The sequence below is a fragment of the Mchenga conophoros genome, linkage group LG17 (genome assembly GCF_057382185.1).
Source record: "Mchenga conophoros isolate Kocher_MC1m ecotype Shallow Benthic linkage group LG17, M_conophoros_male_GT1.1, whole genome shotgun sequence".
Taxonomy (NCBI): domain Eukaryota; kingdom Metazoa; phylum Chordata; class Actinopteri; order Cichliformes; family Cichlidae; genus Mchenga; species Mchenga conophoros.
Window position 1 is genome coordinate 3365295 of NC_140542.1, and position 72089 is coordinate 3437383.

The 72089-nt window shown below is 41.6% G+C and overlaps 2 protein-coding genes across 3 annotated transcripts; both read right to left on the reverse strand.

Moving 5' to 3' along the window:
* Positions 1-1812: 1812 nt before the first annotated feature.
* On the reverse strand, positions 1813-4880 carry phlda1 (pleckstrin homology-like domain, family A, member 1). Its single transcript, XM_085252418.1, has 2 exons — positions 4181-4880; positions 1813-3038 (listed from the first exon to the last, which is right to left on the reverse strand). Exon 1 carries the CDS (start codon positions 4670-4672, stop codon positions 4220-4222), a length of 453 nt encoding a protein of 150 aa, XP_085108544.1. The 5' UTR covers positions 4673-4880; the 3' UTR covers positions 1813-3038; positions 4181-4219.
* A 1130-nt stretch (positions 4881-6010) lies between these two features.
* Positions 6011-29458, reverse strand: nap1l1 (nucleosome assembly protein 1-like 1). Of its 2 annotated transcripts, XM_085251190.1 has the most exons (16): positions 29320-29458; positions 25312-25350; positions 24181-24269; positions 21341-21443; positions 19003-19144; positions 16594-16674; positions 16100-16228; positions 15874-15945; positions 15659-15798; positions 15048-15193; positions 14927-14946; positions 14318-14440; positions 14158-14190; positions 14021-14071; positions 10497-10533; positions 6011-7839 (listed from the first exon to the last, which is right to left on the reverse strand). In XM_085251190.1, exons 2-15 carry the CDS (start codon positions 25326-25328, stop codon positions 10528-10530), a joined length of 1152 nt encoding a protein of 383 aa, XP_085107316.1. In that variant the 5' UTR covers positions 25329-25350; positions 29320-29458; the 3' UTR covers positions 6011-7839; positions 10497-10527. The 2 variants fall into 2 exon arrangements, with proteins under 2 accessions (XP_085107316.1, XP_085107315.1); XM_085251189.1 differs by lacking the exon at positions 10497-10533.
* Between the last annotated feature and the right edge of the window lie 42631 nt (positions 29459-72089).

Consider the following 72089-nt stretch of genomic DNA (forward strand, 5'->3'; position numbering starts at 1 on the left):
TTTGTTACCCTTTTCTATCTCTTCTTGTTCAAAGTTGGTGTTCAGAATAATGTGTAAATTGCCAAAAACAACAACGAAAGTACAAGTTCGGCTCAGAAGCAACAGAACCTTTTAACTTAAGTATTTTTGCTGTTCCAAACTTGTCCTGGTATGACCAGTGGGCTAATGTCACAAACTTACTGACAATTACGCAACCATTCTGCCTGTACTGCTGTTGTCACAGCTTGTAGCACTGATCATCAAGGAAATAAAAACATACTTAGCCTTCACCTTAGAGCCTCTGCTCTGTTTGATAAGAACATTAAGTAGAACAGGTAATGAAGGACATGGTTCACACAGAGTAGTCCAGCATTCCTGTGTTGGAGAGAGTGCTGCCTGTCACATGCACCATGTTTAATGAAATTAACTCTGCTTTGAACAGAGGAGGAGCTGGAGCCACGTGCGCTTTTGACATTACACGCTCAGTTTATCTGAGCAACGACAACTGCCAGTGAAACCCAATTCTCTCTGTGGTTTCTACTTTTAGAGCAGGAAACATGGGGTGAGAGGTTCAGGGGTTGTAAAGCACTGAAAGGCTGGAGACGGACAGAGCAGCAGCTAGTTAAACAGGTCACGGAGAAGTCCCTGCAGGGCTGACATTCATCTGCCGCTACAGGAGAAGAAAGCACAGGAGACAACAGACTGAGTTTGGTTTGGTTTTTTCTTGCTTTTTTGTTTTTTTTAATGGAATGTATCTTGTATCGAGGTATGAAAATAGATCTCACGTTGAAATAAGAAATTGAACAGTGGCTACAAAGGGCACAGCTATAACTGTGTGTAATGATGGCAACAGGAAGGAATGTCAGAGAAGCATCACACCAGTTGCATTAGATAAAGGGCAAAGCTGTGACCCTGTGTGGGAGATGACAACAACACGGAGACATGTGCTGGTCTGCCGGTGATACGCTGGCAAGTGGGGATAGCAGAGGGAAACTGCCAGCTAACAGGAAACGACATGAGCCACAGTGAGATAAAATGTTTCCTGACAGCACGATATTCCTCCATCGTGAAAACCAATCAAGGACATTTCTGAGCCCATTACCCAGCATGTCCCTGTAAATGTTGCCATGTACCACACCGTTTCAAAGTATTATCGGTCTGTTTGCTTTCACATGAAAAGTATGTCATGCCTATTAAAACTTTGCAAACGAGTGTTGTGGTTTTACAAACATTTCTCAGAGGCAGAGCTGCTACAGAGACAGAAAGAATCTCAGTGGTCATGATAAATGTCTGTTAGCACAGCGAATGACGGTGCTTTAGCTTTACTTGGATGGCTGGCTAGCTTAAATTCACAAACTCCTATCAAAATACAGCTAACTGGGAAAACAAAACCTATCAGGTCTAAATGCCACAATATTTTGTTGTGCAACATGGACATTAGAGAAACATTTGTACAACTACAATGCTTGTTGATACATTACTTACTGATAGTAAGTATCACAGTGAACAACTCAAAATCTGGACCTGCAGCACTTTTTTCAATTTCTCCATCTTTAGCAGTGATTTGAACAAATGGTAAAATGGTAAATGGTCTGTATTTGTATAGCGCTTTACTAGTTTTTACTAGTTGATTCTTTCAGTTACAAAGTTTCTAAAAGAATCAAATTCTGATGACCATTAAGTTTTACACGGGCCAAGTAGGTTTAACGTGACACATGAAACCAATTGCAAGTGGAGAAGGTAACATTGCATTTGGGGAGACTATGAATATGGAAATCAAAAGAGCTGGCATTTAAAATAGGTCTTTTTTTATGTATAAATGTCAATAATCTCTGTATGAGTGTCTGTGCAAAGTTTCGTTCAGATCGGCCCGCCCCTGAAGGAGGAGGTAGGGTCCATACAGACATACTACAATCACTATAGTAATACTGTTAACCCAATCATGCTTATGTAGTCACTTAATACGCCAAGTAATAAGGACTTGGATTTCCTATGAACCTGAAATTTCAGAAGTTGGTAAGAAACTTAATATAACTTAAAAGCCACATGAGCTCTCTGCAAAGACTCGCTTGGCCCCTAACAGGACAGTAAAACTCAAAAACAGAAGCTTTACAATCTCTGATTCCACACAACTCTGAGAACGTTGGGACTGTCTGCTGTTTCTTTAAGTTTTCCTTCTCTGTTTCAGCCATGCCAGAAAAGATTTAGCACAACCACTGAACCTGTCTCAGATTGCAGCTCAGATTCTGCAAACTGGTGTTGTAACTCACACACATCCACTTTACTTTGCACTAATAATCTTCTGCTGTTACTAAGCTCTGCTCTGTAACCACTGAAAACCAGCTGAGTGTGATAAGCTAGCATCTTCTTTAGTTTTAAGACTCACATAAAGCAAAGATATCAGACAACTTCTGTATCTATGAATGCAGCAAAAAAACAAAAACAAAATTACGATCGATTTACACCGTAAAACACTCCCATATACTGCCGCTATACAAATGAAGAGCGGAAAATAATGTTTGTATATACTGAGCAGGTATATCAGCTTATAGACTCCCTACAGATCTTCAGTATTGTGAGTTATAACACTGCACAAGCGAAAAAAAATTGTTTTGAAATGAGTCTTTGGTTCAGTTGAAAAATAAAACAATGGACAGTGACACATTCTACTAATAGTGAACTGGTTTGGCTAACCTACGATATCCATCCTAATACATATGCAAGCTTATTTCCAATGGCCTTGTAGGCTATGAACCGCAAAGCCACTCCTTCCTCTTCCATTTATCAACAATGTAACATTTTTATAGAAAATATATATATACACTTCTAATAAATAAGAGATAAACCCATCGCATGGTAGAACACAGCTCTTTTTTTCTCACATGCTTTTTGTCCATGAGTCTTTTGTGAAACAAGTCTCTGTACTGAAAAAGGGCGAGGCGCAGGTCTGTGGAAACCACCGCATGGAAGAGGGGTTCTCCTGGAGAATGGAGGCTCGGTGGGGAAGCGGCAGGGAGAGATGCACCTCGGGTTCAGATTCATCCACCAGCTGAGTTAACCTGCAGATGCAATCAGTTAGTCAGGCTATTGCGCGTGTATGCATTATTTATATCATTATGCTTTTGCATGGAAAAGAAAGAAATAAACACAAATAGCAAAATATACAAAAAGTCATATTTCTGCTGAGTTTTTCTGCTGTCACATAGTCTAACAGTATTAGCATCAGCAAATGCTATAATCTCCAAATAATGTCCTCAGTCTCCTCCTCTGCAGTGCACTTAATTAAGACCACAGAACAGCAAAATCCTGATCTATGGACATTTACTGTGGGGGAAGGATCGCTTTTGAAATCTATTCCTCTTACAAAACCAGTGAATGTGTTTTAACAGCGGTTTGGGTTTAAACTAAAGATAATGCACTCTAATGACTCTTCAGTAAGAGGGTTTGTGCCATATTTGTAATTGATGCGGATTATTTTTCACCGTGAATTGGGAAAAACAAACATCTGTGTTGGTTCAGGCTGGCTTTGAGTGTTTGACTGGACCAAAAGCTGCACGTGCTCCGTCCAGCTGCTCCTACAGAACACTTTAAGACGCATTTGTGGGCTTCACGTCATGTGCGCGCGCACCTTCACGAATACGCCTGCAAAGTCTGCGCATATCTACGCGTAATTTGGCACGCGATGTTTCACTTCAGCTTTACTTAAACTTTAGTGCATGAATCTTTACACCAGTTTAAAGTTAGCTTAAATTTAGATTTAGACAGATGGACTACTATTTTAAATCGCACACGAGTCTTTCGGTTATGTATGGATGAAGTGAATTGTCGGAATTACTTAACTGTAAGTGATTATGTCAGGGGCATCATTTCATTTTACGGTTATCAGAGCGAAAGGTAGGTTTTGGTGAGAAACCCTTTTATAAAATGTCAAACCTGCCGTCGAAGTCTCTTTTCTTGCGAGCGAATTCACCTCCACGAGGGGGGGTACAAGGAGGCCTAAAGCGCGCGGGGGGCTCCTAAACTTTTTTTTTTGTTTCACCAAAATAAATCCTGGTTTCGTGGGATTAGTTGGACCACTGACAGTAAAACACGCGTCCCTGCTCTTGGTTCAAACATCCAGAAGATAAACGCTTTTTAATTTAAAGGGTACCCCCGGGTGGTCCGCGGACCCGGGGGAGCCCCCTCCACCGCTTTCTCTTACCGCAAATCGTGCACCAGTGTCTGCGGGACTCGCCGCAGGTCACGCTACGTTCGGAGAGCTGCGCACGGTCTTTTGTCCGGGCATCTGCACCACGAGCAGCTGCTGCTTCTGCCGGGTGGACTTGACGGCCAGGATCGCCTGCCGGTTCTTGTACTGGACCATCTGCAGAGTGATCTCCGCGTTCCAGCCCTCGTCTTGCGGGCACCTGAAGTCGATCTCCTTCCCCTCCGTCATGACCACCGTGAAGTACACGTATTTACCCTTCCGCTCCACGCAGTCCACCGTCTTCATGTTGGCGAAGTGGAGCTCCTTGACTTTGCCCGCGTCCCCGCCGCCGCCGTGATGCTGCTGGTGGTCGTGTTGCTTGGGCGGCAGCAGCAGCACGCCGTCCTCGGTCAGGACGCAGTGTTTCTTCTTCCAGAGCTGCAGCAGCCCGTCGCTCCGTTTCTCCAGCAGACCCTCCTTGAACACTTTCCTCCCGTTTTCCAGCATGTTTACCCGGACGCCTCGGTGCTCCTGCCCTTCGTGGCTGCTTCACGGACTGGACGCGTGTTTTACTCCCAAGCAGGTGAAAGGCATGGGATGCTGCTTGTGACTGCGGCTCCAAGAAGCGCTGGCTGTAGTGAGAAGGCTGCCAGCCTGCCTGTCTGCTTGCGGTGTTTGTGTGTTGTGTGTGTATATGTGTGTGTGTGAGAGAGAGAGAAGTGGGTTGGGGGCGGGAGGGGTCTGAAGAGGTGCACCGCCCCCCTGAGTAACATCCAGCCTCCTGGGATGAGCACAAAGCAGAGTACTGATAACGTCAGTATTTTCAGTTTAGTATGGAAGAAGAGATTGAAAGTCTGCCAGTATGTGCAGACGCATCAGAGGTGCTTTAAGTTGCACTGCGCAGAGCTGAGATTTCGCCTTCATGCATAAACACTGTAACACCGCCTAGACTGAAACGCAGGCAAATTATTGTAGTCAGTCATTCAGATTCACTGCCCTCCAAGTGAATCACAGTGACAGTAAGCACCTGCAGCCTGCTTTACATGCACTCAGTTTTCATTTGCATCACTACTGCTGCCCTTCACTCTCCATTCAATTGACCTTTTGGTTCTTGTGTGGGGTTCTGTGTGCTCATGTTCAGTTTCTATTACAAACCGCACTCCCCGGGGGACATGGTTTCAAATGTTGCACAACTGCGCCATCTGCTGGAACAAGCACTTCATAGGCCACATTCCCAGTGTAGTTTGAAAAGTAATTTCTGGGGCTTGTGGTTTTTTTTTTTTTTATTCAGTGTGTTTTGTTGGTAATCATAATGAGTGGGTTATTTATAACACAAAGAAATCACCTGCTTTTCAAGTATGATGGCTTCATTATAACCAGTCCAGTTCTTTTTTGGTCCCTTAAATGACATTTATAAAACTGCTGTGATATTTGTTATTCAGAATTTCTGACACTCTTGGCCAAATCTGTTTTGACAAAAGACATTTTTTCATGTCAATGAGACTTTAACAGGATAAATGAAGGAAATACAAGTCACTTTCCCAAAGAACAGGTATATTCAAGGCAGTAAATGAAGCCGACTCACGTGCATAAAACAGTTTAAATTGGAACGCTTATTTTAAACACAACACTTTGTCAGGACCATTTGTGATATTTTATGATGCACGACTACAAGTTTAAAAATAAGTGTCAGGGCATGCAAATATACTTTGATGGCAACCTAATAACCATGCTGTAGTTTCCGGGTGATAACAAGCAAAGCATTGTGTTGATGTGACAGATTGAAATATTCTACAAACAAAAACTTGATGGGGAGGAGAGAGAGAAAAAGTCAGCCATCACATACATGTTTAACCAATTTATTCATGAACATACACGTACAGTTATTGAGTACATTAGTATTTTGTAGCATAGCATTTTGCCTTGACAACAGCTGCTCAGAAGGACGCCCCCACAGAAATCCAGTCAGTCCATTTTCAATGAACATGATCTGGACACTCCCTGCAAAATGCCAAGTACCCTGGATCTCCACAGTGGACATGATGATGCCCCAATGACAACCAACAGATGGCTGTTCTCACAACCGAGGGGAGAGAAAGGGGGGGGGGACGCTAAAGGACTGGGGGGAGCAAGGCTGCTGTTACATTTCAGTTCCTCTCCTGGCTTTAAGTATTGCTCCGACAACCTTTTCCAAGGCATTCTGGGTAACAAAGGAAGCAGGTTTGGGTGGGCAGGGTGGTGGGTCATGAGCCAACACAATGGCCTTATCACACCCCATTTCTTTCACAGTGATAAAAATGAACCGTGACCTCAGCTACTGGGCTCAGGTTCACATGCGACATGAATTGGTTACATGATGGGGGTGAACAAACCGAAGAGGGAAAAAGTGAGGTGAGCCCAATCTTTACACTCCACCCCTCCCCTTGTCATCCACCGTGCTACATCTGCCCAACACTGTTCCTATAAAGCTTCCCTGAATGGGACTAGTGTGCCTCCCTCGACAACAACGGTAATGCACTTTAAACCAAATAGCACAACTTGAACTCTGCAGAGCGGGGCTACAGCAGCACCCCCTCTCACATCCCCCCAGGTATGGGGTGGGAGGAGTCAAAGGGCTGCTCACATTGAATAATTGGACAGGACACCACTGGTACACCACACAAGTAACAAAGTGCTATAGAAAAAGACGACAGCCACACTACTGCGAGCCTTCGAGGAGCCTGAAGCGTGAGGTTACTACGCCATCCTGACAAACTGTCTCACCCCACCTTCCAGAGTTTTCTTAAGATAAGGAATGTTCGAGAGTCGGCTGTAGAAAGCCACAGGAGCGAAGAAGTCACTGCAAACGTCAGTTTTGATATCATTTTAACAGTCCGTCCGGAGGAAGAATGGCAGACTCTTTAAGAGGTTCACTAATGGGGCCAGCCAGTCCGTTTACCGGAATGTTTAAGCGGAAAGCAGTGGAGCACAGGTGGCACAGGAATTCCCAAAGAAATTGTGGGGGAGTGGGAAAAAGAAAAGTCAGGTGAGGGGGTGGCAACTGTGGATCCCACAGAATAAACTGGACTGGACACTCAGGTGCAGCTAACACATCCATCCTGTCTGGAAATGCTACAGTGCTTTGTGAGTTCTCTTTTAAGTGCTCAAGTCCCCGCTAAGAGTTTAGAAAACAAAAGCTAAAATAAATCACTGGGACAACCTGGAATTTAGCTTGGAGGAGAGGATATATAGATTGGTGTCGCCGCAATGCCAGTCTAAACCACAGCTGTTGTCTAAGAGCAAATACAACAAAAGACTTCACAAGAACCCAAACTAGTTTAGCAGTGAAGAAACAAGTTCATGCTTTTTGAGGGAGGTTATCTTCCTGCAGTCTAACTATTGTACAGAGAAGGAAGAGAGGGGAAAACAGGTCTAGTAAAATACTATGTATATCGAGCCACACTGCTCCCAGTATATTACCATGAGTTTTTGTAACAAAAATCTTGAAACCTTTTTTTCTCCAAGTTCTCTACCAAGAAAAATACAAAACATTATAAGGCGGTAAGTAACTATTTTTTTATTTTTTTTATTTATATATTTCTTCTTTTGAGAAGCTGTTACAGTGCAGTTGATCCTCGAGGCAGCCGGGTCAGGCTTCACTGCTGCTTGCACTCAGCTGGGGGGGCTGCATCCTTCTGTAAGAAACAGGATGGTGGGTGTTAAGATGAAGGTCGCTCCATACAGACTCATTCAAACGGCACGTACGCAGTCACGCCACTCCACCACTCAAGCAGCTACAAACTCAAACTTCTCACCTCAGCTATTTTTAAATGCAACAGAAATGACAAGGATGTGATGACTGACACATTCACATTAGACAGACAGCAGTATGAAAATACTTTTTGTTAAACAGTATTGATGCAAATAAACATCAGGCCAGGGATTCTTTAGGGTGCTGGTGAGACCATTTGAAAGTGACATGACTTTCAGAGGATCGAGTGCACTCCCGTGGGAAGCTCCAGCAGCAGGCTAGCTTAGCAGTAGGCTGGCTCTGCTAAGCTAACATTTTTTTTCTAATTATCATATGCAACTTGTGACCTTTAAGTGCTTCATATAAATCTTTCCCCATATGTCTTTGTATCAGCATGAGGCAAAATAGTGACAAACCTTAGATGGCCATTTCAAGTTTTTCTTCTGGAGTGTAAGTGTAAGAGCACTCATGATGAAAGCTAAGCTGACCACAGGTGTGAGGGAGATAAAGTGCTTAAATGGATAAAATAAAGCCCGATGTGGATGGCTTGGAGTTTTATAGTGCCCTGAGCGAGCTGTAGGTATTGCAAGTTTCTTTTACACAGCTAGGAGGTTCCTGTCATTTTTACTTTACTGCAGTCGTGACTGGGAAACTTCAGGGGGCTGTGCGCTCATGTCTGAGTAAGGACCACTTCCCCACCCACCAGCCTCTACTGCACAAAAACCATCAGCTGCCAGCATCCCCAACATGCCAGCCTAACATGCTAGTTTCAGCAATATTACGGTTCCTGCTTTAACGCACATTAGTTGGCATCTACCAGGAGCATGTCAATCTTATGCAACTCTTAAAGCACCCTCAGACATCTTTCAGCACTCGCATGTTACTAAGCACTTCAGAAATCAGTGTGAAGGGTTTCCAACATCATAGAATACACTTTGATTCTCTTATTGTCAGCTGTGCCAAAGGATTAAAGGATTATTCTGTTCCATTTATCAGCACATTCATCCAGTAAACACATTTCTACTCGTCTACTTGATGCATTCTGAGCAACCAGGAATGACAGGTAAAGGTAATTCCTCATGAGATAAACAGTTTGCTCATTTTTCTGAGACTTAAATGTTGCCGTTTGAGAACGCCGAAATGTATCTTGGTGCCTTAGGAAATGACAACTTTCAGATCTCTCTGAAACATTAACGACATGATAGATCTCATTTTAAGACGAGCTGGTGGATCTTCTTGATGGGGTGTGTCAACAGAACAATCTGCTGTCCTCAGTTTGACTTATGGTGAGGAAAGAAACTCGCTCAGTAATCTTCAACAAATGCAGACAAATACTGGAGTTTCGAGGCCTCCATCACTGTGTGAGATAATCTCATAATGAGTCCTGTGGAGGACAAAATAATAATGATTGTTCACTAAAACAAAAAAAAGAAATCAGACATTTCTGTGTAACTTGTTGATTAGAGGCTGATATACCAACATCCAACCAGCTAACTGCCAGAGATTCAGTGACTGAAAATTTAGCTTCAGAATCTCCGCTGGTTAATTAAATTAACAATGGCTGGGGTATATTTTTTTTAAACCAGCAAAGTTGAATAATGGGACTCCGTATCCACAGTACAAACTTGGGAGAGACCCAAACATCTGCCATAGGAGCCCATTTTCCATTAGCCCTTTCAAAATAACAAATGTCGACACTTTAAACATAAACTCAAGGACTTCAGATCAAATCAATTAGCTGCCAAATAAATGAAACACTGGGGCAACTTAAGGTTTAAAACCACACAGAGGATCATTAAGCCCCCGGCACACTCAGGGTGGGACATCCTTGGACATTACACACTTGCAGAGGTGATGATGGCACGCTGCAGCTGTTCAAGGCTTGATGCCACACACATTACTACAGAGTGAGGTCGTTGCTGCCACCGTTCAACACATGTGGCTTTTAATGAGCGACTCAAAGTACACATTCAAAAAACGAATGCCCTGTCTGTAACCAACACCACTGCTGCAGCATCTGAGCTTCTTTCTCCATATACTACCAGAACTCCAGTTTCTAATGGATCGTAACAGGCCCTTTAGAATTAAAAGCACTTTTGGGGACATTTGAGAGCCATTTAACCAGACATTAAGACATCACAGCAGCCCTGTATTGGGGGCATGTAGATGAACAGAGGTCATGAAGGAAAACAAAGGACGTTCATGGACGAACAGACCAATGACATTTAAATGGGAACTCACACATAAACAAAAAGGACATTTTTGCCAAACAAATCATCACCCTGATGAACTAGCCTGTGTTTGTGCATGGGAAGAGTTCAACATGGTGGGGACAAAACAAAGAAGGTTGGGCTCGCTTCAACATACAGAAATGATACAGGTGCAAATGCAGAGCTCTAATATGGGTTAAACTTCATGAAAGAAAAAATAAAAAAGCCAAACCAGTGAGTTAGTAAGTCAGGATAGTGTTAACACAGCAGCCGAGGAAGGGTGGAGAGAGACAAAGATGGAAAAGCCATAACCCAAAATCAAAAGGTGTGGGGGTGGAGGGTGGTGGGGGTGTGATGGTGGAAAAGCTGACAATTAATGAGCTGTACCTACCAGGATAGGGTTATTTTTCTACAGTCACCACTTAAACCTAGTGAGGAAAAATTTAAAGAGTAGCTGACAAAATATGCCAAAGTGACAGGTGATGAAGACACATCAATGAATAGGAGGAAAAAAAAGAAAAAGCCAAACTCGCAGAATACAGAATGTCAGATGTTTTAGTTGAGCAAAGCAGCAGCAGAGCTCATGCTTGTTTACATGCTGTGGTGTCAAACTCAGCTTCTTCAGTTTGGTGTAATTCAAAGTTACTAGTCTCAGGCCAAATGAGTCAACACGCAAGGTCATGCAGGTAACCCCTCAAAAACCCAACCGTACAAATATGACTACCTACAAAAGGACACTTTGAGTCCATTGATCACAGACGTTCATGCATCTTGCTGCCGTTTCCAGTGCTTTTGTTTACTCAGTTTTTTCCAGCTGCATTACCTTCATCAAGAAGGATGCAGAGAATCTCAGTGAACAAAGAGCCCCGCAGGAGACAACCTGTTATTTTGTGTCTCGGGGGGACTAGGCCAAATCTCATCAGATTTGCACTTCATTTGGTGTGTGCATGCCCACTTCTATTCAAATGGTTAAAGATGGGCACAGAATTTCTGGCCCATTAAAAGCTGCTGACCATGACGGGTGGTTCAAGCAATGTTAAACTGATAAATACTGTATAATGTTGTCTTTACATTCCATGCATTTTCAAGTTTATTTCTAATGCAGTGAATGTTTGCTGACAGGTGATGAAGGACCCCTGGCTCTCAGTCACAATACTTTACAAAGTGGTCTGGCTCATTGAGTAACCTGCTGAGTAACCATAATGTAGTAAAGATACATAGTAGTAACTGGACTGTCACAATAAACACAGCTGGTGTGTTCAGGTTACAGTAAATTTGGAATCCTGGGACGTAGGCAGCCTCGGCAGCTCTGGGTGAGGGGGGAGAAAAGCACCTACTTTAACTTGATTGATGACTTTAATATTGCAGTCATTTGTGACTTAAATTAATGTTTTATATCCAGTCTAAGGTTTAGACCAGGGGTCGGCAACCTTTCTGATGGCGAGTGCCATTTAAAAATTCCTCAGAAGTCAGTGTGCCATATGATTGCATTAAGAATAAATTTAATAACACTCTATGAAGTTACACAATAAAAACAAAAAGAGACACTTTTTATCCATAACAGCAAATGAACTGTACAACAGAAAATACAAACGCTATTTATGGTCTCCTCACAACAACAAGAAAAATAAACTGGGCCAATTTGGCATGTTTGTTAATACAGAGACATGTTAATGTGATCTCTGGTCTCCCACTCAGACACACAGGTCTCCGGGTGTCCAGCGGACAGCTACCTGAGGACACTCATGTGAGAGAAAATCTGCTCACACAGACATGTAGAGCCAAATACTGTCAATAAGGCCTCTGCAATGTTCTGAAGACAGTTAAACTTGTCAGGTAGTGACGTCCAGCAGGTGAACATGCAGCTCCATGAACACGCACAGCTGTGGATTCCAGCTGCTTCGATGTTGCATTAACTGGCATTACCTCAGCCAGTTAATGCGAGACAAATCCAGCTGCTCATTAAAGATTTCTGGTTTGTTCAGAAAAGAAAACATTGGTCCAAACGCCTGAAAGTCCCAAAAATGCATTGTGTCTCGAGTCTACGGATGTATCCGTGTATTTCCATGGTGCTGATGCTGTGCTGAGCGGACAGCTCCTGAAGCTTTTGAAGTGTCGGAATGTGGAAAGCTAACAACGTCCCTCTAAGTTATTTTTAGCCAAATACAAGTTGAATCTGGTAGTTGGGGGTGTTAGCTAAGATACCGTCATTAAGAAGCGACACAACTAATGTGTCTATGCGAGCTAATTTGCGATGTGCACCGCTGGCCCAGCCATTTATTTTTTGATGCACCTTCTCAGATTAATTCACTGCGTGTCGTGCTCAGGGCTGGACTGGGACAAAAACACAGCCCAGGCTTGACTAAAGACCGGCCCACCAGGTATTAAAGCCATAAAGCCTTTGAATGAAAACAAATGCTGCTGTGACAGTGATGTACAGTCTTGTTGGTATATGTATGATTTCTATACATTTTACATCAGATAAACACTTTGGTTGTAAGCTTCAGATAATTATTTAATAACAGCGAGACATTTTAAATGAGAATAAGAAAGTATTTCTTTGTGCCCCCCTTTCCCTGTTAATGCCCTACCTGCCCCCTGGCAAAACTTTCCTAGATCCGCCCCTGCACAGTTACCAGCTGTCAGCTACTTAGAAAAGGATCCTGGTGTTATTTGTCTCTCAGAAACAGCTCATAACTTCAACTCATTCATGAGAGAGAATGAGAGAAGAAGCAGCTGAAGCGTAACGACAGAATAAATCCAGCTTTGTGTCTTTTTCATTGTAGCTGAAGTCCGGGACAAACTGCGTCTCTTCTCAGCTCAACACGAAACGCGTAATAATTTCTCTGAATGCAGGACGATTCTGTCTTTTTACGGGACGGTTGGCAACTCTACTAACTAACCTTATGAATAAAATAAAGTTCACTATCAGTAACATCACAGCACCCACCCAGCTGTATAGAAACTCCATCATGCTAGCTAGCACGCAGTACGAGTTATTGTAACTGACTGTAAAAAGTCAGCACAACAAAAATAAACTGCACCTAAACTTGGTTTATATCTGACCAAGATAGACTGCAGGTCATAATTTCAGTTCACCTGACACTCAGACCGGCGGCCGCCTCGGGTCTCTCCTCCTCCTGCCTCTCCTTCCCTCATCCACCTGCTGGCCTCCACCAAAAATCTGGCCAGTCCAGCTATGGTCGTGCCATCAGTAAACCCTTCGCGTGCTGTGCCTAGGGTTGCCGACCCCTGGTTTAGACTAAGATTGACGTGGTTTCCAGATGAATTTGTTCATTAGGTGATGAAGTAAAGATAAATGAATGAAGATAAATTGCTTACTGGCAGATAGATTTTGATACGTTTCTGGGCAGTTACCATAAAATGAGGTAAAATCGTGTCCAAATGTGGCAGAAAGCCTATTGGCTAAAATTCTGTACAAACTTGAAGGACTTTTTTTTTTCCTTGTGTCCTTTTGTTTCTGGCATACTGTATCTGTGTTACTTTAGCTTTAACAACAACAACAACATGCAGCATTCAAATTTCAACAACTTGTAAAAGTCAAGCGGAAAATGGAGCGCTGAAAAGACAAAATATCAACTGGATGCATTTTCTGTCTTAACCAGAGAACCAAACCAAGGTCACAACAGAACAGAAGCTGAAGCAAATTAAAGCTGGTGTAAAATGAGATGCATTTGTTGACAGTATGTATTCTGTATGTTGAAATCAGCTGTTCTCCACCTGCAGCTCAGGATCCTCAGGTGACAGAAAATTATGCAGAAAGATTCTGAACGCAGTGACTCGTGAAGCTATCCATCGCCTTAAGTAAGAAAATCCTGAGCCATCAAAGTTGAGAACTGCTGAGTAAGGTCTTTTCTCACAGCACCAGAGATCTTTACAGACATGTTCTCTCACCTTGGGATCATAGTCGGGGTCGTTCTCCTCGTCAGCCTCCTCTTCACCTTCCTGAACACACAGCACAGGGCAACTTCAGTCTACAACTTCCAAAATGTAAGCTTTAGTGGCTTGTGGTAGTTTTTTGGTGGTTTTACCTCATCATCTGCCTCCTCTCCCTCTTCATCATACTGTAAAAGAAAAACATTTGTTAAGAGCCAGGATCATGCCAAATTAAAATGCTTATCTAAGTTGAATTAATTCTTACAACTCAATCACTTTGTAACCCCACCCAAGATATCAAATGCCCACACTCACATCATCGTCATCATCCTCTATGGCCTCTCCTGTGAAATACAGCACCGCTCGGGGTACGATACGTTCGCGGATGAAGTGGCCAATTTCAAAGTCAGCAGCCAGAATGGCTTCCGAATCCTCATCCTGAAATCAGACAGTTTATTCATGCATTTCCTGAACAAAGTGAGAAAGCAACCAGAGCTGCCCCTGATTCAGCATTTCTATACAAATGGCATCTGAAGTGCGTTTCCTCCTTGGAGGGAAGAATGGGTACAAAACTGATTACAAATCCTCTGGCCTGTCAGGCACTAAGGTTTGCCTTTAAGATGTGCCAAGATGCAGCTGGAGTTAGTGTGTGATAAAATTTGAATTTTGTCAAAATCAAAAGTTGAGAAAACAGTTTGTTGCCAAACTGTAGTGGCTTTGCTTCTAGTATTACTCAATATTAAGATTCACAGACCAGCCCCTCTGGCAACCTTGACTGTAGTTACTTATCTGGGTCACCAAATCATGTTTTTAAGTCACTACATGATGTTTGAGGTTAATGGAAGTGTGCGTCTCATATAAAGAAGTTCAAGTTAATATCAAAAGACATCCCAGGTGAAATGGTGTGTAAAAGCACCAACTTACCAACTCGCCATTTTCTGGGACTGCAAAGAAAGCACAGATCAAAATGAAACAATGCAAACAAACTCAGACTGGAGCAAACTCTGTATAGCAACGGTCAACTTCTCTGCCATGTCACTCTTACCCTCTGGTGGGGTGAAGAAGTTGAAAAAGGAGTCGTTGGGGACCGTTTTGGTGACCGTCCTGACCGTGCCACGGCCCTTGTGCTTTTGTTTCTTTTTGATTGTTTTCAATGTGACGTTCTTGCCCTTTGTCCATTCAATCGTGCAGCTGTTGTCAAAAACAAGGAGCAATGGAAACAAGGTCAGGAGGCAGCATTTGAAGTGTCAAATCTAAAAAACATCTGGGATGTACGAATTATCCAGTAAGGACTTTCAATTATCCTCTGCCTCTCTGGTTGGAGAGCAATACTGGTGGCCACCAGTGCTCACCCACAACCTCCAAGTTAATACGAGTTAGGTATACATTTGATTTATAAATTGTGACCTCGAGGTCACAGAGTTCAGACTCATCTCAGATATTTGGTCGGTGCACCTATGGTATGACTTTCAAAGTCCTATGTCAGTTCACAAGCTGCCACGTTGCCCACTCAACAGCACCACTCCATCAGCCTGTGACAGCTGAGGTGCAAAACTGAAGAAATGATAAGCTCTTTGGCAGCATTTCATTATGTGCATCAAAAGTTGCTTAGAAAACAAAAACCTGAAAAGAAAAAAAAGAATCGCCGACACTCACCCTGTGCAGCTCATGATCTCTGGCCCATCGAAGGAGAAGGGGTCGTTCTCATCGGGCTCTGACCTCATCTTGTAGGTTTTTGTCAACACTGTGTTTGTGAAGAAGTCGTTTGGCTCAAACTGGAACTCTAATGTGAAGCTCTGGTGAACACAAGAGGCTGATGAGCAAACAGTCAGACTGGTTTTAGCCATTTAAAGTATGAGAAGCACACTTACCATTGGCTGTCCTGGATCTGAGAATTTTACTTTAATGTCTTGTAAATGCTTAAGGATGGGTTCATCATGTTCCTGAGGGGAGGGAAGAAGTGGTTTAGAAGCAAACACAGAAAACCACACGAGCCAGCCTATACAGCTATTGGCCAGGAGGTGGAAGCAAACCCTGATTATTGAATTAGAGAAGTAGTCGCTGTCTGTGACCCATTTTCTGTGTGCGTAAACATACCTGCAGCATGTCACTGAGCAGATCCACATTTTTGAAAACCGTTAACCAGAATTCAGGAATGCCTTTGGGGTCTTCTTTTTCCTCATCCTTCTTCTCTTCCTCCAACTTGGCCTTCTCCTTCATCTCATCCTGGTTAAAAGAGGTTTTCTTTTAAGTATTTGTATGTGTGTTTGGTGAATAAACAAATCAAAACATTTTATGCCCCGTCCACATATACAACCACACAGCACTGAACAGTAATGACCAAAAGGGGATGTTAAAAAAAACAAACAAAAAAAAAACAAAAAACCTAGCTTCACATGCAGCACCATAGTACAGATTTAATCCACTCTGAAAAGCAGTTGTCTGAAATCAGTGATGGTTGGATGCTGTGCTGTCACTTTGGGAAGACAATTTGGTCCACGTATGAAATGTGAAAGCAGAAAAATGCAGAAAGCCAAGTATTTGTACAGTAAGCATGCAGGTGTATTTGTCATTTGTCCCTGCTTACGTACCGTCAGCTCTTCCTCTTCATCCGCTTTCCATTCACATTCCTCATCTGTGGGCTCATAAGCTGCTTTCACTATGTCACTTCTCTGTGAGGAAACGAGAGAACCATCTGAATTACATATTTACACATGCATTTATTTTATACTGCAAGTTATACCACAGCAAATCAGTTCTTACAAAATAAACAAATCCTGCATTCTGTGAGTTGTATGAGAACAAGCGATCTCTGGATTCAAATGGCAAAGTAGTCATTTCAAACAGTGTTACTTTACAGGAAAAGGTGCCTTTAACACTGCATTAGTGACATCAGAAACACCCAGAACAGCAGCTTGAAAGCAGTCCTCACTGCAAAGGTGAAGGATCGTGCTAGGGCTGCCCAATTAATCGAATTTTAATCACGATTACGATCTGGGCTTTTAACGATCATTAAAAATGACTGAGCCGATTATTAGCCCCTCCCTCATTTATCCGCGACACCTTAAAGGCCGGTCCGTGAAAATATTGTCGGGCATAAACCGTCCGTGGCGCAAAAAAGGTTGGAGACCGCTGATTAAGAGGACCCGAGGGAAGCTCGGAAAGCTAAGCAGAAGTTATTTGGAGAGTGACTGCCGTTGGTTGAAAAGAGAGTTAAAAAAAAAAAAAAAAACTTCAGTGGTGTTGCACACTATTTTATATTATTTTTTTAAAGTCATTGTTAACCCTTTAAAGCCGGTCAGAGCAGCACGCTCCGTTTTGTGTAACTATTTTTAAATCCCTGTAGAACCTGAACCGTGTAAGCTAGCGCAATAATTTGTTTTGCATATGAAACCGGAGGAGTTGTACTTGCATCTGATGCCATCAGCTTGTCCTCGGTCACGGTTTCGTTCCACATATAGCTTTGCAAAAACTGCATAAAAAGCGCTTGCAGGAACAAAAACATAATATTCCAGAAACAGGCTTTGCCGTTCCTATCAGCTGTTCGTAACACTTCCCACAGTGAAATGATGCACATGCTGTTTTCTTTGCAAATTTGCATCATAGGATTGTTTTTTGTTTTTCCTGCAGTATATAAAAATTGCTGTATCTCCAAAATAAAACTATGAAGACACTCAAAATAAATTTCCTGTTGTTGTAAACTATTTTTTGCAACTTTATTGTATTTAAAGTTTTGAGGGATAAACCTCTTAAATTTCTCCAAGTAGAAATATATGTAAACAAAACAAAAGCGATTTTCAATTTTTTTTTAGTTTATTGCACTTTTTTGCAATTTATGTAATTACTATGGACTTAATGCATACATATTATTAAAATATGGGCTATAACAGTTGTATTGATGTATAGCAACTTGAAATGCTCCCACAAATGGCACTACAGCATGTAAAAAAAATAAATAAAAATAATATAAGCTCTGGTGGACTTGGTTCTATAGTAGGTCTTAAAGGGTTAAATAAATATCGTCAAATAATCGTGATCTCAATTTCAGTGAAAATAATCGTGATTATCATTTTTGCCATAATCGAGCAGCCCTAGATCGTGCACTTATGTTACACGCAGTACAACAGTGTGATCCAAATCCATAAAGGGGCTTTTTACAACCTCTTCTTTCATCACCTTCTGATGCAACACAAAGCAAACCTTTCAACACAAGTCAGCTTAAAGCATTTACTTGACTATCAGTTAACATTTAAGAGGAACTATTTTTATAGTTGAGAAAACAACTCATTTCATTTCCCAGAAAAATTCTGGCCCCAGATTATCAAAGGTTTGCAGCATATCTGAGAAAAGCTGCTTTCTTGGCTCCACCACAGATGGAAGAATGATGAAAGAGCTATGGTTACTATAGATACACTGACACACATGGAGTGTGCTCAAACAGCAGACCAGAGCCATACGTTTTCTATGCAAGCTCCAAGTTCCCTGAGCTGCTTCTAAATCCTGATGTAGCTTCACAGATTCAAGAAAGTGTGCACTCGAGACAAATGATGCTCAAGGAGAAAGCGTCAAACACATCAGTATCAATGCAGGTCTAAACCTACTCATGTCCAGTTACAACGTGAGAGCTGCAAGTCTTGTTCAAATCGAGCGCTTTGGCCCTCAGGAAGCGCTCAGCAGATTCTTGTATTTAATCAATGTTTAGGTAAATGTATATGCAACCTGTAGGCTTATGAGAGTTTCTTCTGAAGAGCAGAATTTGTGATTCAACTGTTCTTCAAAAAAACTAAAATAAATAAATACATTCTAAAAAGAGTTTAAATTGTCATTTATGTCCTAAGTCTCTGTAAAGGAAAGAGCCATACAAAATTAGGCTTCTGGTCTTACTGTGAGTGACTAAAGAGTGGCTGCATCACACTGGAACACATAATACGCAGTAAGTTTTACTTTGTGGTGACAAACCATGACTTCTTTACAAAGTATACACAAGACCAAAAACATACTTTGTCGAAGAGGGGCTGGTAGAGGGCAGCATACTTTCTTTCCAGCTCATGTACTTCCTCGTAGAACTTCGCTTCAATGTGGGCACATTTGACCTGCAGGTTCTTGAGAGCATTGACACGTCTCTTTACGACCTTTGGTAAACTGAGGGAGGACACATGAACAGAAGACATGAGGACAATCCTGGTTATTGAAAAGTAATATTTAAACTCCAAATAAAAAATGTAAGTATAAATATATATATACACTTGATTGTCATTCGTTTTCTAGCCCTTACAAAAAAAATTTAAGTCACAGGGGGGGAAAAAGTGATTGAGGCAAAGAGCGGCCCCCTCTTCAGAAGTTAATCTGCAGAGAGCTTTAGAGAATGGCAACAAAGTGCAGACATACTCTCCCCAGAGGATCCATAGTGAGTCAGGATGGCCTTCCAAGAAAACATTTTAAAAACAGTAAAAAAGACTATGCTGAGAACTGCTTTTATTCAGATTTGCTTCATTTAACACCAGCGTCGGTTTCTTTTGCAGATTTACTTGGTGGACACTTGGGGAACTTGTGGCCTGGGTCTTGCTGTAGATGAGAGAGGGGTTCCTCCTCATGTCTTACAAGGTCACTTCCATGTTTGCTTTTAATGGACAGACAGTTTATATTTTTAAAACGCAAACTGAAATGAATATGAAACCATTTCATCACATCCATGCTTCTCATTTCAAACTCATCGCAGACTTATTTTGTAGGATGCTACCGATTCCATTCAGCTAGCTTTCAATATAGTGCATTTATCTGATGGTGGAATAAATTCTCCTGTAATGCAAATCTGCTCTTTCTGCTTGTTCTTTCACATCAGACCCCATGTTTCTGCTTTTGAAGGTGCACATCTCTGCGGTCCCATTTGGACACCCTGCAACTTTAACATCCTAATTACATCTTTAGAATCTGTTGAATGATCAGTTAACCAGACTCAGAAGTGCAGAGAGACTGCACCCAGTCAAGTTTCTCTGCAGTGTGGTAAATTAGAGATGCCTGCACTAGTCTGGCAGGGGAATGCGTGTTTGAGTCCCAAGTGCTGGGATGCAACCGGTGAGTTTGGTGGTGACTGCCAAACACTTGACATGTTGATTAAAGAGCTGCTTGCTGATGGTTTTGCTGAAGAGAGGAGCAGTGGGTGGCTCAGCCCTGTAGCCAAGATGCACAGCGACGCTCACAACCTAGCATCTCAGAAGCCCCAACCACTGACTGAACTGTCGCCGTTTCAGCAAGCATCCTTCAGTGTGGTTTTTGTTAAAAGTATCTCCTCCACTTGGATTGTTTTCGTTTTAACTATGACTCACGTCAGCTGCGATTACATTTCCTGGACTCAGGCAACAAATTGATCCATGTTAACTCAAGTGACTACACAAAATAAAGTCTTTGTGCAGCTATTCGCCCACTAAAGCAGCCCTCATTATTTACAACTGATGCCAGTACTATGCCCTGAAATGCGGTGCCCCACTGTCCTTTTTCCACAACATCATTGTATGCATTTATTTTAAAGGCTCTCTGGTATGCTGTTTTATGAAGGACACCAGGTGCTCACAGCCACTTACACTGAGAAAGCAGAGCTAGACTTTGGATTTTGCATTTTAAAACGAACAGACAATTTTGTCTTGTTTGAACTTCTGTTTAATGTTTCACTGCCTACAGTCTGGAAGTGGTCTGTAAGACATTAAATGGGTTTTCCTATTACCATACATCTCACCTTTATGTGCCTCAGCATACCCAATTTAAAACCAGCTGTCCTTACAAAGTGATGTTTGAAACTCAACATGCGTTCTTCCTTCATCGCATCCGAGACGATAATAGCTGACCTCGCCAGGGGCTGAGGCTTCCCACTTCAATGTAAGAAGCCCACCTGCTTCACACTGAAACCCGGTTGTATTTCTTGAGCCATGTAGTGTCACACCGGTAGATGCTCATCAACTCATGACTCGCTGGTTTTGACTGCACCGTTGGTGTTGACCTCAACTTCAAAGTCATTTGCATTTCTACTCAACAAGGTGTCGTCACCATTTCAGATACTCATCAGTATGCTGAAGCATGTAGATTGTAGGTGGATGTTTTTGATTGTCTATTTGCAAGGAAGTGATTGCTGTAACTGATGGAAAGCCCACAGCAACAGTTGCCAACAGCCAGACTTAAAAAAAAAAAAAAAAAAAAAAAAAGCAGGATCTACTGAACAAAATTTAGTGAATACCACTCTTGCATAAAAACCTTAATATAAAAACAAAAACAAAGTCTGTACATTATTCTCAATTCAGAGCTGCCTGTGTGCTGCTCAGGCAAGACAAATGAGCCATCCCTCACCTCTCCATGTACCCTGATGGTGAGCCATTCAAACCATCCAGCCTCTCCTGCAGCGCAGCCAGGATCTGTGGATTCTGCATCATCTGGACAGTCAGCTGACGAGCTGAAGAGAAACATACAGTGAAAAGAAATCTATGAGCAGAACTTGAGCATCATCTCAGAACTGATGTTGAGCGGGATTCACTTAAAACTACACTCAAATATACTGATTTATAATTGAAACCCAAATCAGGAGCTGCACAATAACAATTTCACGATTGTTTTTGTAACCATTCCATCACTGCTCGGTGGAGTGCTCTTAAGTACTTTGCTTGTTGTATGCTTTAAAGTGTGGAAACAGAGGTTGATGTCTGGTTATGTGCATTATGAATGTTGCATATACATATATGCTCAGCAGTCAAAGAGTGCTCTTTGTGCAGCCAGACAGGTGACAGATGGTACAACCCAAGTGTCCGACACATTGCTCACACCTATCAAAGCTCAGTCAGATTGCTGCTGGCAGGTGAGAAGATTAAAAAGACTGGAAGTCACTTTTCTCTGCTGGCACATCCTGGACATTTTCCTTGTGTTACAAGCCAAAAATCAGCGAGCTGTCTGGGATGCTGCACCGAGTCAAATAAATAAGCTTCTCTGAATTTAGACAAAATCAGCTCCTTAAGCAGATGCTTTAATGTAGAATTCTGTAGTAGACCAAAAACACAAGAAGGGGGCTGTTATGAAGTGACAAAACAAATGTTGCTCCCCTTGTGACAAGGGGTCACCACAGCAGGCAGCGCCACATGTTTTTATTTGGTATAGTTTAACCCTGGATAACCTTTCTGAAGAAACCTGAAAGTGGATTTGTGTCTCTGACTGAAACTGAACCACTGAGCTGTGTGTAAACCACCACATTAGATTGTTTTAGAGAAGCATCACTACACCTTTACAAACTGATCCCCCTGTAGTCTTCAACTGTTACATTTGAGGTTTTAAAGCTATACACACTTAAACCGGGTCACTGAGGGGGATTTGAATTATGTTAAAACCCATTTGCAGCACTGTCAGAATTAAGTTAACTAGCAGCTGTAGCACATTCCTCAAGTTATGTAAATGCAGGGGCAAGTTGAGCAACTATAACTGCCCATGTTGTTAAACTGACACCAAAAAAAACAAAAAACAAAACCTCAAGTCAAAGTCTATCGGCTCAGCTTACTGGAACGACTGTAGGTAGGGCTGCTCGATATAACGATATATATCGGATGACGATATAAAAACATCTATCGTTTCATTTTACGCTATCGTTTGTTTCGTGGTGTTGCAAAATAAACTGTTTACGGTAATGTTTTTTCATGGTTCTGATGTCCCTGTAGTGGCTATATTCATTTCTTAAAGTTCTCTCTTTCTCTTATATTTAATATAACCACACAGATGGACAAGTGCCTGTTTTTATGCATTGTCGTTAGCAACAACGACGGTAAAACCATCGCGTGTCCGCTTGTTTATTTTCCACATAAACCTTTCACAATAAAGCTCAAGATCCTGTTGAGACTTTTCAAAATAAACTGAATCACGTGAAAGATGCAGAATGTTTACGGATGAGAAGTAAAAAAGAGCCGCCAGGTGCTAAAAAATAAACCTTAGACTCAAACGTTAGAACAGGCTTCTCCCCGCAGCACGCCGTGTAATAAATACTCAAAGAAAACGGCGTCGTTACAACTCATGTCTAAAAATGTATCGTTTCATGCATCGGCTAAAACACTCGACTCCAGCTACGCGCAGCTGGAAACACTTCACGCAAGTCGAGCTGCCCGAGATTCACAGAATTTACAGAAAATGTTACATTTTTGTGATTTATATCGTTATCGGGACGATAGATGTTTTATATCGGGAGATGAGATTTTGGTCATATCGCACAACTGTAGTAGTAACTGAATTTCAACCAAGGTGCCGCTACTACACAACCAGCAATAAAAACTTGTTTTTAATCATTACCAAATCTACCAACCACAGGAACTGCTCTATAGTGCATCCACACACTACAGAAACTGTACTACACCACAGTACCTGTGCAACTGAAGCTACAGCATTACTGAAACCCTACAATAAAGCAGAGGAGTATCTGCAGGGCGTGGGGTGCTTCATGTAATTAATAGATTTACATTCAGCTCAAACATCAGTTAAAAATCTCAAATGTTCAGAGCTTGTGATTCCCAAGTTACAGGTGTTCCACAACAGCCCTCATGTGTGAAATCTCAAAAGATTTCTTAATGAGGGTCTACACTGCATGTTAACGCCAGCAGGCTGCAACCATGTATTACTCATGCATTTATAATCCTCCCCCAGCTTCTAGGTCTTGTGTACAGACTTCCTTAAAGTGTGGCCGCTGTGACAGATCAGACGTAGGCAGCCAGAATCAGTCTTCTTTCAAGTCTGGCTTTTAAAACACTGCTCAAACTAGCTATAAAAAGATAGGCCCAAGCAGCAATCTATATCTAGCCACAATAAGCCGGGAGTAGGCCAATATGTGAGGAGTCGTCAGAACCATTGAGGATCAAAGAATACATAAACAGCATCGAGATCCCAAAATAAAATGGATCAGTGCTCCCAGCTCTCAACTGTTAAGTCTATTATGCTGTATTCAAGTTTATGTGCCACTTTGTTCACCCACTGATACTGAGTGTTTGAATTGCCATCTTCTCAATGTTATCACTTGGCTATTGATATTCCTTTGGCACTGGCTAAATAGCTTTTTTTGAGGGGGGGCACATGTGACCCCACATTCCCCCACTTCTACATTTCACCTAAACCACAGAATATGCGCAATTCAACTCTAGACTGTAAGTATACTGAGACTGCCTTACCTTTGCTGTTTTCATCTTCTCCCGTCTCCTCCTCTTCCACTTCCTCAACATCCTCCATATCTGCTGGGTCCATCTCAGCCTGATCTTTGCTGCTCAAGGAGAGAGGGGAAGGACAGAGGGTGGAAATGTTAGCCAAAACAAAGCAGTACTTATGAAGGAACATTTAAGATTGGCCAAACACTCCTGCCATCTTTTGGCTGATCACTGACCACTATGCCAGCCACATGTGGCAGTAATAGCATGACTAATAATGAAGAGCCAACTGCCATGCTGACACACCTTGCCCAAGATCATCCTGATACTGAGTGAGGGCCAGCAGTGATGCGGTGCAGCTCGAAAAATTCACTAGTAAACAAAACTGGAGTCTGCCTTTACCCATGATGCTGCTCAAAGCAGTGAAACATGATGCCCAACTTCAAGATGCAGCACTATCACAGTTCAATACCGAACATAACACAGCTTCACTAGCCCGTCTCATCCTTCCATCAGGCTGCAGACTATTGTGAAAAATCAATGCCCAAGAGTGGAAGAATTTAAGAGTCAAAGAGACAGCTTCCATCCGATTGGGCCATTGTTACAGAGCCATACATGTTTTAAAGGTGGCCTGTAAAACACTCATTTAAAGGGGGGAAAAAAGTAACCCTAGGTGTTGGAGAGGTGTGTGGAGGAGCTCCTACTGCACTGCACCCTTAGATTTAACCTGAGGGGCACTTTCTGAATCTGAAAACTCAGTACCAGAAACTGCAGTTCCTCCAATGACCACATGAAGCTGGCTCCAAAAACAAGTCCAACTACTGTAGGCTTCATGTTAAAAAGTCCCATTTCATATCATAATGAGTGTGCAACTATAAATCACTGCCTCTTTTGCAACAACGACACAGGAATTTTAGAATAAAAGGCTGGGGTGTGGATGCTTTGACAGGTGTCCCACCTGCAGCAAACCCTTTGTCAGGCTTTACCGCAACTAATCTGGACCTCTCCATGGTTCTGCTTTTGGTATATTCAAGGTTTACCTTATAAGCACAAAAAATGTCACCTTCAACTTAGAAAAGAAAAAAAACAAAAAAAAAACGAGTTGACAGAGAGGCCCAATGTTTAATTTTAGTTATCAACACCACATAATGTACTTACTTGTCGATGTCTGCCATATTAACCGAGTCTCAAGTGATGCTAGAAAGAAAGAACAGAACCAGTTAGCTTAGAAATCCTGGATTACATGTTATTGTTACCAGAGGGGTGCACTACACAGGCTTTTTGCAAAATTGTTCAGCCTAAAGGCAAAGCTGCATCTATCCTAACCAGGTTAGGAGATGGCAACTTATTAACACAACCTGCTCAAAATGACTAGTTTCAGTTTAAAAACTGGCTGCAAGAGCCAGAGTAAATCATTTAATGACAATAGAAATTTCATACGCACAAAGGTGTAGTGCAATTTGTATAAGTACCAGAGGGCACCGAAGACACATGCATGAGGTTACGCATGATTGAGCTAGAGCACACTTTATGTTATGCAACTTCTGTTCTCACAGTGGAAAGTTCAGGAGTAATGACCACAACCAAAATGCGGCTCTTATCAGTAGTTCATCCGTCTGTTGAGCCTCATCTCTACCTTTACACATCTTTTTCTAGTAAGCAGTTAAAGGGTGAATACCACCACTCTGAACAATTTTATGTAATATACTTAAAAACAAAAAGCCTGGCATGTCCACTAATATTAAGAACTTGCAGAAAGGAAAGGTATCTGCGGGGGCATTGAGGATATTAATGTGCATTCATGTTTTTAATTAGTACACTAAGATTTCTGTTGAACACCGTTTACAACCAACTTCTAAGCTAATATAAAGATACTGGTTTAAATTTAACAGTCCTTCATTGTGTTGTTAAACAGCTACTGGAATGTTACTGAGCACCTCCACAGTAAAAAAAATAAATAGAAAAATTTCTGCAATAAGCGCCCCACAATGTTGTTAGAGAACGCTAATAATAAACCACAAAAACTCGAGTTACTTCATATCAAGTCCCTTTCCCTTCTTATTACCACAAAACTAAAATGATATAGTTTTTATTGTATAATTTTAAAAATGTAAAACTGCAGCCTCACCATTTTGATGCAAATGAAACTAAACTGGCTGTATAAGTAATGCTACTCCTGAAAATAGTGCACACACAGCACTACCCTCCACTCCAGAGGAAATGCATGAAAAATGCATATAAAAGGAACCCTAGGCTGCAGTCAACACAGCACTGACAGCATCTCACGAAAGATCAAAGCAGAGCCTTATGAGGCATTCACACACTGATTAAAAACAAAAGACTGAAAATGACTTTAGTGCATATGAATGTCATCTTTCCCTCATTAGTCCTTTGCCGATCAGTACAGCAGTCTGTTTAGCACTGTGGCTACTATTACCTGCTATGATCGATATTCAAATAAACTTTACTAATCTCTAATAACACACCCATCCCCAAATAATTAAGTAAATAAATAATTAACTTCTTTTTCCAAAGAATTTTTATTAAACACTCAGGATTTGTCTAAATCCATCACATGCTTATTTTAAGAGTCCCATCCCAGTCTACATGGGATCAACCCTGGCTGTTAGTCAGTCACCCCCTTGCCACTCAGCCAAGGCCACCTTCCCCTGAGAGACTGATTAGGGTGGCGGGTCCTTGATGCAATTCAGTTGCCTCTCCCTACAGACATATTCCAACTCCACCAGCTGGGAGTTTAGCTGCTTGACAGCAGTCCCTTTTCTACTCCTGTAGCCTGGTACAGTTTGGTTTAGCACTACAGGAACCAGTTCTCCACCAGCTCTAGGATGAGACTTGCATGCAATTGCTGCTAAAACCCATAAAGGATGGACCCGAGACTCACTGAAGAGGCAGCTGAGTGCCATGGAGGAACACATGAGCCAAAGTATTTTTTTCCCCATTAAGAAAAAAAAAACAATTATTCAATTTTTTAAAAGTCTAATGGACTTTGACTACCACTACTTTATCATGACAATGTTACAAGACACATTTTATATGAATCATCACTGACCTAGCAACACATGAATGACACGACGGCATTTCAGCAGAGTGCAGATGATGGTAAAAGGTCCATAATCCTTTTCCTGACTGCCATGTTCTTGCTGCTGTCCCAACTCATTAACTACATTCAACTGTCATCCCAGGGGCAAATCTGTCCCTTGTTAGCCTGTAACACTAGCAGCTGCAGGGCTTCAAGAACTAAAGCCCAGGAGCTTATAATCTATTACACTTAACTTTTGACAAATTAGAATCGAAACCAAAAATCTATGTAGGTCTTTCAACAGAGCAAGGAAATTATTTCAACAAAGCAGCATATCATAACTGTTTATCTCAGGTGGGCTATATTCAGCCGATACGCCAAGATTATTCAGCTGCAGAGCTGATGTGACACTTTTAGTTTGGAAAAGTCACATGACAGATCAATGTGTTTCTTCCCTCTTGCAGAGGATAACTGATTTAGGGAGAAGCCTGCCTTGTTGGCTGGTTTGTGACTTTAATTACATCCCATTTCTCAAATGAAACCTGCAGTCTGCCACTTTTGGAATAGCAAGAAACGTTTTTAGGCTTTCACTTTTTAAGTTTACACTGACAAATGAATAACTCTGAAAGTGTCTAGGAATAATAAAAGCACATGTGCTTTGTTACTCTAGGATGACACCCACCATCCCTACCACCTCTCTATTTCTCCAAATTATTGATAAGTACTGGAGAAAGCTCTTAGGACAAAAAAAGAAAAAAAAAACTTCCACTGTGCAGAATGAGATGACAGTGTTTTTAGTTGGGGTAGTTGACTTATAATGCACGAAACAAAGACTTGGGTATATTACGCACAGGATAATACCAGCCTGGAGCATTTTCTATCAAATTGCCGAGGCCAACCTGCGTCAATATCAACAGCATGCCTCATTGTTTAAGTCCCTAAAATACCTCAACTTGTTTTTTCATTGTGAAAAGTGATAACAACATCAGCGCTTCCAGAGCTATATGTGGCGATTCATTTGAACAAAAAAGATTTAAGCTGCTCCCACTTTGTATGGTGTGTAATTGCCATTAAAAAAGAAAAAAAAAGACAACTTAAACCCACCTACGTCTTCCCTAGAGAAGACTAATTGCAACACGGAGCAGCTAATTGATTACATTCTCCTAAAAACATCAAACTGGCCCAAAGACAGACCCTTACTCAAGATAGCCATTTCTTCTATCCCTGCCCAGCGACCACGTGTTGCATGCTGAAGTCATGTCGACCCATTCATGACTAACAAAAAGCCCCGGGTGGATGCCTGCCTGCTGAAACCACATTTCGGCTTCATTTGGCAGCCAACCTGTTGAAACGTTTACTCATTTTACCCACATAAAACAAGCCGGACTCCGGCTAGTGTACAGACCAACTTTAGCCGGCCTGCCTCAGTCTAGTATCAAAGAGCTCTTGTGTGTGCGCTGCTAGTTAAAGCTAGCTTGCGTGCTGCTAGCTCGATGCGCACTACTCGGGGAGAGCAAGTGGGAGGAACAGCTTCGACAGACACGGTGCTGTAACTAGAAAATATGGGCCAGTTAGGAAGTGGTGTCAACGCTCCAGCACCACGTTTTAACCAGCTTCCCCTTATGTAATAGAACCGACTATCCAATTCAACCAAACGCCGCGTGCAGTTATCAGTAAAGCTCAGTCTCGTGAACAGTCCCCCGTCCCCCTCCATCTCCACCCACCCATCCTCCACAAAAATAAAAATAAGGTCAAGTCCAAAATTACAAGAAAGGAGACACGTGTCAACAAATGTCGAAAAACGCCGAAAAGTGCCGGACTTAGCCAGCGTTTTGTCCTCTCTGCGAATGCAATGACTGGTCAAACAGTCCGGTGGAAGCGGACGAACATAAACGCTGTTTTATTGTTTTTTTTTTTCCCAAATCGCGTGTAACGTTAACACACATCATGGTGGAGCCAGTCTCAATGGCTGCTGCCACTGTCTGACTTGACTAGCATTAGCAAAAGCAGCGCTGTCACCCTCTTGCCACCGTTCGCTCATACAGTGGGACTGAAATTCAACTTCGGGGACGACGACCAAGTTTGGGGCGTTAGCGCCGAAGCCATTCCCAACTCCCGTCTCTTACCTTCGCTGTCTAGCCGGAGGCTGGTTTGGTTAGCGGCGCTACGCAGTGAAGCGTTCTCGGGGAAGAAAGAGACTCCGCTCCGATGGCGGTAAAAGGGAGAGAGATCCCGCCGCCTGCGCTCATATACATCCGACGTCATCACGTAAACCGGCAATCACCGAGGCAACGCTGTGCATGGGAGGGGCGGCGGTGAGGTTGCCCCTAGGGGGGGAAAGCAGAGGATGAGGAAACATCGTTCCAGTCCTCCTTATAGTCTTCTAATCATCTGGTTGCTGCTCTTCATCACCTCATTCATTCATTATCGTCACAACTCTCTCTTAATCAGCGTCTTAAACTTCTTCACCATGTCATTTCCAGTCATTATCTTATACCACGATTGTCATGATCGCAGCTACCAGCTCCATTGCCTTCATCGTGCAAGCAGTCGTCTTCATCATCACTGCCTGGGGAACTGATTACACTCATCATCAAATCAAAATTTATTTATATAGCACATATTAAAAACAACAGTGTTGACCATAGTGCTTCACTGTCAATAAAAACATGAGACAGTTAAAACAAACAATAGAAGAGGACAACAAACAATAGGTAACAACGCAACAAGCTAAAACAGCCAACTAGACAGAATCAAAAGCCAAAGTAAAAAAATAAGTTTTAAGACGTAATTTAAAAGACTGGATAGACTCGGCAGTGCGAATATGAACGGGGAGGTTATTCCAGAGTCTGGGTGCCACGGACGTCATGGACGTTGTGACGCTCGTCCTTTTGCCATAATCTTCATTCTCAGTTTCCCCAGCAAGATTCGTGCTCCCCCTGTTATTAGCATCAAAATCACCATGTCTTCACCAGCATCCCCAGCCACTTTGACTACAACAAACCACACTTTGGGACCTTTTGTTGGCGGTATCTATTTTAGTCATAAAAACTCTCAGACTTCAATGCTAATGTGTGTTTCAGCTGTTCTAGCTATGTTTTAGCTTTTCTGTGAAGCACTTTGTGGTTTTTATCTTGAAAGGTGTTATGCAAATAAAATGTTACTTACTTTTTACTTTACTTACATGGTGACCCAACAACGTACTCACACTTTATGGTGGTTTGCTTAAAAATGAACTGTGTGTACACCGCTGTTACACTGAACAATAGCACACCCAAAAAAGTTTTTTTTATAGATTGAGGACTTAAAATCTGAGATAGGTAATGGTTAGCAATGGTTAGCACTCTTGCCTGGCAGCAAGTAGGTGCTGGGTTCAAATCCACCATCTGGCCAGGGCCTTCCTGTGTGGAGTTTGCATGTTCCCCTTTGTCTGTGTGAGTTCTCCCTCTGGGTGCTCTGGTTCCTCCCACAGTCTAAAGGCATGCAGTTAGTGGGGTTAGGTCCAGTGGTGATTCTGTCCATCAATGTCCCACCATATAAGCGAAAATTTATCAGGTGGTTTTTGAGGGAAAGTGTATGCCGCCGGTTAAAAAAAAATAGCCTACACACATTTGAGTGATGACATATCTCAAAACAGAGACAGCCGGATAGAAAACCTCTTCCTAGTGACCCGGAATGAAGCCAGAAGCAAAGACTGGAAGGATTTCACTGTGATTCATCCATCAGGCAGCACCGGACTCAGTGTTACTAACACCAGGCACACTGCTTGGCTTCTACCCTCCTCTGAGCAATACCTGGCACCAGCCCAGAGGTCGGATCTCTCTCATTCCACACTTTCCCAGAAGACAAAGCCTTCCCACATGTGTCTTTGATGGCACAAAACTCAAAAGTGAATATTTCCCTGAGTCATGCCAGCCAGAAGCACAGGAACAGAAAGCAGATAAAAACAGTGAGAGGAATTGTTTTCCAGCTTTCACATTATAGGTCCACGTGAGAGCTGCCAGGTAAACCCCACTTTGAAACACGTGTATTTTTATTGTCAAAACCTACCAAAAGCCTTTTCCCCCCCAAGGACACCTATATCCATTTCTGTTATATTAATTCATTTTTATTTCTAGTGTTACTTTTTTCTTGCAAGTTTTGTGCTTTGCTTGTGTTTTCTGTTTCTTCTCTCTTTTCAGTGACTTCCTTCATCTTTTGAAAAGTCACTTACATTATGCATCTTCTGCGCTTTTCCTTCCTGGCTCTGTGTCTGTCCCTGTGTCTCTGTTTTTGTCCTCTTGTGTGTCCTTCTATTTTTCTGCCCTGCCGACTGCTTTCCCCCCAGTTTGTTGTCTTGTGTTTCTGAGTTACTGCTGAAGACTTTTCTTTTTCCTGTTTTGTGCAGTGTCTTAAGTTACTAGTTTTATACAAACAGTTCACACCAGGGGCCTTAAAGTTGCTCCCTGAATGGAATGGAATCACCATTAATGTTAGCAATTACTTCTGCCAGAGCGGTTGTGTTTTTGGTAGTGTTTGTGTGCATGTGTTTCATTCTGTCTGCAAATGTGGGATTTCAAAAAGTTCTAAATTAATTCTGGTAAACTTTGTAGAGTGGGGTGATGTTAAAACTCCATTAAAATTTGCTTTACATCCACCAAGGCCTTCAAGGGCAGCGTAACTATTCATTGGTCAAAAATTGACAAAAAGCCTTAAACTTAGAAACTATGAGTGTTTGACTTCTTATCTCTCCTTCAAGGTCAGCAGATTAATCCGAAGGTCAAAATGATTCTATACAAATTAGATGTAAAGCTATTTAATTCTTACTCCCATAGTTTGTAATTACAACATATAGGCATAAGGCATATAGGGAATATAGTGGGAATTTAAATATCACATTACTTTGGACCTCTTACCTCTACTTCAAGGTCAAATAAAGTCAAACTTTCATGAAATGCCTTTTATTTTTAAAACATTAGACATGATTTACATCCAAATATCATGTCACCTTTGACCTCTGACCTCACTTTTACATTTCTGGCTTCCTGTCATGTTGATCCCAAAATGTGTCATATCTTTAAAGAGAACCTTGACTAGAGAATGAGCTGCTTAGAAATATACTGTAGTATCATTTTATGGGTAAGGGTTAACCCTAACCCTAGGGACAGTTATTCATGTCCAGTTATTTACAAATCAATATTAAGTTCCTACTCCTACATAATGTTTATATACGAAATATTCTACTATTGCCTTAAAAGTAAATAAAGCCGAGCGAGTGAGCTTTGAGCTTTGATGTCAAAAAAATGGTCATCATTAAAAACTAGTCAACCAACCAACAGGGGCTGACCCGCTGGCTACCCATGATGTCTTATTCCATTGCACTGTTAGCAGCATTTCTATAAACAATAATTACATTTCATTATATTTTTATTCATCCATTTTATGTTGTACAGGAATGATTATTCACTAACATTTGAATATATCACCACATGCTCTTTTAGCTGGAGTGTGGATATGGGACTCCAGACTGCAAATCTGCTCCAACAAATGGGAGCTTCGCCTGCTGCAAAGAAACTGCCCTGTTCTTGTCATCGTTTTTCACACCACTGACTGTTATCTGGTGACATATCCACCAGTCAATAAGACCCAAACCATTTTTTAGCATTTTTTCCCAGTCAGTAGGAATATAGTATTGTGAAAAAGCCAGCCATCATTTCTTCATATCCTGCTTCCAACGAGACTTTATTTTTATGTCATTAGCAGCCTGATGCAAAAACACATAATTTGTTCCCATTTCTTCAGTTAAATCTTTTTTTTTTAAGACTAAAAATAACAGAATTTGACAGGCATAAAATAGCATTGTAGCACCAACAAGATGATTCCCAAAGAGCTTCTTGATAAAAACTTGACATATCTCATCATGGGTGTGCAGTAGTGGACAAAAGAAGAAGTGGCAGGCCTAAGATTCTACAGCATCTGAGAGTCATGGCATTAAGAATCGGGAAAAATCTCAGCAAAGAATATATATAAACAAGAGGTCTTAGCAGAGAGTGTCTACAGATGTGGTGAAGGGTCTGTCTGCATTTCAGTCAGTGATTTTGAGGGGATCTTTTAAAATTGACAGAATTATTAATGCAGAAAAATACAATCAGATTTTGAGCCACCATGCAGATCCAGACAGTACAAAGTAAACCCATAGACCACTGACCCCACCACATGCTGTTGAGAATCATTCCTCTAGAAAAAGTAAAAACAGGCAAACAGGCTGAACTGCACACCTGAGCAAGTCAAGTCAGCATCAGACACGAGTTAGAGGCAACCACATTTTTACTCTCTAGCTTTTAATTGTGACTGAGTTTTGTTTTGTTCTTTGTGTGTGTTTGATCTACTTTTTTACTATGTACAGCACTTTGGCCAACCTGTGTTCTTTTTAAATGTGCTGATTGATTGATTGATTGATTGATTGATTGATTGATTGATTGATTGATTGAACCATAAGATAGCTGTGGTTGATCTGCCCCCAAAAAAGTATTATTCCAAAGTATAACATGTACCTTGACCAGAGATGGGGCACAGTAGCATCTTTATGCATGAGATGGTCCAGCTTAAGACTTTAATTTGTGGCATTTCTGAATTTGAATGCATGTTTTTCCAGTAAAAGCACCAGCAGATGAACCTGACTGTACTATTTGAAATGTTGAAGCCTTAAGTTTGGCATTTTTGTCTGTTTCTCCCAGCAGTCTTTCCAAACAACCCATATTCGTTCAGACCTTTTCTAGTTTAACTGGGGCCCTCAGAATCTGAGACGTAGCTCTTAGGTATTTTGCAGTTTTTCTAAGCATTGCACAGTCTTACCTTGGGTTGGATTTGCAAGAATGTTCACTTCTGGAAAGATTATTGCCCTGTATTTAGACACACCTGAATACACCAGCTGCTACTTTTCTTCTTAAAGTGAGGATGTGCTTAATTTTTCTAATGTTATTTTAGTAAGGACTATATATACACTGTAACCTTGGGATGCATTGCACACAAACAGATGCTAACATAGTTCGTGAAACTAACAGTTATTGAGTTGATTTTATTCACTGAGAAAACTTCATTAAGTTAACCAGACAAGCATAAAAAGATGCCGTGGCAAATCAGGGCTAACGAGACAAGGGAAACAAAACCAGATACATTAACGTGAGACACGGACTTTCAAAGTAAAACAGGAAACATAACCCAGAGACGTGGACTTGACAAGGGGACACAGCAGACAGGGGAGACAGAGCAACTAAGAAACACAGACAGAAACCAGAACATTAATAAAGAAACCAAAAGACTAGAAACAATAAATAATGGCAGAATCAAAGTACAATAGTAAAGAAAACTCAAAACTCTGGGTCAGCGACCCAGGTCTCCTAACGACTGGTGACCGAGGCTACCAACAACTGCAAGGAGGCTTTGCAAGCAATTTCACCCTAGCAACCGCCAATAAACGTCACTGACGGGTATCTATGCCTGTGTGATAGGGCCCAAGTTAAAACCTGGGTAATTTATTTTTAACAATTCATTTTAAAAGTTACTTAATAACTACAGATATACTATACATCTCTGAAACTTGTGAGTGTTTTATAGGGGCTGAAGCTATTCAACTCTTGAGCCAGATAAGAGTGCTGTTCTTGCTAGAAGTAATTATATTACTGCTTATTGGAGAGGAATAACGTCACAATTTTTGCACACTGTCAACACGTTATTCTTCATTTGATGCATAATTAGCTGCCGAAGCTTGCAGGCGTGCCTCCTCTCAGTCACACGGTGTCCTTCCTCTGTTAGTAATACTGTGGGGAATTGGTGGAAATTTAATTTTCAACTTGAGTGCATTTGCAGTAACTAACTGGTGTGCACTCCCCTCCTCACACAGTCAGCTCACTGTCAGTGTGTGTACACAAAGCAGGACTCTTCATAGACATAACACTTGATAGCTCTGTTGAATTGTCATTAACAATATGATAGTGGATCTCAAAAAAGAGAAGAACTGACTGAAGTACTGCTGCTGTGGCATTTCTTACAACTTCAGAGACCTGCCTAATTAATATGGTGTGTTTCTTAACCTAGTCCACTTAGAAAACTCTAAAGAACTGCTCTCTTAATAGGCCTGACTCACTCTTCTACGCTGCTTTGCTTCCCAGCATGTGTCTTGTCACATGTGCTGGCCCAGATAGGCAGTTTACAGCTCAAATGCTGCTTATTTACTATGGCCTCTTAGAAGTGACACAGTGATGCTTTTTGAAGTTTCTCCCTGTATTTTTGTCTTTCATTCTATTGCTAATGCATTGCTCTACAGAATTTTGTACAAAAAAGTATTGGACTATAGTTGGTTATAAGAAAAAATTAAGCTCTCTTTAATTATGTGAGAAAGAATAGTTAGTTTGACAAGTTGGCCTGTGATGTGAACCGTTTCCTCCCATGAATTAATTGCTATTGGCTGAAAGCAGTGACCCACACCAAAATGGTCTGCTCCCTGAGCAAAGGGCATCTAACAAGGTGACCCTGACTCCAGGCTTCGCTTTGTGTTCATTTTCCCTTCACTACTACTCACCATGACATTTTTCTGGTGGCTGTGGAGGTCAGTCATGCATGACACAAGATGATTTCCTAATGAAAATAACCAATAGAAGCTGGGTAAAACATAAAGGCATTGATTAGTATTTGGTGCAAAACTGGTCATCCACCACATGATTAGAACTCCATCCACTAACTGAACTATTCGTACAGCACAAATTAAGATGTATCAGACCAGGCTGGTACATTTGTCCAGTCTTCCATTATCTGGTGTTGCTGACTTTATAGCAACTGTACCTTCAGTTTCCTGTTCATATCTGACAGGAGTGGCACCTGCTGCTGTTGCCTACCTCCTTAAGGGTTAAATGTGTTGTACATCCAGGTAGGCTCATTGGCATCAATTGACTGTAATGAGTGTAGCCTTTCTGTCAGCATAAATGTGTCTCACCATTCCTCTTTCACCTCCACCACCAAGAAAGAGAACCACCACTCAGTGGATATTAATCTGTAAGCCTTAAGTCCACTAAATGCATGCTGATTGGCTGTTTAAATATTTGCTGCCACAAGTAATTAATAAACTGTCTGGTGCAAGCATATTTCATTTAAAACATTTTTAACTCATTGCAATTATCTGAGATCTGTAGTTACTTTAAATGATTAGTTCAAGTACAAAACTTCTGCATTAGATTACCCAAACAGCACAGAGACTGTTTAACTGTGCTTACACTCATTCTCATGGACACAGGTGTATAAAAATCAAGCAAACTGTTTAGCAAATATCTGTGAAAGAACGGGTCGCTGTCAGGAACTCAGTGAATTCCAGTGTTATAGGATGCCACCTGTGCAACAAGTCCATTCATGACTTCTTTTGGACTCCCAAATTTGTGGGAACAGTGTGGGGCTGGCCCCTTCCTCTTCCAATATGTTCCTAATACACATCAGTGTAAAAAGCAAATGTCCTTAAAGACATGGATAAGAGAGTTTGGTGTGATGTGGAAGAACTTGACTGGTCTGCACAGAGTCCTTGTCCTAAATCCGATACAGAATAACTTTGGGGATGAATTAGAGCAGAGACTGTAAGCCAGGCTTTTTTTGTCCTCATAACTTCATTATTTAAAGTTTCTGGATGCCTTCTTGACCTCATTAATAGGCTTCTGGATGAATGGTCAAAGATTCCCACAAACACACTCCTAAACCTTGTGGAAAGCTTTCCCAGAATACTAGAACCTGTTATAGCTACAAAGGGTGGCTGGCATCATGCTAAACATTATGGATTAACAATGGGACTCAAATTCTGCCACAAGCACACTTAAAATATAGAACTTGGGCTATTACTCGAATCTAGAGGAAGATAGTACAAAAGCACTGTCATAGCCTGGCTGTAGTGCAGCTTTATAATATATTTATTAATGCTAATTAGATGACATCATTATCAGAGGCAGAATTTGTAATTGTGTCCAAAGTGCAGCCTGATATTAACCTCTCAGACTAAACATTGTTCCCAAATGCTAACTGTGAAGGCTTCATCAGGAGGAGAAATGCCATCAACTTCTCAAGGTCACCTGGTAGAGCAGCGCAGGAACGCACCCCATGGCCATCAGACTGCAAATTGCCACGAAAAGTCTCCTGTCCGCATAGCAAGGCTTCCTAATGGGCTGTTTAATGAGACCATCAAATGCAAATGGGACCTTAGTTGTGAGTCTTGAGCACCCAGGCAAAGCATTCTGCTTGAGAGTGTGTGGGGGTGAATATTCCACCTCTGCAATTTTCCATTCAGCTAGTAGACATAACACTTGGCTCCAGAGTGATTACTGTGGGAAGCACAGACTGGTGTTATTGCACAATGATAAGCACTGCTGTCACAGTAATCATAAAGGAAGACTCAAATCCCAGCTGATCAATAGCTAGCATCTTTCTCAGTAGCCTATTTGCGAGAGTGTGTGTGTGTTGACTCTCATTTGTAATATTTAGCAGTGCTAATTCTTGACACAGTAATCCACCATCTGCTCACAGTCTGTTTAGAGTCAGCCTTCTATTTTTCTTACCTGGGGAAAAAATGCCTCATCGAGTCTGTATAGATAACCTCCCCACTGGAAGCTTTGCCAGGCCAGAAGCGCTTGTTCACTTCCATCATGTATGAAGACACAGACATGTATATTAATTTATTATGTTAATTATTTTTATGTTCATTATATCACTGTATATAGTGAGAGATGGCAACAACTGCTGTTCATAAAAATCAAACAAATAAAATAAAAGTTTGATTTTATTAATCTGCTGAGATGATGGTCTGTACTTGTCATGATGCCTTAGACCATGGGGGCCCCGGCAGTACCCATCTAGTACTGAAGGTTGCCTCTTGGTGTACTGGCATGCTAACACTTGCTTATTAGCTCTATTAACCCAATGTTCAATTCCATTAAATAACATTTTATCTATACAGCATCAAATCACAACAACAATTGGCTCAATGACCTTTATATTGTAAGGTAGACCCTACAATAATACATACAGAGAAAAACCCAACAATCATATGACCCCCTATGAGCAAGCACTTTGGCGACAGTGGGAAGGAAAAACTCCCTTTTAACAGGAAGAAACCTCCGGCAGAACCAGGCTCAGGGAGGGGCGGGGCCATCTGCTGTGATTGGTTGGGGGGAGAGAAGGAAGACAGGATAAAGACATGCCGTGGAAGCATACACGTGTACAGATGATAAAGCTCAGAAGATCTCTTGACGTTAGGTAAATGGGTAAAATAACACAATAACAGCTATATCCATTAAATATCGAAGCAATATTATCTTAACCTGACTTGTTATCAGCATTGCTGCTAATAATGACCTCTTATTACTTATTTAGGTCACTCTAAATGAACAGCAGCTAATGGTTAAAACACAACTCTACTTTACAAATAACTGTGGGCAAATAAACTGATATAAAATGTATGCATTTCCAACATTTCTCCACAGTTTGTAACTATAAGCCAAAAATTGACTTTGTATGCCATGTTTCTGTCTGTATATCGACGTCTTGGCAAGTAGTGAACAAAAATGAGGTATTTGAATTAGGTTTGTACCCAGAAAACAACCTTAACTGCATGTTAATTATTGTTACCATGGCATCAAGGTAAGCTAAGTCCAACATGTTTTAGTGCATTTTCACAATTATAATTTCAGGACGTTTCAGGATACAAACCCTGACACAGGGTTATGCACAGGTCAGTCTTGGTAAACAGAACTTATTTTTAGATGTTGTAATTCTCAGTTTCAATGGTTCTTGGTCTGCAGGATGGAACTGATGACACCACTGTCATCGAGTGCAAAGATGTCACTCGACGTCTTCATGGATGCTGTAAGGAGAGATGGCCTTCGACGAGGCATATTTAAATATTAATGGCAATTAAAAGCTCCCTTTTCCCCAGCTTTCAACGTCCTCTCTTTCCCACAGCAATAATAGATATTACTGGCCTGGTGAAAACCTGTTATTTGCTGAATGAACAAGCAGGAGGTAATGAAGATGGTGCTATGTTATCAGCCTATATCAGCAGCCCTATAGTTCATTAATGGATGCTAAAAAAACAAAAAAAACAAATGGACTCTTGGAAAAATGAAATAGATTTTCTATATAATATCTGGACAAAGTATCTGCAAACTTATTCAGATGGATACCAAAAACCACAAGGCACAGCCAAGCTGACTGAACACTTATCTCATTAAGATGAGTGACAAGCATCCACCACAAGAATTCCACCCACTAAGGGCAGGAAAGGTTGAATTGTAGGACATGCAGATTTTTTATTATATTAAGGTTTGCCTTGAAAACTACATATTGAAATATGTAGATATGGCCAAAGTTGAACTTTTAAAAGCTTCATAGACAATAAATTAACTTCATTTTATTCTTAGTAATTAACTTTATTTGGTTCATTAATGGAGATTAAGACTCAACCTTACAAGTTTAACAATGGAATTGTGCCTGAACTAAAAAACCAACAAAGAAACTTACACACAGATCAGAGTGTGACCACAGGGTGCAGAGGCTCACCTAAAAGGCAACGAGCACATCTCCCCCAAATCCAAAATCTCAACAATAGCAGGGTGGTATCACAGTCTAAAACCTAAAAACGACATAATTTGGTAGTGTTATAATAAGCCAAGAGGTCACCAAAGTCAGAGATAGTTCATCTCAGGACTTCACTAAGTTCTAGAGCTATTAGGACTAGTGATAAAGTGAGTGACAAACTCACTCACTATGTTGGGGTGGGGGTGGATGAATGGGTCAACAAAACATTGAACTTCAACAGAGAAGGTGTTTGGTCTCCCATTTAATCATGAAAGCCTGTAACCTTAACCACATCGTGGTAAATATGACAACACGTGTTCAGTATCTTAACCCAAACCTTGACTGATCCTTCATTTTCTTCCATTTATTTAGGGTTATAAATTGAACAGGTGGAACATATGCCAGCTATCATGAGGCGAAAGGCAGGGTAAACCCTCAACAGGTCAGGAGTCTGTGACAAGCAGGCAACCAGTCACACGTTTATATCTATGGTCAATTTAAACTCCAATTAACCAAACTTTGATCTTTCCTTCATCAGTAACCAGGTTGCTTTTGTGCCTACAGTACTGTGCAAAACTGGACCCATCCCTCATTTTTTGATATTTTGCTAGGAAATGGGAAATACAGGGAGTGCAGAATTATTAGGCAAATGAGTATTTTGTCCACATCATCCTCTTCATGCATGTTGTCTTACTCCAAGCTGTATAGGCTCGAAAGCCTACTACCAATTAAGCATATTAGGTGATGTGCATCTCTGTAATGAGAAGGGGTGTGGTCTAATGACATCAACACCCTATATCAGGTGTGCATAATTATTAGGCAACGTCCTTTCCTTTGGCAAAATGGGTCAAAAGAAGGACTTGACAGGCTCAGAAAAGTCAAAAATAGTGAGATATCTTGCAGAGGGATGCAGCAGTCTCAAAATTGCAAAGCTTCTGAAGCGTGATCATCGAACAATCAAGCGTTTCATTCAAAATAGTCAACAGGGTCGCAAGAAGCGTGTGGAAAAACCAAGGTGCAAAATAACTGCCCATGAACTGAGAAAAGTCAAGCGTGCAGCTGCCAAGATGCCACTTGCCACCAGTTTGGCCATATTTCAGAGCTGCAACATCACTGGAGTGCCCAAAAGCACAAGGTGTGCAATACTCAGAGACATGGCCAAGGTAAGAAAGGCTGAAAGACGACCACCACTGAACAAGACACACAAGCTGAAACGTCAAGACTGGGCCAAGAAATATCTCAAGACTGGTTTTTCTAAGGTTTTATGGACTGATGAAATGAGAGTGAGTCTTGATGGGCCAGATGGATGGGCCCGTGGCTGGATTGGTAAAGGGCAGAGAGCTCCAGTCCGACTCAGACGCCAGCAAGGTGGAGGTGGAGTACTGGTTTGGGCTGGTATCATCAAAGATGAGCTTGTGGGGCCTTTTCGGGTTGAGGATGGAGTCAAGCTCAACTCCCAGTCCTACTGCCAGTTTCTGGAAGACACCTTCTTCAAGCAGTGGTACAGGAAGAAGTCTGCATCCTTCAAGAAAAACATGATTTTCATGCAGGACAATGCTCCATCACACGCGTCCAAGTACTCCACAGCGTGGCTGCAAGAAAGGGTATAAAAGAAGAAAAACTAATGACATGGCCTCCTTGTTCACCTGATCTGAACCCCATTGAGAACCTGTGGTCCATCATCAAATGTGAGATTTACAAGGAGGGAAAACAGTACACCTCTCTGAACAGTGTCTGGGAGGCTGTGGTTGCTGCTGCACGCAATGTTGATGGTGAACAGATCAAAACACTGACAGAATCCATGGATGGCAGGCTTTTGAGTGTCCTTGCAAAGAAAGGTGGCTATATTGGTCGCTGATTTGTTTTTGTTTTGTTTTTGAATGTCAGAAATGTATATTTGTGAATGTGGAGATGTTATATTGGTGTCACTGGTAAAAATAAATCATTGAAATGGGTATATATTTGTTTTTTGTTAAGTTGCCTAATAATAATGCACAGTAATAGTCACCTGCACACACAGATATCCCCCTAAAATAGCTAAAACTAAAAACAAACTAAAAACTACTTCCACAAACATTCAGCTTTGATATTAATGAGTTTTTTGGGTTCATTGAGAACATGGTTGTTGTTCAATAATAACATTATTCCTCAAAAATACAACTTGCCTAATAATTCTGCACTCCCTGTAGGTGGACCTATTTATTGAAACATGTTCAAACATACATGCAAACACAGATTATCAAGCAGAAACTTCATTTAGCAGTTACTTTTCTCGGCTCCCCTAATCACAAACAGGTAGGTCTGCATGTTTCATCTGGCTGCACTTACCCTTCATGGCACAACCCCAAAGTCAACATTTGGTTTGACCACCTTTATTCTTCAACACAGCCTGAACTCTCTTAAGCAAGTAACGTGTAATTCTGTCTTGACTTTACAAAACTCTTCTTTGGATGTTGGCTTTGGTTCTGTTACCTCACAAGATGATCCAATCCTGTTTCAGTAATGTTGAGCCCCGGTCTCTGGGGTGGCCAATCCATGACCGATGTTCCATTATCCAAGTATGTGTTTACTCCATTGCCAGTGTGTTTGGAATCATTGTCAAGCCATGGACAAACAGACACTTTCCAGATGGTATTCCACAGTGGATCAAAATCTGACTGTACTCTGTGTTCCCAACTCTATTTAGAAAGGCAGCCCCAAACCATGATAGAGCCTCTACCATGCTTTACACAGAGCTGTAGACTCTAACTGTTGTACCTCTCTTCAGACCTCCTCTGTACATATTGATGATAATTTAAACCAAAAAGTTACATTTGGATTGATCACTTTCTGTTACCACTGATTTTTAGTCCAGTTGCCTTTCTTAACAATTGCTTCTTGACAGCTACTTGACCACTGAGACCATCACTGATGTGGCTTTAGCAAAAAGCAGATGGATGAGTGGAAGGGCCAGAATCATCTCTTAGGTCCTGTGTCAGGTCTTTGCTGTTTTTTTCCTATTTCTCTCAGATATTGTTCTTCTGCTATAGATGTTTTATTACAGCTATCTGTTCTTCACACTGAAGACCGTGTTGACATACATTAGGTTTTCAAATAAATACTATTTAGTGGCTGTCAGACTGTGGTATCGTTGGCATATTTTATAGATACAATGAAAGAAATGGGAAACATTAGAAATTCTATTTATTTATTTATTTATTGGCAGGCTGCTAGTAACAATGTTCCTAAAGATAGTAGACAGAACATTGGTCCATCCCTTGATTAAGGTGCCCTTTTAAATACTTGAATCAAGGTGGAGGGGTGGTCTTAAACCAAGTAAAGAAGGTGTTTAGCTTCTCAGTGAGTTTGAGGCTGCTTTGGAGGATGCATGGCTTTGGCCTTTGCAGTTGGTGAATGCTTGGATGCCACTCCACACTTGGTGGGGGTTGTTATCAGTGAAGAACCCCCCTGTCCTCCTCCTGTAGGCTTCCTTTGCCTGTTTAATGCCCTCCTCAGGTTGGTTCTGGAAGTGCTATACAGAGAAGTACAGTGTTTTTGCAAATAAATGTGGCATGACTCAAAACTTGCACAGTAATGTGCTAGATGAATTATAGCCACATCATTCTCCAATAGTCTTATTTTGCAGGTACGGACACACAGTCGTTCATGATTACCTAATTCTGATTGATGCACAGAGGTATGAGAGTTATAAAGTGAGTGAAAACACTGAGTAGAGCCTTAAACTAGCCCATTAACAACTTAGTTCTGTTTTTTTTCTCTTCTTTGGTCAACCAGGCTGCCCACATCTTTACAAGACAGTTTTAATTCCTCTACAAATGCTCCTATAGGACAACCTTAGTCCTCACCTTGCTCATACTGCATCAATAAGACAAAGCCGAACCCTGGGGATGAGTTTTACCTTCTCACTCACTGCTCTGCCCCTTCTCCAAATGGCTCTGCTGACAGGACTTGTGATGGGTATAATCCACTGATCTCTTGACAGACTGGATCCTGGCCTGCTCTCCCCATCTACCACCACAGAGCACAATGGGAATTTCAGTTTGATCTGCCAGCCGAGATTTTCATCACAAACCAGCGCTATAAAAACCACCTTGACTTGTGGCAGCAGAGGAGCTCAATCACTACTTGTTAGATTTTCTGTCTCAGCTTCTACTTGTCCCGTGGTGATTTACAGCTGGGCTTAAGCTCACATTATGAGGAACGTGGCACATCCCTCAGAGGATGGCAGGTTAAAGTTATGATGCTGCATCAGAATCAAGCATTATCATGAAATATCACATCTTGAGTTCAACACATGCGGCGGCACACACCGCAGCTGAATTGGAAGATCTGGTGGTGACATCTGGGTATCCTGTAAACACACACATAGTCAGCAAATAAGAAGAAAAATAGATCGAGCTTGGCAGGAGATATAGAAGAGAGAGAAGCAACTGGCAGGTGCATGCCATCCGGAGCTTACACAAGAAGCTTGATAAATACTTAACTAGCTTGTAGCACATGGCATAAACCCCTGTTGGGTAACAATCAGTGAATAAGGCACGGGAGGCTGACAGCATGGTGCAGGTCAGGGACGAGGAAGAGGGGGTAATGTTCTGAGAGGTTACATCTACTGTGTCACATCCTCTGCCTGTTTGTGTCTGTGCAGAGCTTCCAGCTGTGATCTTCAGGACATTATTCTGATGTTGCATCACAGCCTCATGCCTGCACCACGATAATCACCAGATTCTCTGCAGCAGCACAAACAAACCTAACAGGTACAGAAACTAAATAAGAAAAGCCACATGTAATGATCATGTAATGTCCACTTAAAACCAAATTCCCAAAAGTATCTATCTATCTATCTATCTATCTATCTATCTATCTATCTATCTATCTATCTATCTATCTATCTATCTATCTATCTATCTATCTATCTATCTATCTATCTATCTATCTATCTATCTATCTATCTATCTGATCATGAGGCCTGTTGGAAATCACACATCACTCATGTGAGGGGAAAGTTAGCTCGGGGCATTGCTGTCTTGGGGAAAGCAAAACAATTCCTGGATAGGAAAACATTGTACATGTGATATTGTGCTTTACTATTACCATACATGAGTTATTGTGTAGAGGTTTGGGGAAATACATATAAAAGTAATATTCAGACTATAATCATAATGCAGAAAAGGGCTATTAGACTAATAAATCAGGAGGGGTATAGGGCTCACACAAATGCACTCTTTCTTAAGACGCAAGCTACAAAATTCCAGGATCTGGTGAAGTTTAAAACAGTGCAAATAATATATAAGGCAAGGAAAGGGATGCTCCCAATCGAAATAAGTAAATGGTTCTTAGAGTGAGAAGGGTGGTATAATTTAAGAGTGAAGTGGAATTTAAAACTACAAAGAGTAAGAACAACATTGAAAAGGATGTCTGTTTCAATAGCGGGAGTTAAATTCTGGAACGAGTTAGAAGAAGAAATAAAGGTCAGTAGTGATATAAACTAGTTTAAAATAAAACTCAAAAAAGAAATTTCAAATAAGTATAAGAATGAAGAAAATGCAATTAACGCAACACAGCAGTCAAAGTGATGTTTATTTTCTTTTGCAAATCAGTAAATCAAACATATTTTTATTTGAATATGAGGAAATATTTTTGTGATGTTATGTTCTAAGTTGAAACCATTGTTTTAGTTTTGTTGTTCAAATTTAGATGATGAGGAAATAATTAAGATGTAAACAGGAAGTAGGGCTAAACACTTCTGCCTTTTCAAACAACTGCATGGAATGATATTATGAAATGTTGGTGAACGTATATGTTTGAAATAAAAATGAACTCTGTCATGGGCTGGATCTGTGACCCAGTGTTTTGTGTTATTTTGTATTGTTGATCTCTTGTGTTAATATTATGTTAAAATCATGTGCTAGTATTCTTATTCCTATTATTAGTTTGTCTTGGCTGAGTTTTAGACTGGTTTGTTTTTTCTATGCTTCCTCATCTATATAGGTTCCCCTTGTGCCGCTCTCCTGTGTCCCTCTGTCTCTTGTGTCAAGCTTGCGTGTCCCAGTTCATGTCTCTTCATGTTTCCTGTTTTATTTTGAAAGTCTTGTTTCTATGTTCTTTGTGCTTAGTTTTACTTTTCCCTGTGACGTCATGATTATTTGTGTCAGCTGTGTTTTCCCAGGTGTTTCCACTTCCCTTATTACCCTTCGGTGTATTTAAGTCCTCTGTCTTCCTCTGTTCAGTGTTGGTCTGTCTGCTTATCTCAGGTCACAGTAGGTTTCAGGATTGTTTTCATGCGTTTGTTCAAGTGTCATGGTCCTGGGCCATGGTGGCCCAGTATTCTTAGTTTTCATGTATTTGTGTATTGTTCCTTATTTAGGCCATGCTTCCTGGGTTTCTCTGTTACGTTGTTCCTTGTGTGTTTTCCCCTTGTGACTCTTACCCCCTGTGTGCCCCTCTGTGTATATGTGAGCCCTCGTCTCTCCTTGTGTTTATTCCATGTTTTCCCCAGCCCGTTATGTCTGTGTTCTCCCCGTGCTCTCTCCTCCTGTCTGAACCTGTGTACTTCCTGTTTTACTTTGACAGTCTCCCGTCAGTGTTGCATTTACTCCTGCCGTGTCTTGTTATGATTATAAGTGTCACCTGTGTTCCCCGTGTGTTCCCACTTCCCTCGTTAACCCTCTGTGTATTTATGTCTGCGTCTCCCTCAGTTCGGTGTCGCGTTCTCCCTCATGACTGTGTGCCCCTCCGTGTGTTTCCTCGTAAGTCAGTTCCTTAGTACATCCCAGTTTAGTTTCATGTTATTTTGTATCGCTGTCATCTTTTGTCAGCAATAAAGCTGTATTTTGAGTTCAGTCCTGTTTTCCCGTGAGTTTGCGTTTGGGTCCTATTTCCTGCCTGCCACACAGCCTGATCATGACATCAAGTCCTTGTTCATATTTCGAATCACAGTTTTCATAGGTGCCCGTTCAGATTGACATCACGGTCATGTCAATGTGTTCATGTTGAGTTTAGTTTATCCCAGTTCAGGTTTTAGTCTTGCCTTTGCTTTAAACTTCAGTTCATCTTTCTAGTGTCTGCTTTTGGGTCTGTATCACAAACACACCGGTGTACCCCACCGTGACAAATTCAGTCTATGATCTATATTTCTTGTGTATACTACTGCTTCCAAGGAAACTGACTTTCTTGTGTTTCATGTTTACAGTGGTGTTGAGCAATAGTTCTCCAGGCTTTTATTGGCTTCTTTTTCACTCATTTTCAGTGAAAAAGTGTTTGTTTGTGTGCTTGTTTACTAAAGTGCTTAACACTGACATATGAATCATTGAAGCATTAAAAAAAATCCACTTAACTAAAATGATAAACCAGTGTTATATCTACATGCACTACAAGGATGACAGCTTAACACAGAAACAAATTGTGTCACAAAACACATCTTTTGGTTGTTGTTTTGTGGTTTTTGTTTAGCTGAATCTATAACAAATGCTGAGGGTAACACAGTTTGACAGGCAACTAACGTTTTTGCACCAACGGTGTTATTCATACATTATTGTTGTTGTATAAAGCACTTCGAATGCTCAGAGTAGAAAAGCGTTACATAAGAACTGGTCCTTTTACCACTTTTCTCCCCAAAAGCGTCTTATAACCCCACTGAGACACCGAAATAGCAGTAAAGATAATGACTAACTGATGAACATAGTCTAACATTTAGCAGCTAAAGACCTAAATTCTTTCAGGGGTTAAAAGGAAATAAAATATTGATCTACCTAGAAGCCTTACCTTCTGTATACTACATCTCCAGCACTGAAATATATGCAGAAAGTTAACAATTACTGAATGAATAATAAAGAAATTAGCATTTAATTAGAATCTGTTGTTGGCAACAGGTAATAAACTTCACAGTATAGGTCAGAGCTGTAGTACATTTGATGATTGTACCGGACACAAGTGCAAGAAATGCTGATGTTGCTTTGTTCCTGCCTAATGATAATAAGCAAATGTTGGCTGATATTATCTGCTAACACTGTACCAGTTTGATCTCACTGCTCTTTTGTGCATACTGGCATGACTTTATCAGACACTAGATGCCATTATGTCCAATGTTTCCAATCCAATGTTTCTGAGTTTATAAGAAAGAAAAATTGACTAATGGCAACAGAAAAAATCCCTTTTTTTTCACTGTCATCTCTACAAAAACACAGCTTTCATAATCATCAAAGGACTGCGCTCTTTGCAGGCAGGTTTGACAACACTTAAAAATAGCTCTTCAGTGAAATGAAAAAGCCTCTCTTCCAGAGCTCTGGTTTGTGCCATGAAGCTCCTCTGTAATCCCATTCACCACTGTCACTACAATAAGTTGCCACCATCATCGCTGGCCAGCGAAATAAGAGGCCGGCGTCACTCCTGTAAGCCCTGCTCCACTGACATTAATCTGTGAAGCCGACAAGGATGACTGAGAATATTAAAATGACCTTATGGATGTTGCTATTTTAAAATGTCAAGCTATGATTGAAGTGTGTGTGCGTGTGTGTGTGTGCACGCGCATATGCATATTATGTACTTGAGAAGGGTTTAAGCCATTTCAGCTCGGTTATTTTCAGCTGCAGTGTGAAGACAGACAAACCAGTAAGAAGAAAACATGATTGATTTGAAAAGCAATGGAGGGTGTGGTGACTGATACTTGCTAAAAGCCCTCATATATCAGTGTAAATAATAAAAGAAGACAGTAAAGCGAAGAATCATTTGATGATGGCAAAATGTATCTGGCATTTTTAACAAGAACATGAAAATACTTTGGACAAAAATCTAAATATTTTTTAACTCTTATATAAACATTAAAAGTTCTGCCTCTTTACTTCTTCAAAAGCAGTGTTTCAGTAAAAACCTTGAAGCCGGAAGTCATTTTTGAATCTACCTCCATGCATTATTCATGGCCTGGCTGCTGCCATTGGACTGCTCGTGTGCCATGGCCTATTTAGAGCCACTCGTGAATCCATTAGCCGTGAACGGTGAAGTGCCAAGGCTCATCTATAAGCCGCCTCACAGGCACATGAATCCATTCATAGCCTCTTACACAATAACAACAATGAAGAACAGCTGGGCTTTTTTTAACCTGGCTGTGGCTGATTAATGGATCGTGTAATTATAGTGTTGATAAAAATATAAGCAAAACTCATACCAAGATTAGATCATTACATTTGGATTGCTTTTTAACAAGCAATAACCTCGGGATGAAGAAAACGTCAGTGAAACTGTAGTTCCTCAACAATTAAAACAAAACTGACACAAAAAATATAAAATTTATGCTAAAGTTTGTCCCCACAGCCAAGATGTTAAAATAATCTTTACAGTAAAAGAACAACAAAAAAAACAAAACAAAATATGCAATCTGATACAAAACCTAAAAAATCTATTTTCCCCTTCTTACAAACTGTATGTAAAATTAAGTGTAGCTGCTGCTTTTAGTCACACGTCAGCTACCCAGAACTAGCGCTACTTGATACCATCTTATCCAAATATAGTCACATTTGGTTATAAAAAACAAACAAGCATGAAAAATAACCCCAAAAAACGATGGCAGCTCCCAAAGCAGCAAGCTGAACAATAGTAGTAGTAGTAGTAGTAGTAGTGTATATACATAGATATATATGTGTGTGTGTGTGTAAATTTCCCACTCGCCCTGTGGACGCTCGTTATCCTTCAAGCGTGTGCACTACCAGAAGCCTAATTTTATGCATACACTACCAGTCAAAAGTTTGGACACACATTCTCATTTAATGGCTTTTCTTTATTTTCATGATTATTTACATTGCAGATTCTCACTGCAATTCTTCAAAACTATGAGCAGATATGAAAGTATGTAGTAAGCAAAAAAGTGTGAAATCACGCAAAACATTTTTATATTGATATCTGTATCACACAAAGACACCTCAGGTGGAACCAAAGATCTCAAATTTGGACTCATCAGACCAAAGCACAGATTTCCACCAATCTAAACAAATCTCTTCTGCTTGTTGCTTTTCCTTAGTATTTAGCAGCTATTTGACCATGAAGACCACATTCGTCTCCTCTGAACAGTTGGTGTAGAGATGTGTCTGCTACTGGAACTGTGTGTGGCATTTATCTGGACTCTAATCTGAGGTGCAGATATGGAAAGATGGAGCGCCCCTTCCAGTTCGGGAACTAATTGCTATCCAAAGCGGAAAAGTTAAAGTATATTGAGGTCTTGTTCAAGGAATGAGGGGAAAGTGAAAAAAGAGTTTGACAGATAGAACCTGCCATTTCTGAGGCTGGTGACTTGGATGAATTTATCCTCAGCAGGAAAGGTCGACTCTTGGTCGTCCTTTCCTGGAGCGGTCCTCGTGTGAGCCAGTTTGATGGTTTTTGCAACTTCACATGAGGACACGTTCAAAGTTGTAGCAATTTTCCGACTGACTGACCTTCAGTTCTTAAAGTAATGATGGACTGTCGTTTGTCTTGACTTAGCTGACTGGTTCTAGGTCATCATATGAATTCTAACAGTTGTCAAATAGGACTGTCAGCTGTTTACCAACCTGACTTCTGCACAACACAACTGATGGTCCCAACCCCATTAAGAAGACAAGAAATGCCACAAATGAACCCTGACAGGTGACTACAACATGAAGCTCATTGAGAGAAGGCCGAAGGTTTGCAGCACTATCAACAAAGCAAAGAGTCGCTACCTTGTGGAATCTAAAATATAAGACTTAGAGTTATTTATGAATTTGTTTTTGCTACATAATTCCATATATCTTGCTTTATATATTTGATGATATATTGTTAGCGAATTGTAAATATTCTAACTACAATTCTTGAGCCCAGAAGGAGCGGAAAAAATGAAGATATCCATGCAGTGCAGCACAAAATCAGGACAAGTTTTGTTTTCATCTGGTCCAGTTTGTCTTGTTAATCAGTGGAGGAAGATTTGTTTTTCTTCTTCTGCAGCAGAAAATCCAATCTCTGCATGCTACTACTGCACTACTACTACATTAATACTGGGATGTTAACTTGTTAGCAAGCATTTAGCTGTACCTAATACTACACACAATTCTGTCACAATAGAAGGAACAGAAATATATCCAAACATTCTGACTTGGAAGTCAATTTTACCCTCTTTAGAAACGTTAAGCCAAATAAAATACACAGCAACACTGTATCCGTCTACGGCTTTTCCACTGATCTTATGTGATGTTATGTGTGTTGTGTGAGTTGGATGGGCCTCTGAGGAAGCGAGGGACCACTGGATTCTAATCCTCATGTTCAATGAAAAGCGCTTCATCGGCTGGTTCGGGCAGAGCGATGTCATTGTCAGTGGCATGTGGGTTGTGGTTGGTTGGGAGAGAGTATTCTCACGCTACATCCAGAGCTGCTGCTGAACACTGCAAACATGCAGGCCGTTGTGTGCGCCATCAGGCTAAGTAAAGTACACAAAAAGGCTCCTGAAAAAGGATCTGAAAAATGCATAAGTATAGGTGCAATTTTTGAATCAACACAAAAAAGAATAAACTTCAAGGCAAAGTATAAAGCTGTGTAATGCAGGAAGTGAGTGAGGTCAGTGTCAAACAGGGAAAAATGAGTCACTGTTTTCACACAGATGGCACAGCTGCCCACCAAGGCCTTTTCTTTTATGAAAAACATCACTTATCGTTTCAGAGATAACACCTGAGAGCACATTTATCACTGTTATTACTGCTACAAACAAAGGCTAATGATGTTCTCTGATATATTCAACGTTCAACAAAGCACCTTTCAACATGTGCTCTCACTGACACGTGATGCCCATGGTTTGTTTTTCACTTTTAGCCATCACTGTGGTGTAAATATTGTACGAAATGGCAGTGAGTGGTGGAGGCTGTTGTGCTTACATGTCCACAATGACCTAAAGTACAGAATTCTTGTGGACTACATTTTTGACCTGAGAAAGACCAGGATCCTGTGTCTGCTTTTTTGAGGATAGTGTGGTTCTGTTGGGTTCATCTAGCCACAATGTCCAGCTGCGTGAGAAGTGTTTGGGATAAGAATTAGCACCTGGCTTGGAGATAGCGAGAGAAGCTGCGTCATTTATAAGGAACTCAGAGTCATTCCTCCACATCCAAGGTAGGTAGTTCAGGCATCTTACTTGGATGCCTTCTGGGACCTCCTAGGGTGAGGTGTTTCAGGGATGTCCTACCAGGAGAAAGTCCAGGTCAGACCCAAGCCACACTGGAAAGATTATATCTCTTGACTAGTGTTACGCCCCTCTGCAGCCCCTAATCTCCTCAGTGTGTTCAGATGGTGCTAATTGATCACACCTAGTCAGGTGTGGATAAAAGCATACCTGAAGCAGGCTTTCAAGAAGGCTCGCTGGTCTTTGTCTTGGTGGGACCAGCCATTTTAGCCAACCTGCTATGCATTTTAAGATAAAACCTCTTCTCACAGATACGCTGGTATTCGTCTCCTTATTTGTGTTGCAGCTTTTGAGCCGGGTTGTAACAACTAGCTTGGAAATGCTTAAGTGTTCCCCCAGAAGAGACTGATGAGGTGGCCTGCGTTTCTGCTTAGACTGCTGCTCCCGCAAACTAGACCCAGATAAACAGCAGCAGATGGATGAAAGTGTATTATAGTGTCCTTTAAAAGAAATCTTTTGGGATAAAATGATTCTTCTTCCCTGTATATGTACTATACACAGCAGTAATATGTGGTGCTGATATTTCAGTAATGCGAAGTTGTTAAATTTATTTTTGCAGCCTTTAAGCCAAGCACCTACATATTCAGCTGCTAACGATGGATTTGTATCTGTTTCCACAACACCCACCACGTTAAAAATAGTTCCTGCTATTCCAAACCAACACTTCTTTTTTCCCTTCTTTTAGAGTTGCTGTTATCTTTCCCTCAACCTGTGAGATAAGTGCCCATCATCAGTCACCACATACTGCATAGCGTACCACCCAAACGAGACACACGGATAGTTTAGGGGTCTGGAACTTCTCTCTATTGTATCGACACCCACCTTCTGAAACTCTCTGCCCTCCACTGCCTAAAAAAGGCTAAAATTAATCAAAAATAATATTCAGATTCTTAAATTCTAACACTGATACTGCTGAAACATGCTGCTGTTTGCTGCAGGACTGTAGAAGCGTCTGGAGCTTTGGTAATGAAAAGCTTCCCTGGTCCACAAGCTCTCAGGAGTGTCCTCTCCCAACCTTTCCTCCCACATGGATTTCCTCCACTCTGACTGAGTCATCCTGCCATTGAGCTTACAGTGTTCCACCTACAATGGCAGATCTCTATATCTTTTTAATGCAAGTAACAAACATACACTCATTCAACTGAGAATTCTGCAAAGAAAACTGTTTAAAATGGTGGAAAAATGTATAGGTTCTTGTTAATCAAGGTAACAGATGCCATAACTGTGCATAGTGCATATGTGCATAGTCAACCACCAAAGGCCCATTTTGAGCCAGGAAAAGCCTGAACACGGTGTGTTGGGAAATGACCACCAGGAAACACAAAAAGACCAAAAGAGATTCACAACCTTTCAAGTACATGCTGTGATTAATCTGCACAGATCCTATCAGCTTTTTCATCACGAGATGTAATCACAAACCTAGACTTTAAACATGGGAATCTATGCAGACTCACTTGGTTTTGGCCTTCTTGAAATCAGAACTGGATTGGCTGGATGATCCTGCGAGCCTGTGCTCTGAGGGAAGTGGTGCAAAGTACAGAAAATACAGTGGGGTTAGTTTAACTGGTAATTTTGAGTTGTGCATAAGTGTGAATGTGGGTGCGAGTGGTCTGTCTCTCTGTAGACCTGCGACAGACTGGTAACCTGTCCCGGGTGTACCCCACCTCTCACCCTATGGAAGCTGGGATGGGCTTGAGCCTATCTGGAGGAGTGGAACAAAAGGAGGGATGGATGGATAGAAAAGTATGTTTGCTAAATTCGCTATATTCTGGTTCAGACAGCAGAGTCACTCAGAGTGTCACTTTAAATTTGCATTCTCTCTTTTGTGTCTTAATCTCACCACTACACCTTACAGGTCACTGTCTCAGGTGTTTTCATCATTTGTGGAAAAGGACCTTGTGGTCAGAGTGCAAAAATTGCATTTGTTGAACCCACTTCTAATGTAATCCAAATTTTAATCAAAGAAAAGTTAACTGAACACTTGTGTCTTACACCTGGGACATTCCTGGTGTAGCACTGTCTGGCTCCTTGCTGTCAGCACCTCCCTCATGGACACCTGTACAGTAGTTTCATGGAATTCTACCACCTGCATTGTGCCTGTCGTTAACAGGCACAAAAAAACACCATTCTTGCAACAAGTCCACGTCTTTAGCAGTCTTTTCTCTCCTTGTATCAAACATGAAGTAATAATGATTTCACAGCCTGACAGGTGGCACCTCGCTGTTGAATATCTTAGACAGGAGAGTAGACTGAAAAGCTCACACCATCTTCTTCTTTCACAGGTTGTCAGCTTGGTGAGAAAAAGAAAGGTGGTTATGTAAACATAACTCTGTTAGTAACCATGGCACCTGGGAAATAACACTGTGCACAGAAAATATGCTCTGTGTGTATGATATGTGATATTTTTCATTCTGAAGCCAGCCAAAGCAGAACCTAAATATAAAAACATAGATACTGCATACACAGACATTGTAGTGGAATCTGGATTACATAACTGATCATAGTTCATGTTTCCGTTAAATAGACTCAAATGAAAGGAAAACACATGTTGTATATGAAGGCGTCAATTACTTTGTAGCTACTATGAGGATATTAAATACTATGAGGAGTACTACACTGCATTTCTACTGACATTTCTGCTAAAACAAGATGTTTTGCCAGTGTAGTGGGTCAGACAAAACCTTTAAGTTAAAACTTTAACTTTATTGTGTTGTGTTGGAAGTAAATTAATTCCAAAGAACAAGAAATACTTGAAACAATTACTTGAAAAGTAAGTACTTGAAAAGATTATCCATGTAATTATTAAATAAAAAGCTAAGTTTAGCATTTCATGCAAGGCACACAGCTCTGGCTGTGAGCACAGAAACCCAACCCACCTGTTGTTTAAATCTTCTGTTTCCGAGGAGTGACTTAAGCCAACTTTCGTATTAGATGAAAGTTGGCTTAAGTCAGCAATTAATTCCTCAGGCAAAACTCACCCACAGTTTGCATGGGAGACGCTAACTTGTTGGCACACTCTCCAAGCTGTAGTGAAATTTGTAAAAGTGTGACAAAAACAGAAATCGAGCAAGTTCGCCTTCAAAGTAAAGCTTGTGCCTTACCATTACAACCAAAACATTTCAAAAGGTACAAGCTTTATTTTGAAGGTTCCCTGTTTCTGGTTTATGCCACACTTTTCACCGTTTCAGTACCAATTGGGGATTAATTAGTGAGTATCTGCAGACAATTCATTGTCTTGCATGCATTCTGCTGGTGACCAAAGGAATCACAAGGAAGTTTTCTGTGCACCACTGTATACTTTTTTGGAACCAATTTCATCCAAGCAAATGGAAGTCTCAGTTAACTGCAGGTTTCCCCAATCTTATAAAAAGTACATTTGCATAATGATTGAAACTAGCACTGCTGAAGGAACAGTGTACTGGGAGGTCAGTTCCTTGATCATTAATATGCAAATTCTCTGAAAACGCTACATCCAGATGAACAGAATCAACTTTTGAGCATTTACTTACCTGGATGATTGAGCGTGCATCAAGACGTTTGTAAGGAAGCTGGAGCATCCAAAGGAAACTCTCGCAGAATGGCCACAGGCAAAGAGGAGGTTAGAACCCAGAAGCTTCACATGCCAAGGTCACAGTGCTAACCCCTGCACCACTGTGCTGGTCCAGTTTAAGTTTATATAATATGGATTATTTTCAATGGTACATAATGAAGAGAATAAAAAGTTCAGACCTCTAAAGTTGACCACCTGCAGTTCTTTCAAACTTCCCAGGACTGAGTGTTTAAAAGATAGGTCATGAAAGAACACTTTGATATTTTCACCACCCCGCTGAGGATTCCTTAAAAAGATCAATACCACTCTAGAAAAAAAGTAGAAAGACGGGGTATGTTAGCATAAAAAGCATAATGGAGTAGCCTGGCCTTATTACCACATTAGTGAACATTTACATTGTACAAAATGCCAGTATGTGATTTTGTCCCCACAGCATTTCTTAGCTGATGACAAACAGTCATTTTTAGTGTTAGTGTGTGAGTTATACACAGAAGACTCAGTGTTTGAAATAGCGAGTTTAAAGGTGCTAGCAGGTGTACTGTTGATCTATGGAAAAGCCAAGCTAGCTGTTCCTAGCTAGCTCCGTTTATTATGCTAAGATAAGCTAAGATAATTACCTTAAAGATCCATCTCTTTGTGCTTAGATGGGAGAGCAATCTTTTCATCTAACTTACTGCAAGAAATGTAATCACATTGTTTTTTACAAAAGGAACTTAAATATTGCTAGCCTAACAATGTTTGACACCAAACTAAACACACAGATAGATGCACCGATACTTAATGATAACATGCTGTGTAATGTCTGGACAGCAGTGACAGATGTAGCTTAGAAATTTCCTTTTAGGGTCAGCCTAAACTTTATATGAGCATATGCAAACGATAACATACATCATATATTCCTGTATTTATAGCAACACAGTTGGCCCCTAAATTGGTCCAAAATGTGAGCATGCAAGAAAGGACTGTCTGGGTCGGGACAGAGCGTAACCAAACCGAGCCGAGACCAACCAGGGTATCCGATAAGGTGGCGAGGAGTCAGCATATTGTCAGCCACACAGACAGGCAGGCTGGCAACCAGAGAAGGCTGCGCTTCAAAATCTCTGAGTCATCGCCTGGCCTCCTTTGATTGCCACCCCATACACACACAGACACACACACTTCCAAACAGTACCACCACCTCCCCTCCTCCCGATCCCTCTCTGTTGTGTCAGCCATCAGTCTCACTGACAGCGCATGCAGATAGAGCTGTTAGGAGTCAGGCAGCAGCCATGAACATCAGCTAACTGGGAGAAGATTTCAGCGCGCATGAGTAGAGGAGAGGAACAGAGACAACTCTGACAGTTCAGGCAGTTCATTAGCAAGTGCAGAGTGGGCACGAGGTGAGAGGTTTGAAAGGGCACAGCAGGGATTTAACGGGCGCAAGCGTGTAGTGATCTTTATATCCTTGGTCATATGAGAGAACAGCACTCTGCAGAGAAAAGAAAGTCCAAAAGTACAGTGGAAAAATACTTGAAGCTGAATGGGAATCAGAATATTGGTGAAAAAGAGCAAGCTGACCTTTCTGTCATTAAGTAGTTCTCGACAGGTCTGCATTAAGAAATGATATGGGAGATACAAATCTGAGCAGATTCCACTTTTCTCACAGGCTGGGGCAGAAACGATGTGCAAACCCACACAAAATATGTCAACAACTCAAACACAGACGAAATCACCAGCGACGTGAAAGCGATTGGTCTATTTATAGCAGCATGCTCCATTAATGCAGCCACTGACTGCCAGCCAGGAGAAAGACGAGATAAAGAGGGAGAAAAGAAAGTGTTTACTTGGGCTAAGATTTCCCCTGTGAGAGAGTCAGACTCATATTTGTATAAGGCAAGAACCTCCAGCTTACATACCATGGAATACTTTTTATCACAGGAAATTACACATATTCTAGTTGTCAAAAGGAATGTTGCAGACGATGACAAAGCATTTGATTTTAGTGTTGTGTGACATTATGTTGCATTATGGGAATTGTCGGAGCCAGTGTTTTGGGGGGGGGAAACGAAATTCAGGATATCGTGATCTCTAATGATTTGATTTCTGACACTTTTTTTACTCCAATGAGCTTTATTCCAAATGTGTTTGCAGACAGTAGCAAAGTAATCTTTCTTTTCACTCATCACAGTCACATGTTTAATATTAGACAAACGCGACACGAGTAAATGATGTTTTCAAACTATCCAAATCTGCCCGGCGCTGTGTGAAAAAGCAATTGAGCATCTGTGTCTTTATGCATTCTCCAGCATCCTCAGAGGTTAAAATTCACCAGCCAGGCAAAATCCCATCCCGGTTGTGGACATGCAGATCAGGTGTAACACACCGTCCAAGGCCTCTGCTAAAATGCTGGAGCAGTGAAACCCAATCTGAGCAAACTGTGCAGCGTTGATGATCTCTGCCTTTACGCCAACATTAGGTCAGCTTTTGTTCTTATGCAAAGCTAAATGATGGAAACCTGAGAAAGGAGCCAGGAGTCTATTAATGAAACAGAGAGGATGACGATGTATGCAAAGATTTTGTCTTCGGTGATGTTTCTGTTTCAGCACAGGAATGACAGATGTAGTTCACGACACAATAATTATGGATTCCCTGCCGAAATGGAAGTAAAATGTCAGTTTCCAAATAGATGGCCGTTTGGCAGTGCTAGCAGCATTGATCTAGGCCTGATTAAATTCTAATAACTTGGGCATCCCTTCACTTCTTAACCATCACAACCAACAGGTCAATGCTGAACGTTTAGAGACCTATAACTTGATGGATTAGCACAGAACTAAATTCATTTTTACGCACTAATGCCCAAGACCATGGAGTTGGTGATGGGTTATAAATTTACTTCAGCTTTTTAAAGAAGTACATTGACCAGGGTTCCTGTGTCGCTGACCCAGTGTTTTCAGTTTAGTCATGTTCAGTTTATTTCTCACTCATTCACATTTCCTGTTTTGCTGTTCCAGTTGCTTCCATGTCAAGTTCAGCTGTTCACTCACTGGTCTCTAAACACCAATCATTCTGTGTATTTAAGTTCCTCGGTTTCATCAGTTCATTGTCTTGTCATTGATGTCGTTGTTGCCGTCGTCTCTCCTGCATGTGTGCTCTCAGTTCATTGTGTCATTATAATAAATTAAATAATGTTACATTGAAGTGTAATGAATGAATGATAATCAAATACTGTAATGCAGGTAAGTAATTTATTTATATAGCACATTTCAAATAGAACAGTCACAGTGTTTCGCATTATAAAATAAGATTTTAAGCAATTAAAAAAGTTTAAATATAATCTTACATATGAATCTGCGTAATATCTATATCATTCTTTGCCATTTCTCACCAGTGTATTTACTGTGTGTACTATTTCCATCATCTGCTATTTTGCAGACAAACTTTTTTGTGAGCAGCGTAATGTTTTGCAGCTTCACAGCAGCTGGTGTGTGTTCATCAGCAGCCCTGTGCCAAGCAGAAACGTCTGAGTAACTTATTAGCCCGACAGCTTTCTCAGCTACTGTCAGTCCAGCACGTCCCTTTCAGCAGGATAAACCTCGTCTGTGCTTTGGAGCAGACGGTCCTCAGGTGATGCATATGTTTCGCCAAACATTGTACAGTGTTGCCAAATGTCAAAGAATACATTGCATTTTGCAGGTTTAACAAACCTTTTTATTAGGTGGTGTGAGCTTAGTATGTTTTTTATGCTGCATAAAGTAAGAAATCCCAGGAAGGGTTTTGCTCAAGAGTATACTTTGTGTTCAGGGAGGGAGAGGGGAGACAGAGAGGAAGGCAGCTGTACTTACAGGGGTTCCCCAAAGCAATTCCTCTTTCTAAAAATAGCTGCAGCTCTGCCAACCTGGACAAGAGGGGGGAAATCATCATCCGAAGCATGCATTCAAATGAGAGAGAGAGGGACAGAAGCAGGACCTGAACTCAGCTTTCATAATATTTGTCAATGAAAAATGTATATATAATATTAATCTACAAAAAAGTTCTACAAAAATGACTTTCAAATATATACATATATATATTTTTATATATATGTATATATATTTGGAATGTCACATTTTCTTATCTTTGCCCCAGATGTTACAGGAGGAGATGTGAAAGCTGGGATGGAGCATACAGAGGTGGTGTTATGGACAGCACTGCCTCTAGTTGCCTAGGTCACTCATGTATTCATCTGTGTGCTGTCAAGGCACGCAGGGTAAAGAAAAAAAAGAAAGAAGGAAAAAATCATAATAAAAAGACGACTAAACGCTCCACTAATCCGGCCGTGAATGAGAGCGGCTCGCTGCAGCAGTTCTTTTATGCTCTGTCGACAGCACAGGGGGATAAACACAACGCTGAGCCAGCACCCATCGCAACCTCACCAACCCCGCTGCACTGCAAACACTGCAGATTACCTCATTTTATGTCTGTTAACCCATTTAAGCCTACTGACTAGTACAGCTGCCAAAGTGGGCAGAGGGGGCTCGGGTGATGGAAAACACCCTCTGGCGGCCATGCTTGATGTCTCCCACCGCTCACCGCTTTTATTTTAGCCGTTTACACTAACTGCCTGTGTGCTGTGATACAGAGCACATCTTGTTCCAGAATGACATGAGAAAGCTGCATAAAGACTACAACTACAACTTTTTAATACTATTATTTGTGGTGTTCTTGTATTTTGAATTCTTAGTTAACTCATGAGCTTTGAGTTTCTGTTGGTTCCAGTATTATTTTTGAATTGTGCTTCTATTAGGCTTCTGCTCTTACTATTATATTATATAGATTTTTGAAATACAGTATTGGGGCAAAGACGTCTTGCTCTTGATTCCACAACACTCCAGTCGCTTATCAGCTAGCTACTAAGCTTCTTTTCATTTCTAATTTGCACTGATACTATTTGCTGAACAGGTGTTTAGAGAGTTTCTACCTCCGTGCTTGACTGTGTTGTACTGTGTCATTCTCAGCATTTTTCTTCCTCCAAACAGGAGGAGTTGCTGACATCAAAGACCTCAAATTTAGTTTCATTTGACCAGAACAGATCAACGCCTTCCCTGAATCATTAAATGCTTACTGTCAAACTTAAGATGGGCTTGTAGATGGGTCTTTTTGAGCATGAGGACCGTGCAGTCCAATGCGGTGAAATGTGTTACCAATGTGGTTCCATCTGCCATCAGATCATTAACCATTTCCTCCTATGTAGTTCTCATGATCTTTCTCACCTCACGAGAGAAGATCTTGCATGTTGCTCCATACCAAGAGCATGATTTCTAAATAATTGTACCAGCAGTTGTGACCTTCTCACCAATAATCTTGCTTGGTCATGTAGCCCATTCTAGCCTTGTGCAGGTCTGCAGTCTTGTCCCTGTTGTCCATGGACAGCTCGTTGGTCTTGTCCTGTGGTGTGGAGAGTCTACAGTTGGAGAAATAGATTCTGTTGACAGGTTTGATTTAAATACATAATGGGCTGAGATCAGGAATGTCTGTAATTGATTGACGGGTTGATTGTAATCAGTAGTTCTTTCTCAGTGGCGTGTCCAACCAGACTGGCCACCCCAGGTGCCACCCCGAAGCTAAAACAATAAAATTCAATCAAATATCAAATGTACGATCATGTTTTCACATCGATGCTCAGATATCCGAGTGTAAGTGAATGCAGCATCGGCTTCTGCACTATGAGCATCACCTTAGCAAAGGTAGGAGAGCCAAGCACGAAAGACGGTGTTCTGGGAATCCATCCTACCTGGCAAACCATCCTACCTGTGGTTTCTGCGCATGCGCACAACACGAAATTCAGTGGCAAACCATCCTACCTTTGTGAATATTAGCTAGAAAAATACTCTGACCGGTAAAATTAACTGTCAAACCATCCTACCTTTGTGAATGTCACCTACAAGCAAACTTAAACGGCTAAAATTTATTGGCAAATCGTCCTACTTTTGTTAATCTGAGCTAGAAGCATACTTTAATAGCTACATTTAAGTGGCGAACCATCCTACCTTTGTGAATATGAGCTACAAGCATACTTTAACAGCTAAAATTCAGTGGCAAATCATCCTACCTTTGTTAATAACAGCTAGACACATACTCTGACGGGTAAAATTAAGTGACAAACCATCCTGGCTGTATGAATATGAGCTACAAGTATACTCTGATGGGCAAAGTTAGGTGACAAACCGTCATACCTCCTTAGTTGAGTTATAAGATATAATCTAAGTCGTAACATTGCTGTATGGAGCTGCAGATTTGGTTGCAGGTTAACATAGCTGGACTGACTATCGGGCATACCGGTGGGCTGATGACTTTTTTTTTTTTGTAACGGCATGAACAATGAGAGGTGGTGGATTGGCCAGATGCAGGTTGATGTGTAAAAATAACTCAGTTGTTTGGTGGTGGCATCACGGAGCTTCCACAGAGGCCAGCAGGTGGATGAGGGAAGGGGAGGCAGGAGGAGAGACCCGAGGCGGCCACCAGTCCGAGTGTCAGGTGAACTGAACTTCAGGTAAGAAGTTATGACCTGCAGTCTATCTGGGTCAGATATAAACCAAGTTTAGGTGGAGTTTATTTTCATGTTGCTGACTTTTTACAGTCAGTTACAACAACTCGTACTGCTACTAGCTAGCATGACGGAGTTTCTATACAGCTGGGTGGTGCTATGACGTTACTGATAGTGAACTTTATTCATAAGGTTAGTTAGTAGAGTTGCCAACGGCTCCTTAAAAATGGAATGGTCCCTCATTCAGAGAAAATAGGACTTCAGCTACAATGAAAAAGACACAAAGCTGGATTTATTCTGTCGTTACGCTTCAGCTGCTTCTTCTCTCATTCTCTCCCCCTCTATCTCCTGTTGCTACTTCAATCATGAAACTGATCAGTGATCAGCTGATCGGCTTTTCTCTCTTGTTTGTTTATCGCCTACTTTAGCCCTGCAGGTTAATACTGGCAGTGTCACCATGCCAGCTGACTGGATTTCATCATCAGCCAGTGTTGTTCTTTATACATCAATATTACCAAAGTTTACCATAAGACAGCATAGAAAGTATTTACTTTTCTTTCAGGTTTCATTCAAATGTTAGTCTTTTCATTTGTTTCCCCACTTTTTTCCTGTTTCAAAATCAAACACCAGTTTGTGAGAAGATTATCTTCTTTTTTAAATAGGCAGATAAAGTTAACATAATAGTAAACACTGACAAAGCACTGATTGTATCTCTTGTACTTTATCAACGCAGTATCTAAAAACTTTGCACCGTAGTGGTTAAAATCTCATTCTAATAAGAGTTAAAAGCGCATTTGGTTATCAGGTTTATAGGATTATTGAATTATGGTTAACGGTTGGTAGATTTTTTTTTTTAACATTATCTGCCAATTACATCTGCCACCCTTCTTCAAATCTGTGCCCCTACCTGGCCCCCCCAACAAAAATTTTCTAGACACACCACTGTTCTTTCTAGGTTAAAATACTGGGTTCTCATACTTAATGAGATGCAAATCAATATCTGACTTTTATGCAATGTGTTTTTTCAAGATTGTTGGACCCCAGTAGGACCCCAGTAACCCTATCCTGGGCGGGGTGAACTGCTCCTTTGGTGTTCTACTCATTGGGGTATTCTGAATCGCTCTTTGTCTGTTCCCTCACTCAGGACCAGTTTGCCATGGGAAATGTAACCCACATAAAATGGGGGTACCACTTTAAGGACTGATATGAGGAGAGATGGACAGCCTGCCCAACCAATCGAAATGCACAGGTCCCAGTATGTTTTGACCAATGGGAGAGCAGTCTGCCGCTGTATGTCCCACCTACGTGCTCTGTGTTTGCTGCTATGTGTGGAGGTAGTCGCGTGCTGGCAGGAGAAAAGAGAGACTGAAGCTTTTGAGCTGGAAAAAAAGTATTAGATATAAGTTGCAACCAACTGTGTTGCACATAAGTTCACTGGTTATCAGCTACCTTTCATGTTAAAAGTAGCCACAGTGAGTAAGCAGGCAAATGCTGCATTTTTCTGGTGACTTTAAAAAGTACCGCGTGGAGCTAAACTGTTAGCCTTTGTTAGCTCTGGTTGCTATCAACTGCCTGGAAGTTCATCTCAATCTGCTTCCAGAAGTAAGAGCCCTGCATTTTCCGACCGAGAGACACTATGCCATTGTCTTCGGCCGTGATGCGCTGAGATCGGTCAGGTTTTTTTTGTATGCTGAATTGTTCCTGAGGTGGATTCCTCCAGTGAAATAGATGGCGAGCTTTCCCACCTGGACTTAGAGAGACTGAGATTCGCTTCTTTTCCACTTGATGATCTGCTGCACCTTGCGGTGTGGTAGGACTGTATCACTCACACTTTCACGCACAGCTGGTTATACATAAGACCACTGACTGACATTCTCTCATCCCTATTCTCTTTCACACCATGGGAATTTTTTGGACTTTACCCCTTGGACATTTTTTATTTGGGACTTTAAATAATGAGCTGTTGTGTAGAGCATTCTCCACATGTGAAAAGAGTGTGAAATTTTCATTTGAATGTGCATTGGATTTGTGTAATCTGTTTCTATAAGAGTTAAGGAGTCAGGTTACTAGGGTGCACCCGAGCATTGAAACCCGAACATTGAAAACCAAAAATAACACTTGGCCAAGTCATTGCTTTAGTAGTTTGTGTTTTACTTTTCTTTTAATTTTTGTAAGTTTCCTTTCTACCATTGTAAAGTGTCTTTAACCTGTGCTTGTCAACCTTATGGTTTATGTCACTAAAGTTGGACGGTTCTTTTGAGTTACATTCTTGTCTCTGTGTCTCATTTGAACACACCCCTGTGCTCCTATAGTCGAGCCTATTGGCCCATTGATATATTCTTTTCAACAATTCCCCTTACTGTGTTACAGTGAGAGCTCTGGCGAGCCAGCCAGGAGCATGGTTGTGTGTGTTTAAGTGCTAGACAATTTGTGTGTGGTGTTTAAAAGTGCTTAATCTGAGCTACAACTTCTAGAGAGAAAATGGATGTTGTACTAAGTGAATCCGTCAGAATTCCCAATTCTGTAGTTGTTAGTGGGCTCACAGGGTCAGAGACTGATGAGGAAGTGTCCACTTTCCTCCAAAAATATGGTTCCATCAACCGTTACTTTCGTCTAGACGATCCTGAGTCAGATTACCATAAGCACATGATCATCGAGTTTACACATGAGACTGCCATGCACACATTGGAGCCACTGTTACCTCTGCGGCTTCCAAGTACAACCCAAGCAGGCATCGTGTATGAGTTAAAGGCCTTAGGAAGTGTTTACACCCTTGATGCTAGAAACAAAGCCACTAAAATGTACATGGAACAGCTCCGTGGAATTGCCAAACTGAGTGGAAATTCATTAGAGGAGATGTTAAAGGAAGAACTTAAAAATCTGGTTTCATCGGTAGGAAGTGCTATTTCCCAGTCACCTCAAACTGGTCCAGAATCCTCAACTGTACAGAGCCCACTTCCACAGAAAGACTTAACCAGCAAGGGAGACGCTTCATTTTCTGAGGACCCTCAATCAGGTGTACCTCTAGACTCCACAGTTTTGACATCACCAAATAGTGCAAGTAAATCTCTTACCTCTCCCAATTTCAGTGAAAACCTGACTGATTTCAGCCCCTCACAGACTCTTCCAGTTTCTTCTGGGGCTGCTACTAGCCCCATAATTGATGTTAATCCGACTGCTGTTCAGCGGGTAGTTGTTGAGCATGTAGTGCGCAGCAATGAGAGCTCACCCCAGTTCGCATCATCTGGTAGACTCAGGGCTTATTCGGGCAAGAGCCCACGTCCTAGCCATGAGGCAGATTATGATACGTGGCGAGCTAGTGTTGAAATCCTTATTAGAGATCTTTCTGTGTCTGATCTGCACTGCACACATCGTATACTTGACAGTCTGCTTCCTCCTGCTTCCGAGATGATTAAACATCTGAGTCCACAGTCTAGACCCTCTGCCTATCTTGAGTTGCTTGACTCTGCCTACGGAACAGTCGAAGATGGTGATGAGCTGCATGCTAGGTTCATGAGCACATTTCAAAATGATGGAGAGAGAGCTTCTGTTTTCCTGCAGAGGCTGCACACTGCATTAAGTAGAGCCATGAGACGTGGTGGTGTGTCCGCTCATGATTTTAACCAACAGCTCTTAAAGCAGTTCATTCGAGGTTGTTGGGAGAATGCACTAATAATCGATCTTCAGCTAGAACAAAAAAAAGAAAACCCACCTTCCTTTGCAGAGCTGCTGCTTCTTCTTAGGACAGAAGAAGATAAACAGGCTGCAAAACTGAGCCGCATGAGGCAGCATTTTAGTCATGCTAAGTCTGCCCAAAACTCTAGAAAGCAACACGCCACGTCACACGTGCAACTCGCACACACCACCAATAATCTGGTGGACAAATCTGATCTTGAGACGCTAAAGCAACAAGTTGCTGACCTCAGCATTCAGCTTAACAGTCTTGTATCTGAGAATCATAAGACGAAACAACCTAAGCAGCAAAAGGCGAGGTCCGTCATACCTGACACCCACGGTGTGAAACCAAAAGTGGCCAGTCAGCATACTTCCACATTTAAAGCTAACAGTAGACCACGTCCATGGTACTGTTTCCAGTGTGGGGAGGATGGCCATGTTGTCTCAGTTTGTGATAAAGCTCCAAATCCTTCCCTTGTAGCAGCTAAGAAAAAACAGCTGAAAGAAAAACAGGCTGCTTGGGAAGCCTCTAATGCTTCCCGAATTGAGGCACATTTAAACTGAAGCCTACTCCCATAGAGGGACATATGGGAGTGGAGTCTCGCAATGTCAGTCCCAAAATCCTGAAACCTGCCATTAAAAACGTTAAAGTGGAAGGATCAAAATTTCCACATGGCCTTGTAGGAACTAAGACCACAGCTCAAGTAACTATTGCAGGAAGAGACACAAACTGTCTTTTGGACACGGGTTCACAAGTCACAACTGTACCCCAGTCTTTTTATGAAGAACATCTTGCAGATCTGACCATTCATCCCTTAAATGAGTTGCTTGAAGTGGAGGGTGCCAATGGCCAGTCTGTCCCTTACTTAGGATATGTTGAGCTTACCATCACCTTTCCTAAAGAGTTTGTAGGCTCTGATATTGATGTTCACACTCTGGCCTTGGTTATCCCCCATCTCCGCTCTACAGCCCATGAGCAGGTACTCATAGGCACAAACACCCTTGATGCCCTCTATGCTAATTACCAGAAGCTTTCACCCTTTCAGCCTTTGTTTAATGGGTATCAAGCAGTTCTCCAAATACTTGAGATGCGACAAAGCAACTTTAACTCTGGTAGCCTTGGTTGTGCAAAACTGACAGGTAAGATGCCTGCAGTCGTTCCTGCAGGACAGACTGTTGTCCTGGAGGCCTCTGTCAATGTAAATCCCGTGAACATGCAAAGAGATGTTGTCCTTGAACATCCTTCAGCTTCTTCACTACCAAATGGCTTGCTAGTTTCAGCAATTGCAGTCACTTTACCACGCAAACGTCAGTGTCTTCTCCCTGTCGTAGTGAGAAATGAAACCAACCATGACATTGTCATACCCCCCAAAACACCTTTGGCAGATGTTAATGCTATCTTGCAAGTGCTACACAAAGAGCAAACTGTCAGAGAACCAGACTGCTCTAAATTTCAAGCTAAGTCTTCCTCAGAACTGAGCTTTGATTTTGGAGATTCGCCCTTACCCACTGAATGGAAGGAGCGAGTTACAAACATGTTAAACGACATGCCAAATGTCTTCTCTCAGAACGAATTGGACTTTGGACACACTGACAAAGTCAAACACCATATCAAACTCAGTGATGCGACACCCTTTAAACAGAGAGCACGTCCCATACACCCCAATGATGTGGATGCTGTGAGACAACATCTACAGGAACTCCTTGATTCTGGTGTTATACGAGAATCTGAGTCCCCGTTTGCTTCCCCCATTGTTGTCGTTCGTAAAAAGAATGGCTCTGTTCGTCTGTGTGTAGACTACAGAAAGCTGAACCTGCAGACCATCAAAGACGCTTATGCCCTTCCAAAATTGGAAGATGCATTCAGTGCTCTTGCAGGTTCTAAGTGGTTTTCGGTCCTAGACCTCAAGTCTGGATACTACCAGGTCGAGATGGAGGAAGCGGACAAGAATAAGACCGCATTTGTTTGCCCACTTGGATTTTGGGAATTTAATAGGATGCCCCAGGGGATCACAAATGCGCCTTCGACGTTCCAGAGATTGATGGAGAAGTGTGTAGGAGATATGAATCTCAAAGAGGTTCTGGTGTTCATTGATGACCTGATTGTCTTCTCATCATCCCTGGAGGAACATGAACAGCGTTTGAAACATGTCCTGCAACGACTGATGTCATATGGCTTGAAACTGGCACCAGAAAAGTGCAAATTCTTTCAGACCTCGGTAAAATACCTTGGTCACATTGTTTCCGCAAGAGGAGTAGAGACTGACCCTGACAAAGTTGAGGCCTTAAAGACCTGGCCCATCCCCACAAATCTTAAGGAACTTCAGTCCTTTTTAGGATTTGCTAGATATTATCGAAGGTTTATTCAGGGGTACTCTGTCATTGTCAGACCACTTAACGAACTAACCTCGGGCTACCCACCAATTAGGAAGCGGAACAACAAGCCAAGGACACACGCAAATTCAGAGTATCGCAACCCAAAGGAACCCTTTGGTCAGCGTTGGACACCTCAATGTCAGGAGGCCTTTGACCAAATAATAGCAAAGCTAACCTCCGCTCCAATCTTGGGATTTGCAGACCCCCAGCTTCCATATGTTTTACATACGGACGCCAGTACCATTGGCCTTGGTGCTGCCTTATATCAGGTACAAGATGGACAGTCCAGGGTCATAGCTTTTGCAAGTCGTGGTCTTTCAAAGAGTGAGAGAAAGTACCCAGCCCATAAGCTGGAGTTTTTGGCCCTTAAGTGGGCAGTCACGGAAAAATTCTCTGACTACCTATATGGTACAGACTTTGTAGTAGTGACTGACAGCAACCCTCTTACATACATTTTGACCTCTGCAAAGCTTGATGCAACAGGGTATAGGTGGCTGTCCAGTCTTTCCACCTATTCATTTAGTCTTCAGTACAGAGCGGGAAAACAAAATCTGAATGCTGATGCGCTCTCGCGCCGTCCTCACAGTCCACCAGAGGATGATTATGCATCTAAGAAGGAGAGTGAGAGAATCCGGCAGTTCACACTGTACCATCTGAGCAACCCTGAGAGTCCAGAGACTGTTCCCTTGGATGTAATTCAGGCTATTTGTGAGCGCCATATGGTCACCTCAGCCGTAGCTAATGTTGGATCCACCACTTCTGGGTTGACCTTAGTTGAATCCCTCACTCACCAGTCCACAGCTATTCCTGACTGCTTCCAACAGGAGCAAGTGGATGGGCTCCCCATTGCCCACTCAATTTCTGAGGAGGAGTTGAGGCAAAAGCAGACATTGGACCCTGCTATCAATGCAGTGATTGTACTCTTGGAGACTGGCGAAACTCCACCTCCCAGCCTTAGGTTAGAGCTACCAGAACTTCCCCTGTTACTCAGAGAGTTAAATCGGCTTGAAATACAGAACGGAGTGCTCTACCGTAAGCGGCAAGATGGTCCCAACACCTCATATCAGCTTGTGCTCCCTGAGGAGCTAAGAGCCACAGCACTTACAAGCCTTCATCATGATATGGGCCATCTTGGAGTCGAACGAACAGTAGACTTGGCAAGGGCCAGATTTTATTGGCCGAAAATGCACATGACCATAGAAAAAATGGTCAAATCTTGTGAGCGATGTATTCGTCGAAAAACGCCTCCAGAGAAAGCTGCTCCATTGATAAACATTAAGACCTGCAGACCTCTCGAACTAGTGTGCATGGACTTTTTATCAATAGAGCCAGATCGCTCAAACACGAAAGATGTATTGGTCATAACTGACCATTTCACAAAGTATGCTGTGGCAGTACCAACTCCAAATCAACGAGCACAGACTGTAGCAAAGTGTCTCTGGGACAACTTCATTGTCCATTATGGTTTTCCCGAAAAGCTTCTTAGTGATCAGGGTCCTGACTTTGAATCAAAGACCATCAAGGAACTCTGTGAACTTACTGGCATGAAGAAAGTGCGTACAACCCCCTACCACCCTAGAGGGAATCCGGTTGAGAGATTCAACCGCACTCTTCTCCAGATGCTTGGGACACTGGATCGGTCAGATAAACTCCACTGGAGAGACTTCGTCAAGTCTCTGGTACATGCTTATAATTGTACGAAGAGTGACGTGACTGGATTTTCCCCCTATGAATTGATGTTTGGGAGGCAACCAAGACTGCCCATTGACTTAATCTTTAGGTTGCCCACTAATGCTACTAAGCAGACTCATTCCCAGTACGTCGGTAACCTAAAATCTCGTTTGGAAGAAAGCTACCGGATTGCCACCAATAATGCACAAAAGAATGCAGGTCGCAACAAAGCCAGATTTGACCGACGAGTGGTTGAATCAACATTGCAGAGTGGAGACAGAGTTCTTGTACGAAATGTGAAGCTGCGTGGAAAACATAAGCTGGCAGATAAGTGGGAAACGGATGTTTACATTGTCCTTAAGCGAGCTGGAGAAATGCCGGTCTACACAGTTAAACCTGAGGGTAAAGATGGACCTGTGCGGACTCTACATCGTGACTTGTTTCTCCCATGTGGATTTCTGTCAGCAGCTGCAGAACCCGAGACAGTCAAAACCCATCCAAACAGGAGACCCAGAACAAGGCAGTGTTCTGTTGTCGAGGGGGAAGATGAAATTCCCTCTGATATGGATGATGTATCTGATTGGACATTTCGCCCTCTCATTACATCAAAGTCCGACGTATATGTCCCAGTACATGAAACTCACAAGTTGAGTAAACCTCCTTGTGTGGTCAGACAATCAGCAGAACCAGAGGTGCCTACAGTTTCACTTCCACCTGATCCTCCTGCCACTAAATCCCTTGTAGAGGAAGGTGAAGGAATGATTCAGGATGTACCTGACCGTGACAACTCACCTGAACGTGACAACTCACCTGAACGTGACAACTCACCTGAAGCAAACATATTGCATGGGCTTGACTCAGCCAAAGGACTTCCTCAAAGTTCAGAATTGCAGCAGTCTGAGGAAGCTCCTCAAGATGATGGGACGAGCTCTGATGCAGCATGTGAAGAAGGATTAAGTGATGTGAACAGACCTGTTACTGAACAGCCTGAACCTGTGATGATCCAGAATAATGGACTTCAAGATACTGAGCCATCTCTTCGTCGTTCTAACAGATTGCAAGCAAAGCCCAAGAGACTGCATTATGTGACACTTGGGAATCCTCTGATAACGGTGGTGAATTCTCTTTTTCAAGGCCTAAGTGAGGCATTGACTAGCTCTTTAAATGGATTTGAAGATCCAACTAGTAATTATGTTGGAAAGGTCAAAGCAGTGTAACTCAGTGCCACCCTGCAGATGCCCAGGGACGGGCATACCATCAAGAGGGGAGGGTGTAACCCACATAAAATGGGGGTACCACTTTAAGGACTGATATGAGGAGAGATGGACAGCCTGCCCAACCAATCGAAATGCACAGGTCCCAGTATGTTTTGACCAATGGGAGAGCAGTCTGCCGCTGTATGTCCCACCTACGTGCTCTGTGTTTGCTGCTATGTGTGGAGGTAGTCGCGTGCTGGCAGGAGAAAAGAGAGACTGAAGCTTTTGAGCTGGAAAAAAAGTATTAGATATAAGTTGCAACCAACTGTGTTGCACATAAGTTCACTGGTTATCAGCTACCTTTCATGTTAAAAGTAGCCACAGTGAGTAAGCAGGCAAATGCTGCATTTTTCTGGTGACTTTAAAAAGTACCGCGTGGAGCTAAACTGTTAGCCTTTGTTAGCTCTGGTTGCTATCAACTGCCTGGAAGTTCATCTCAATCTGCTTCCAGAAGTAAGAGCCCTGCATTTTCCGACCGAGAGACACTATGCCATTGTCTTCGGCCGTGATGCGCTGAGATCGGTCAGGTTTTTTTTGTATGCTGAATTGTTCCTGAGGTGGATTCCTCCAGTGAAATAGATGGCGAGCTTTCCCACCTGGACTTAGAGAGACTGAGATTCGCTTCTTTTCCACTTGATGATCTGCTGCACCTTGCGGTGTGGTAGGACTGTATCACTCACACTTTCACGCACAGCTGGTTATACATAAGACCACTGACTGACATTCTTTCATCCCTATTTTCTTTCACACCCTAGGAATTTTTTGGACTTTACCCCTTGGACATTTTTTATTTGGGACTTTAAATAATGAGCTGTTGTGTAGAGCATTCTCCACATGTGAAAAGAGTGTGAAATTTTCATTTGAATGTGCATTGGATTTGTGTAATCTGTTTCTATAAGAGTTAAGGAGTCAGGTTACTAGGGTGCACCCGAGCATTGAAACCCGAACATTGAAAACCAAAAATAACACTTGGCCAAGTCATTGCTTTAGTAGTTTGTGTTTTACTTTTCTTTTCATTTTTGTAAGTTTCCTTTCTACCATTGTAAAGTGTCTTTAACCTGTGCTTGTCAACCTTATGGTTTATGTCACTAAAGTTGGACGGTTCTTTTGAG

Coding starts and splice junctions, on each gene's coding strand:
- phlda1 (XM_085252418.1), bottom strand. CDS start 4,672: ATGCTGGAAAACGGGAGGAAAGTGTTCAAGGAGGGTCTGCTGGAGAAA.
- nap1l1 (XM_085251189.1), bottom strand. Junction 14,072..14,157: donor GAGAGGAGGCAGATGATGAG/GTAAAACCACCA, acceptor CTGTGTGTTCAG/GAAGGTGAAGAGGAGGCTGA. Junction 7,840..14,020: donor ACCCCGACTATGATCCCAAG/GTGAGAGAACAT, acceptor TGTTTCTTACAG/AAGGATGCAGCCCCCCCAGC.